Source organism: Xenopus tropicalis, chromosome 2 (assembly GCF_000004195.4).
Source record: "Xenopus tropicalis strain Nigerian chromosome 2, UCB_Xtro_10.0, whole genome shotgun sequence".
NCBI lineage: Eukaryota > Metazoa > Chordata > Amphibia > Anura > Pipidae > Xenopus > Xenopus tropicalis.
In genome coordinates, this window is record NC_030678.2 from 45,546,165 (window position 1) to 45,618,253 (window position 72,089).

At 39.3% G+C, this 72,089-nt stretch overlaps 2 protein-coding genes and 1 long non-coding RNA gene across 3 annotated transcripts; all 3 read right to left on the reverse strand.

Moving 5' to 3' along the window:
• Positions 1 to 7,986: 7,986 nt before the first annotated feature.
• LOC101734833 (protein kinase C delta type-like) lies at positions 7,987 to 30,096 on the reverse strand. The gene is made up of 10 exons (XM_031896757.1): positions 29,667 to 30,096; positions 28,457 to 28,563; positions 27,767 to 27,934; positions 26,777 to 26,868; positions 25,929 to 25,991; positions 25,578 to 25,716; positions 24,829 to 25,020; positions 24,344 to 24,472; positions 23,560 to 23,877; positions 7,987 to 8,249 (listed from the first exon to the last, which is right to left on the reverse strand). The coding sequence occupies exons 1-9, from the start codon at positions 29,986 to 29,988 to the stop codon at positions 23,764 to 23,766; spliced, it is 1,326 nt and encodes a 441-aa protein (XP_031752617.1). The 5' UTR covers positions 29,989 to 30,096; the 3' UTR covers positions 7,987 to 8,249; positions 23,560 to 23,763.
• LOC100497432 (protein kinase C delta type-like) lies at positions 9,209 to 15,561 on the reverse strand. Its single transcript, XM_031896202.1, has 9 exons — positions 15,084 to 15,561; positions 13,900 to 14,006; positions 13,210 to 13,377; positions 12,219 to 12,310; positions 11,373 to 11,435; positions 11,022 to 11,160; positions 10,274 to 10,465; positions 9,789 to 9,917; positions 9,209 to 9,322 (listed from the first exon to the last, which is right to left on the reverse strand). The coding sequence occupies exons 1-9, from the start codon at positions 15,403 to 15,405 to the stop codon at positions 9,209 to 9,211; spliced, it is 1,326 nt and encodes a 441-aa protein (XP_031752062.1). The 5' UTR covers positions 15,406 to 15,561.
• A 4,580-nt stretch (positions 30,097 to 34,676) lies between the features above and the next one.
• LOC116408805 lies at positions 34,677 to 51,008 on the reverse strand. Its single transcript, XR_004221266.1, has 4 exons — positions 50,923 to 51,008; positions 39,126 to 39,190; positions 38,094 to 38,181; positions 34,677 to 34,732 (listed from the first exon to the last, which is right to left on the reverse strand). It is a non-coding gene; the product is annotated as an uncharacterized LOC116408805 (long non-coding RNA).
• Between the last annotated feature and the right edge of the window lie 21,081 nt (positions 51,009 to 72,089).

Genomic DNA, 72,089 nt, shown 5'->3' on the forward strand with positions numbered 1-72,089 from the left:
CTGCTGTATAGTACTGGGGCTCAGTCAGGTGCCAGTGCAGGCTGCAGTATGCTTCTAAACTGATCACTACCCAGCCATGAAGCTGCTGTATAGTACTGGGGCTCAGTCAGGTGCCAGTGCAGGCTGCAGCATGCTTCTAAACTGATCACTACCCAGCCATGAAGCTGCTGTGTACTGGGGCTCAGTGACAAAGACTGTATGACCTAAGGGCCAGGGACTCCCTGGGTTGCTGCTTTTTCTCGAAAAAATACCAGGCTTTCTATATATATTCTAATAGCACTGGCATCACATATTTACCAGCCAAATGCCAACCTTACCCAAACTGCAATGAATGGTTAGTTTGCCTTTGCATCCTACAATTGTATCATTGATATTAAAGTGCAGCGAGAATTATATACAGGAATAATAACTTCAGAAATAATAACCCAGCCTGGAGCATTCAAATGCAAATTATAGCTTCAAACAAGCCTTTCCTCCCACCCATGTCACTATTCTAATAGGCTGTACGTACAGACAGAGCCCAGCTCGGAGCACTTTGCCTGAGAATGGTGCATGCTGAAATGGATTGTTTACATGCAGAGAGCACAGCCATCTTACCTGCTCAGAGAAGGGAATGCAGGTAGCGGGGCAGTGCAGATTCACCTCAGGAGAGGTGCAGGCAGGACGGCTGGCATATGGGCAGAGAGAGGCTGGATGGCGCAGCTATAGAGTTCCACTAGCACTTCCAGCCATGTCCCGGTCCTGCAGCAGAGTCCTACCCAGGGTCAACCTGCCCTCCTCCCGGGAACAAGGCATTAGGCTGAGGCGTAAATAGAGCAAGGTGAGAGGGGCTGCCGGGCTGCCAGTGGGGCTCCTCTCCTAGCAGCAAGTACCTAGAAAGGCAGGCGCTGCAGCTGGAGGGGGAGGGGAGCATGGCCTCATCAGCAATGATGAAATCATCATGGGTCCCTCCCCGGGGATTTGTTGGTGCACAGGATGCAAAGCCAGCAAACATTGCCCTGCCACTGGCGGAGATACACTGCCCTGCTGCATAGCATATGCATAGCATTCAATGGGAGCGCCTTTCAACAAATGCTTTTTTTTTGCATAATAAAAGAAAATGACACTACTTTCCAATATTTTTTCATTTATAAAAAAAAAGTAATGTTTCAAAAGTTCCAGCATTTACAATTACCTTGCATTATTGTTTACTGGTTCTGACTCTTGAAACGTAGTCAGTTCTCCAGGTCATAAGAAAAGTGCAGAAAATATAAACAGCTGGGCAGACACTGTAATGTTACAATTAAACAATAACTTTAAAACAAACCTACAGGAAGACTGATGATGCAGATTATTCCATTAGCAGTGCACACATAATACCCCTGCATAACAAAATCCTGCCAACAAAGCAAAAGGATGAAGGAAGTTGTGGTACTCTACCTATATCTACCTTGCAAGAACCAAACATGGAGTATGTTTTCTACGTCAAAACATTTTATTGAGTTTTAAGCCCCTTCCAATTACAGTATTCCTAAACTATAACTCTCACCACCCAACAACAGCTGAAAGGACTTGTGTGGTGCTGGGAGCTAAATGGTGACTATTCCTGATGGACGGTTGCAGGTTGGAGCATTCTCTGTAAAAGCCCTGAATTGCAAATGCTTCATGTTTTGTATTATATAAATAACAGACAGTCATAACACCTACTTCACATAAACTGCATCAGGGCCCATATTTAAGTTTCACCCCACCATTGGTTTTAACATGTACCTCCTTTTTATTTCACATAGTGAGGCACAGTGAGCTGGAAGAATGCAGCAGCCACCCTTATGTTACAGAAAGTGCAGCTGAAAGGTGAATTCTTTTCCTCGTTGCCCTGTAACCTGTGTTTCTGCCCTTGAAGGGGGCACTGGGCATTATGGAAGCAGCCCCCAATCACGCTTGGCAAAAGATGCAGAAAATGGTGGGGCAGTGTTTTGTAGTTCTGTTGCCCCTGCGACATTCATGAAAGCTTCTCAGCATCTTTGTTTATGAGGTGGAAAAAATACATAAACCAGGGCTGAGGCCCTCCAGCTGCTGAACTACAACTTTCAGAACAGAAAAGAACCATATAGCACTTTGCAGCATATCCCGTTTCTCATCTCCAGCTCCTGGGTGCTGTTTATCTAGTAGTGGACAGAGCATGTGTATGTTATGTTGTTAAGGGTGGGAGAGCTTGAACCGGGGGTTACTCAATGCCAGCTAGCAATTACACTAGATTTATGGGAAACATGTTGGGGAAAAATCATGCTAAGTTGTGCCTGAAATTGAACTTGTGCTTGTAAATTAACCCTATAACCTTACTCATTGACTCAGCAATGTATAAATGCTATACTGACTGCCGTATTCCTACCACTGTACTGACAAAAAAGGCTGAAGAAAATGCTTTAGCCTTACACATGCTCGTACACAACTGTTTAGTAACAGCTTTTTTTTAACTGAAATGTATTACAAGGAAATCACTTATGATCATTAGTTGCAGTCAATGTAACTAAAAAAACAAACAAAAAAAATTAAAAACGATAATAACAGCAATAGAGAAAAAGCAGACATTCGGCTTTAATGGCCCTATGTATACTGTTCCAACAAGATTTTGCTGTTACTCTCTGGGGGGATTATTAGGAGCAAATTTATCAAATGGTGAATTCGAACTTTCACCCATTGATAAATACAATTATAAAAATCCCATAGGAATGAATAGAACGTGTGTGAGTTTTTATGTTTTAAGCTCTAAACTCACATTTTGATAAATCTGCCCCTATAAGTAAATGTGACATGGATACGGGTCACACTAACTGCGCGCTGTCAAGCAATAAGCAGCAAATTTCTTACAGGCAGGCAGATGCAGGGAGTTCATAGATACATGATGGGTTTACTTTTTGGGTTTCTACACCAAGAAATAATCGAGATGGCAATAACAGATGGCCCATTCAATTTCAAAGTTCAATGCATTACACATTTTGGATCCTTATATATAATATTATGCCACAATTTTATTACCCAAATAGCAGCTATAACAGAGTCTCATTGGACAGGAACTGGTTCACACAATTTGTTCAGCTAATATTGCAAATCTAGATATTTCAACCAATATAATCGCCATCCTTGCTAATAATAACAAAATCAACATGTAAATACTTAAAGAAAATTAGAATGACAGATAGTTTGAATAGAGATAACTTATACAGGAATGGAACCCTTATCCGGAAAACCCATTATAACCAAATAATTCTAATTTTTGTAACTTAAATTTTATTTGGTTTTGACAGCATTATTTAACACTCAATGTACTTTTCTTCAAGATGTAATACTGTGATTATTATGGTCAATAAAGCATAATGTCAAATCAGATATTATATATGAGAATAAAATGACAGAGGAATTAACAAGCATAATAAAGTCAAAACAATATCAGTTCCCAGGAGAGTGAGTCAAAATCTGTTACTTCTATATTTGCTCTTAGGTTTGTGTGAATGGGGCGGTAGCCCTTATTGCATAGGTCTGTTCCTTTGGGGTATATAATTTTGGGAAATAAAACAATCCCATTTTGACCATATTTTATCATGTTGTGGGGTTGTTGCCCTGAGTCTAGCTGTCATTTCTTCAATAAAACAGTACTTTGTACTTGATCCCAACTAAGATATAATAAATTCTTATTGGAGGCAAAACAAGCCTATTGGGTTTTTTCAATATTTAAATTATTTTTAGCAGATTTAAGTTATGGAGTTCCAAATTACAGAAAGATCCCTTATCTAGAAACCCCAGATTCCGAGCATTCTGAATAACAGGTCCTATACCTGTAGTAGTATTGTTATAGAAATATACTCTTCATGCCATGTATTTCAGTCAGATTAAAGGGCTGTGGCTGCTTGGGCTGGTACAGAAGCACAAAACATAAATTACAGCATTTCTCGCCTACATCTTTAGTTAAGTTTTAGTTCTCCTTTAAAGAAAATTAGAATGACAGATAGTTTGAATAAAGATAAATTATAATAGGACTGCTATAGAAATATACTCAGCTCTTCATCCCTGATTTATCAGGGATTCCTGAGATTTTGCCAGCAGTTCCAGTTTCATAATATTTATAAACACTGTCCTGACTGTCAGGGAAGTGCCTTTTATTACATGTGGGTGATAGGAGTCGCTGCCTTGCAAGACAGAACGGAATTCTAACAGTTTACAAATTGATATAGTTGCCCAAAATTATTCATTACCCTAATACAGGTATGGCATACGTTATCCAGAAACCTGTTATCTAGAAAGTTTCAAATTACGGAAATGCTATCTCCGATAGATTCTATTAAGTGAAAAATGTAACTATTTCCCTTTTCTTTGTAATAATAAAACAATACCTTGTATTTGATCCCAGCTAAGATTAATGAATTCTAATTGGTAGCAAAACAATCTTACTGGGTTTATTTAATGTTTAAATAATTTTTCAGTAGACATAAGGTATGGAGATCCAAATAACAGAAAGATCCTTATCTGGAAAACCCCAGGTCCCAAGCATTCTGGATAACAGGTCCCATACCTGTATTAATAGAATTGTTAAAATGATATTTTGCGCCATTCCAGTTTCATAATGGTACAAGATAAGAATTGTTGCTGTATGACAAATCTGCCCCTAAATGATAGTAGATTATTTATATTCCCAAAAGTCATTTCCCACTTTGACAACATGTAATATATTATTAAAAGAATATCTTAATAAATTTCAAATCTTCCAAATAATATAATTGTAATGGCATTTTCTTATATAAATTGTAGTTATTAGACCATGTAGACAAGAGTTCATAATGATTACAAAGATAAAGATGCTACAATATAGAGAAAACCTAATGACTGCATTTATGTGAACAATTATTTAAAGTAGGTTCCAACTATGCCTGACCAGGTTACACAAGGGCGCATTTGCACAGATTTCTTAGCACTGGCGTAAATATAGAGCAAGCAGAGCCTGTCTAAATACTTTTTTGCAGAGGCTCCTGGCACCGCCAAGTTGCGCCACTGTTTTTCAGTTTTTCTATTGACATATAAGCGCAAGTATTCCTCTGGGGACATTAGCACAAAATCCCCAGCATTCCTGAAGGTAAACTGGCACATCATTTACTTTATATATGATGGCACACAATTGCAAATATTTCTGCAAAGGTACTAATGTGCTCATCGATTGTCCTGATTCTTGTCTTCCAAACTGCCATAATGATCTTTAAAAAAAAATGGTTCTGTAGCTGAATCCCAGGTAGAAGGTATCTCAGAGCATTTACAATTGCAAAGCCATCTTGGTTTGCACAGGCGTCATGTCATTTCTGCACATGCATCTTAATATTTTTGCCAACCTACATGTCACCCAGGGTTTCTGAGGGGAGAAAGGAAAGGAAGTGCATGGCGTATATTTTCGGCAAGCCGAAAATAACTTGCCAAAATAGCGGCTTTTTTTTCCTTGCTTGTAAAACATGCCTTCCAGTATTTGATTCACATTCATATCAGCAGATTATGTGAAAAGTTGAGGGCACTTCCAAAAAATCCATCTAGAAAGCTTGTACTGGTTACAATGCAATATGTGATACATACAATTAAAATAAATGCTTATTGCAGGGTTCACTGCCAAATTATTGGGTAGGAAACATTTAAAAATATTTTAAAGCACAGAATTATTACACGGCCCTGCTGTCACTAGCTGAGAGACTAAACTGGCTATTTATTTGAATACTGCAAATGAACTGCAATAAGTGACGCACTACAGTCCTGTCCTATTTTATAGGAAGGCCATGTTTGAGTTCTGTGCAACTGCAGCTGTACACAGCCCTCTAGTGTTAAGTAACACACCCTGCAACCTCCTCAGGCTGATCCAATTCACCTAGATATTACTAGAGAAGGTTCTTATGTTAGCACCAGATTTGTCTCTTCTCACCTGGAATTCTCAAGTTCATGCTTATAAAGAATTCCTTCTTCATTCTATTAACACATACTGTACGTACTACACTATTTAAGGACAGGAATATCTTTCTTCACCAGCCATCTGCAAGAGTTGGATTCAGCCTATTCTCTAAACCCTGTTAACATCCTGAAAGATTTAAGCCTGAAAAATTTCAGATTTTTAAAGGTTTTAAAGTTATTTGTAATTTTTTTTATCCCTTTCTGTTCACAATGTAAAAGCCTGTAATGTATCTTTCCATTCACTTCATATTCTTCATTACCCTACACCATGCTACCCTAATCCTTATCTGCTGCTCCTTATTTGGATGCAAACACCCCTTATAAATTATTGGGAGCCTGCAGTATCCTAACATTTACCAACCTTATTCTGCAGAACCAATGCCATTACTGTATATTTGAGCCATCTTTGTTTTTCAGTAATTCATCTCTAGTATCAAGCCTTATTTACCGCTATGGTGCCTCCTGGTTCTACATTTGCTCTATATTACATATACATCAGTTTAAAACTTTTGTCCAAGTTCATCCTGCTTAACTTATAGTTGATAAAGAGGAAGGTGACAAAACTCTTCTGAAACTTCTCCAGTTTGTCTTAGACATGGGAAATATTCCTTACTGTCTCCAAAGGTGTAACTGTCCCTGGATAAACATTGGGGCATAACACAGAGAACTCCTGCTTAGTTTATATTGTATTTACCATATGCTGTTTGGGTTTCAATGAATCATGCCTTAGACAAGTTACGTTTTGAAACAGAGTATTAACATTCTTTGAATAATAATATTTGTGTTACAATGTCTTGTTAAGTTTAAAAATAAAAACCATTTAAACTTTTTCATCCATTTTTATATGTATAATTAGTAATGATTCTCTTTGATGTACAATGTCCATGAGGGTTGCAATTACTATAAGTGGGCCAAACCTAGGTATTTATGATGTGCCCACCAAGATATTTCTATTACAGCTGCTACTGTAACAAGTCTCTGAGTTGGTTGAATTGGCACATGGTTACCCATGTGAGCAGTAACGCCACGTCAAGGCTTCAACCATTGTTACTGTCCATTCACACACCTATTGCAGCAAATGGCTCACCCTATCACTTGCTGCAATAGTTCCCTATCGGGCCAGGCACTGGCTGATATAAGCCGCCGGGGGGAGGTATAAGGAACAAAAGTTCCCCATTTGGGATATTTGCACTAATACACACACACACTTATTTAACATCCACATGCCACATTTACACGCTATTGTTTTTTTTCCCTTTTTCTAAGGAGCTAAGATAATATAAATGGGTTTGGTTCCTATCACTGGATTAAGGACACTGTTACATAGTTAATGAGGGTGAGCGTGCCCATTAGATTAAATTTACCTAATTTAATGCTGATCCAGAGGAAGGCAAAAACCCGATCTGTAGCCATGCCAATTTGCTTTAGATGGGGGAAAATTCCTTCCTGACTCCAAAATGGCAATCGGACAAGTCCCTGGATCAACATTGTACTAAGGTTATTCCAGTAGCCTTTTATTATCTAAAAGGCCTGGAGGAAAGATTATTATAGGCCTAATTTGTCTCTAAATATATGACTCAGGGTGGGGTGTGGAAGGAGGAGGTTGTGACTAGGCAGCATTTTGGGCCATACGGCTTTCCTAGTCTGGTAAGATTACTTTGCTCCTTAACCTTTAGCTTCCCTAAATCATTCACCAAACACTTTCACAGCACTATTTGGCTAATTTTGTAAAGAAGGGACTATATCTGCTGCATTACTTTCTATTGGGCATAACAAACAAAAAGGATACCAACCTCCTCATACGGGTCTTATACATTTTAAAAGAGACTTAAAATCAATTTGCAGCCAACTGAAAAGGTGAGCTGTGCTCATCTTCTAAATTGGTGCAGTGGGGACCCCTATTCACATTCTCACACCATTTCCATTCATACTTATTGCAGAATACAATACATTATACATATACAATACAATACATTAAGTAATACAACACAATACAATACATTAAGTAACAAACCATTTTTAACATAATTTATTCTATATATCCCCCCCATACTTATAAATTATTTATAAACTCTTATACGGCTCTATACATCATATTTTATATGATCTAATATTCTATATATTGATTTTTTTTTATTATTTTTTTTATCCTATATATCTTATAAAACTATAAAAATTAAGAAAAACTTAGTCGGTTTATACCAACCTTGCTCCCTTTAGGATGAAGATGAAATTCATCTCTGATGGTCAAGGAAGATGTAGGCCCTTACAGAGAAGGGGTACTTACCTGCCTAAACAATAAAAAATGAATAAAAGACAAAATGGTTACAGAGAAAAGTTGCTGTTATATGTATGCTAAATTAAGTTTCTCATTAAATCCTATAAGGTTTTCAATGAATGACATTCAATAGTAGCCTTAACATATGGTGCTCTAAGTTAAAGAAAGATCCCTTATCCAGGAACCCATGTTTCTAAGCATTAGAGATAATAGATCCCATACCTGTATATATTTGCTGCATTATATAATTAGTTTTTTCCTCACTCTCATTTTTATCTATATAGAATGTTGCCATGAGAACAATTGTGTACAAGCCTGTGCAGTACGATTATAAGAAAGATAGAGAACTGTATATTTTCATGTTATGTATTTTTTCCACCAATCATATCTCAAATGGGTTTATATATTTTATTAGTAGGAACTATTCAATCCCATAAAATGATTAGAGGGAAATACATAGCAGGTTTCAAGACTTTGACATGCCTTTTATATTCTACTATACTGTAAGTGCAATTTGGGTCAAACTTATTAATGAAAATAATATAATTCACTTATACCATTTCCCCTCACCCATGCAATGCCTTATATATATAGACCATCTGTCTTTTATCATTACATAGCCTAGCATCAGTTTTTAATCTTCTGTTTTATTCCTAAAAATAACCATTGTTTGACTTTATTGCTTCTTCTATATTTGATCCAATTCTCTATCTGATCCAATTTAAATTATTAAACCATAAGTTTTTGGCTTTTATTTACATTCACTCACCACTTTGACTCAAGTTGCCTCTTGTTGTTAGTAGAAGGATCCAATGGGTGCTTGACTAGGTGGTTGGACACTTGCTGTAGACAGTTGCAAATTTATAATGCAGGCAGACCTGATGTTAATAGATGCCACTGATGGTATGATGGCATGGTCACTGGCTATCCGGGCAGTAATGATGTTAGGCCACATGAGCACAGAAGAATGCCTTACTCCTGCCAATTCCAGGTGGAGGCCACATAGGAGAGTTCTTCTACCTTCTCTCTCTTAGAGCTATCAGCAGGAAATCCTGGTGAAATCGCTGGTAACTCACCTGCTGATGGCTAAGGAAAAAACACTTTGTTATATTATCATTTCTGTGAAGCATGAAGATAAGAAATTACCTAAATTATTGCTGATTCTAAAAGGGGTCCCATATAATCTCAGCCCTAATGTCACCTACATCCTGGCAGATGAGGATAAAAATAGAGTGATGGAGGCTTGAAACAGCCTTTAACTTCCATCTCTTTTAAGAGTTGGACAAGAAACACTAAACTAAACTAAAAAGAGCTAAAACATGAATACCAAATCTATCAAACCCCACATGAAATAGGTCACCAAGTAGGTTTTTGAAGTTATCAACTCACCCCTACTTCATTATAAGAGAAATTTCTGTTAAAGGGCACACCCTTTCCTTCCTATGTCTGCCCTCCCCTACTTTTATGTTGGATGATTAAATGAGGAGCAGCGATGAGACTGAAGTGTGAATGTGACAGAAGTATCCTATTGCCCTGCCAGCCATGTACTTACCTTTTTTGGCCGGAAAGGGGTCTTCACTCTTCTCTTTTCCATTCTTTTCCACTTGATTGTAGCATAGAATGGGTGCTCCCTGATGTTTCCTTTCACTCCTAAGCGCTTCTTTTGGTCTATCTCCAGAAGCTAATAAAAAAAAAACCACTTAATATCTGATATGTTATGTTAAGCACCTCCCACTGACAGAGGCATATCCAACTAAAGACCTGAATTTGTATGCAGCCCTCTAAGTAAATCTAATAGTTACCTGGGAAAGAGGCTGGTGACATTGTTCACAATATCTCAATATAAGACAAAATATTAATAATTGGTCTGTCAGGGATACTCCCAACTGATAACCAAACTCAACAGAGTGTAAGCAGATAAACATCCCCTATAAGTACAACAGGTACTGAAGATGTAAGTTTTGCAACATAACAAAAACTTTGTATTTATAAAAAATCTAGTATTCTGTTTCCCGTTGTTTAATTACTCTTACTTACTTTTGACAGGAGGTCCAGCATTTCCTGGCTCATGTGGCTTGGATAATCAGGTTTTGAGGACTTAATGGTGGAAACCTCCCTCAGAGCACTGACTGATGGGGCAAATGGTAGGTTGCCTGTGGCCATTTCGTACATGATCACGCCGAATGACCACCAGTCAGCCCCTGCATTATAGTCATTCATTATCAAAACCTTCAAGAAAAAAAAAAGAAATTGTTACATTTTTATTGCAGAAAAAACGCTATGTATATTCTCCCATAACATTTTAATGCCCCATTAATTACAAACACTTAAATTCTATATTCATCAGAAAACACATCTAAACAAATGTATAAAGAATAACAAATAAGCATTTTCCCCAAATGTCCACCAAAATAACCTCCAAGCTGTGCCTCCCCTACTACTCCTCCATTCCCCCTAGAGCTATATATGTACCTTACACCTTATGTAAAGCTTGCAAACCTTCATATTAATGCAAGTATTTTTCTTTAAATAGTTTTTTTAATGGAGGCAGTTATGCTTTGCACTGCATTGAGGTTATTCTTCATCACTATAGCACACAGAGTGTCTAAAAGTGTAATAGAAAGTTACCAAGTCTGGCTTTAGTTGTTACTACTTTACAGTTGTTCCATCTTGATTTTACATGTCTAGGTATTTACACATCCTGTTTGAGCAAAATCACTTTGCTAAACTTTATGCTATTGTATATAAATTGTGAATGCATGAAAAAGTTTTGGGTTTTTTTTACCTCTGGGGCCCGGTAGCCTGGGGTTCCTGACAATCTGCAGATCATCTTTTCGCCAAACAGTCCTTCAGCAGAGAGGCCAAAATCACAGATCTTAATGTGTCCGTCCATATCCACCAAGATGTTATCAGGCTTGAGATCACTGCAAGATATACAATAAGAAACAATTAATGTGGTATGCGATACCTGAAACGAAAAGAGTTCTGAGAAGGGCAGGGGTGCTTGAATAAGTAAAGCACATATTTTATTACTTCACCCGTCCTTTACACGTAGAACTTAACTGCTATCAGTGACTATAAATGTAAACTAGGCATAATACAATATTCTAGAGAAATGAACTTAGATTTTACAGACCAATGAACGATGCCATTCGAATGCAGAAACTGGAGTCCGATCACAATCTCTGCAGTGTAGAACCTTTAAAACAAAATAGTTATCTTTATTTCATACACACTTCATATGGTTTTGTAATTCTTTTTTAACATAATATTTGCTAAAGCTGACATTAAAGGGTAAGGAAAAATAGTCACTTGCAGTGTAACTTTAATCCCATACCTCATACCCAGGGCTGGTGCTCCACTACTTTATAAACTGCACCAGGCTGCAGTAGTTTATGGCAGGGTATTCAGCCACCATCTAACCATAATTCCTCTTATGGCAGGCAGCAAGTACATGGCTCTGCTATACCCTGTGTCTACCAGTGCTCTCTGATTTATGTGTCTGAATGATATGCAAGGTAGGGGCCAGGTAGGGTGACAGGAGGTAGATGCATTTGTGCCTCCCTCCTGCTTGACCCTCATGGGTAGAGCACTGCCAAATGCAGGCAGCACTGTATTCATGTAAAAGCGCAGGTACTTGCTCTGCATTATAGCTTGACAAAGGGTCAATGTAGACCTGAAACATTGTGATACTGGTCTGTGCCAATTATGTGAATAAAGGCAATTTTAAGAAGATTGGAATATGGAGTGCTGTTCAAACTTTATTGTGCAAGGACCTGTGTCCCAAGTGTAAAGTGTATGCAGGGTAGAAAAGTGAAAATCTGTTATTTTGTGCACTTTGTAAATGAGCCTGAATGTGTAACTAGAAGGAAAATTCATAGAGTTTGCAGCTTCAACCAAACGTAACTCTTATATTGTAGTTTGCATTATATACTTTCTCTATTAGCCTATAATGCTCTGACTTAAGGATATTAAGACTTACTTGACTCTCTCCATTGGTAGTTTTCCTTTCCTGGATATCATTTTGTATAATGATCCCCCGCTGGCATACTCAAGCACAAAGAAAGCTTGAATCTGGTTATAGTGACAAATAAAAGACTGGTAAGATATAGAAATACATGACACAGAACAGCAAAGCACAAAAGTATAAGAAGCAGAGACTGAGTGTTGCTGGGCTCTGCTCTTCATACCATTTCTTTTCTTAAGTCACTTAAGCTGCACCCCTTTATGGTTTAATAGGATTCACCATAAGCACATTGTATTTGTGTATTGCTGGTGCCAATCTGGGTGCAAATTGTCTCAGTTCAAAACGTCATGCCAAAAAACCATATTAGACTACTGTCATATGATGCATTTTTGCTGGTGGAGAATATGCAGATGTTGCCTCATGTGTGTAATAACAGGCATGAATGTAATCTATCTTTCACTATGCACATGGGATGCTCATGTATTTTCTTGCCAAAATCCACCCTGTGTGTGCAGTCACATTTAGATCTCATTCATCCCTGTTACCCCACACACAGAGTAGGTTCAAGAGATGCATTAATGTCAGAGCCCTTTGTATTCATGCACCCCCCATGCCTTATGTTTAATTTAACAAAGCTTGCAAATGTGCATTTTACTTCTAAGGCCTGCTATATAGCATCATGAACATACTCAAGTATTCTTCTCTAAATACTGTTTAAATGGAGGCAGTTATGCTTTTCACTGCATTTGGTTATTATGCATAACTACATCAAAATAGATACTCAGTTCAAATGAAAACAAATTGAATAAAGGCACAGGTAGGGTGCACTTGAGCAAAAACAATGTCGGTTTGCACCCTGTCCTGGACATTATTAATGATCAATTATATATCATAGGATATGTAAGAATTAGCTGAGCACAGGATGTGTTATGTTTATAAGGCTGACCAAAGGAAGAGAGAATTCTAATAAAACAGATTATGATGCAACACAAACTGTAGGCTTTACCTCTGATTGGAAGGCTGCGTATGAATGACACAAAAAGGGGCAACTGTTGGCCATCTTCAAGAGTCGAGCTTCTTTCTTGATGTTCTCGTAGTTGCTCTTGTTGGTTTTTTTGGAGATGATCTTGATTGCCACAAGTTGTTTCTTTGGGGCAAAGGTTGCCAACATCACCTAAGAATGGAGAGAAAAATATCACAAGGTTTCTTGAAAGCTGCAAATATGATAATTGGCTTAAAGACTAGTGCCCAGAAGGGCCATGTTTGTTGCATAAGGAAGGGCCAACTAGGGACACTATTGGTTATTTACTATTTCTATCACTTTCACATAAATATTTTTAGGATTGTTTTAACAGAGTATTTACACACATTGAGTATATTAATCAATAGTTGAAATAGATCACACAAGTCACCAGAGGAAAATTTTGCCACACCCTATTTGTATGGGATTTTAAAGTCATATTTAACAATGGCAGCAGTGAGAGTTCACCTTTTGATAAATGTAAATCTAAAAATCCCAACTAAGTAAAGACAGTTTGGAAGAATTTCCCTCTGTCGACCTGTGGTGAAATTCTATTCACCTTCTGACAAACATGGCCCTTTTATATACTAAATCTTTGATTCTCCCTTGCATTTTCTGATTTATTTTAATAGCACAATACAAATAGAAGTTTCCTGAATGGGAGGCCCCACTCACCCGGCCAAAGCTGCCTCTTCCGAGATCTTTATGGAATCTGTAGCTCTCTATATCCAGGGGGGCTGGTCTTTTGACATCCAGACAGGGTTTTTTATATCCGCTTCCACCTTTTGGGATGAAACAAATTCAATAGTTACAAAATATACTTTACAGAGCACACTTCCATAAATATATCTAGATATCTGCATAACCATGAATCTTAGCACAAAGTTATGGCATTCCTAAAAAGTCTTTTTTGTTACACATAAAAAAATCTCTCTTATGCAGGTTGCCTCTTTTAATTGGACTATTATCAGAAAGAAACCAGTTTTACTGTAGGATTTTTGCAGTGGGGTTACACTGTAGCATTAGGATTTTAGGCATATTTCTCAATGTCTGTCTAAAGAATTTCAATTAGTTTAAAGGGTTTCCTGCAGAATTTTATATGTTTAGGCAAAAGTGAATATTTTGTATTGTGACAAGATTGCTATTTCTCCCAATACTCTCTGAAAAATCCTAACAACTAATGGTAAGACCCTTCTGGAAACCTTTACCAAAAAAGTGATTTAGGATGTTTTGTCACCCACAGTAACAAACTACTTGGTGAAAATCCACGCCTCAGAAACAAAGTTTTGTATGAATAAAGCAGAGCATTATTTCCCAGGCATCATATCCATGTAATCATCCATCACAAAATTAAGGTAGTAGGTTAACAAAGCATGTCTAGAAACCATTCTGAAAATAGTAAAGAAGATACAAGCAGGTCCCATAATCTATAGATGAATTTAAAGAACATTGAAAGTGAAATTCACTGGTGAAATGTAGTAAATTGCACATTCTCTTGGCCTGAACCAGTGCATTGGATACATGGGAGCTTATTATAATATGCATGCCTGGCACAAGGGACCACTAGGAAAAGCACTCAAGACTGCTGTGTGGTGCTCAGAGGGAAAGTCCCCCTAGCCAGTACAGTTTTAACATAAACAAAACTCCGGCTTTGGGTAAAAAGTAAGCCACTGTATTCACTGCCTAATTAACTGCCACTCGCTAGTACATTTCTGGATTAACAGGGGTATCTCCTAACAAAAAAGACTATCAATGTAACTTGGGGGAATATATTAACTATGTTGACTATGTATATTAACAAATAAATAGTAGGCAAAAAATGAATACAAAAAATAATGTTTGCAGATTATCTCCCTTACCTTCTAACGGATCTTCTGGGCTCCTTGGTCTTTTAGTCTTCCTCTTCTTATCCTTCTGCTCCTCACGCAGTCCATGAACTCCTCCCTGAAGAATTTCTTTATCATCTAATTTGATCTTCTTGTTATTATCCAGGTTTTCTTCAGTATGCTTCCTTTTCTTCTTTTCTTCAACGCTGGTCTTCTCTTCTACATGGGTTTTGCTCCTTACAACCACCTCTTGACTCCCTTTCTTGATCTTATCCTCCTTCTCCTCTACACAGCTTACATATTGCTGAATTTCTTTCTCCTTTGGGGTCAAAATCCTTCTCTTGCTCTCCTCCATGTTGATCTTCCTTCCTTTATGAATTTTCTTCTAATTTTGCACCTTTTCTTTCTCAATTTGTCTCTTTTCTCAGCATCAGCTCTGTCACTGTCTCTCCTTCTCCCTTTCCAAAATGACAGTTGGGCTGAACCATTCGAGGGACAGTTATGGTAGCAAGAGACAATCAACAGTTTCCTAGGAGCAGCATGTGACCACCAGCAGTGAGACATTTGTAAGCTCAAATTGATGTTCATACATTGATGTGTTATATGTGTAATGTTCCTCTTGAATTTAAGACGAATACTAATCATTTCATACCACAATAATTTTAAGCAGGTTCCAAATATGCTTGACCAGGTTACACTTACATAAATTCTTCTGTATTTCTTTTGGCATATAAACCACTATTCCTGTAGGCACGTTGACGCATAGGGGCATATTTACTAAAGGGCAGAAGTTAAAATTTGGAGTATTATCACCAAAAAATAAAAATTCACCACAAGATCAGCAATTTACTGAAATAATTTTGGTGAAAATTCCAGTTTTCACCAGGTGACATTTCTTCAGTGAAACATTTACAAAGCATATCATGCATTTTATTAAAAAGTATACATTTTGTTGGGTGGTTTACACACCCAGAGATCCCCTATAAATTGTACTCACCATTAAACTGGATCTGATGAGATGCCAGACACAAAAAGGAAAACTTTTCCTATCATTGTGGACCTGTCCCTTTTGGATAATGATATTGGTTTATAATAGCAGAGATTACATTTTTAGCACAACTTTGTTCAGGTCAAATAAATTGGCAGTCTAAATGCCCCTATTTCCCCTTCAAACAAAATTACATATATGGGAACATCTTGCCAAGGCAGAAACAAATTGAGCGGTATTCAGCTTCCTGCTTTCTGTGTAGGGGTACCTGTAACTACCTCTTCTGATTTAGGCAGTGTGTTTCCCATGTACAGGTATGGGACCTATTATTCAGAATGCTTGGGACCTGGGGTTTTCTGGATAAGGGATCTTTCCATAATTTAGATCTCCATAACATAAGTCTTCTAAAAATCATTTAAATATTGAATAAACCCAATAGGATTTTGCCTTCAATAAGGATTAATTATATCTTAGTTGGGATCAAGTACAATGTACTGTATTCTGTATTAATGAATTATTATAGAATTATTTGCTTATAATGGAGTCTATGGGAGATGGCCTTTCCGTAATTTGGAACTTTCTGAATAACGGTTTTCTGGATAAGGGATCCCATGCCTGTATCTCTATGAAAAAGGGTGACAGGTAGAAAGCACCCTAGGAGGCACACCCAAGCCCTGTCTTTACTTCCCACCTACCTGCCTAAATCTCACCCGACCCTTTTGAATCTAGGGCAGCTAACACAGGCAGCAATAAATTAATTAACTAAAAAATTAGGCCACAGGTCTCTGCCCTCCCAAATACAGCTATTACAAAAATTGGATGATTATGTCCTTTTTTGTACTTTACACACTGCATGGGGCATTGTTAATGCAATCTCCTGATCCACTACGCTGCACTAACCTGTGTTGTAATATAAATTAAGAATTAAAAAAAAAACATGTCCCAAATAAATATAATTGTTTAGGGAATATACGCAAAGCCCTTTCACCAGAGAAACCAAGAAATGGTACACTGTGCCAAACACTTCTTGTAGTATGGTTGCCAAGTGAACTGTATAGTCCAGAAGAAGTCATGCTGCTGCACTTTAAATCAATGAAACGGCCTTCTTGTGGTGGATGCTATACCCCATGGTCTTTCTGTAAGAGAAAAGGTATTTTGTTTGTAATAAAGACTAGGCAACATTTCAGTCTTACTCCCAAGCCATTTCTTACACACTTGTGTAACACACTTCCTATTCAGGGGAGGGGTTAAGTAAGCTCCCAAGTGAAGTACAACACCCACATTTCTCAACTGAACAAAGATATTTCTGGCACATCAGTTGAATCCAAGGTAACTATATAATACAAATATATAAAGCATCATACATATCCATTATTTCTGAACTACCAAATCTCTAAAATACCCATTAAGCTTTTAAGCTTATGGTTAGATTACTTACTTATTGATAATATTTGCTCTTATCTTGGGCCTGAATCTCTATATGTGACAAGAGCAATCGTCCCAAGGAGCCGCCAAAAGAATTACGCTATTACTCAAGTAGTACAAACTGAGCAAAATGACTTATAATATGACTACATTAATAGTATTATACAGTAGTTATACAGTAATATATTCCCAGTTTAACCCACTGGGACTCAGCATACCAACAAAATTAATCCACTTCTAAAAGGGTATACCCAAGGTATGCCCAATCTCCCACTCACCTTAATGTTCAACATCATCAATTACGTGGTGTCTAAGCTAGCTAACTGCATGTTTTTGGTCAACAAAATGATGGAGTGGGTAAATGAATGTGCCCACAACAGATGTTTGATTTGTGTTCTGAATTATCTTTCATTTTCTGAGTTGCCTCACTCACACAGGCCAAACCAGAAGGGCACTTAATAAGATTGGCCACATAAGATGAACTGCAGGAAAAAAAAAAATTTAAAATGGTATCCTTCAGCAAGTATGTGGGCATGTAAAAAATGACCCTTGGTGATGTTATTGCTGTTAGCACAACATAAGCAGGGGAAAGTACCCATTTTGGGGTGGCTCAAGAATATTTGTCTTTTTCATTTTATAGGTCGAATATCAGCATTAATATGTGTATCTCTCAGATGTCTATTGCATTAATATACCCTCATGGGTATCACCTTAAAGGAGAAGGAAAGGCTAATAAAGAGTTAATCTCAAGCTGCAGTCATACCTTCAGTTGTCTTAATAGTGCCCTAAGTATTTCTCCTGTTCAGATGATCAGAAGCCAAACATGTGTTGCACAAGTTTTTAATACAAACCAATCTTTTAATAATTCTTCTGAGCCAATGGCAACTGTATATTTACTCATGAAAATTCATCTGCAATCTGCAAAATGATGCACATAGTAGTGATGTGAGGGCCGGCCCGATACCCACGGGACCCGTAGGTTTATCCACGGTCAGTCGGGTTCTGGCCGACCTCGGCACATCACTTGTGAGTCACGGGTGGGTTTGGGTTGAGCTCTTCCGCTCGCTCTCCCCACCTGCGACCTGATACTGCCCCTGCCTCTTCCGGCTTCTGAATTTATAGGTGTGTGCCCACTCCTATCGTGATGTCATTGTGAGGTGGGCACAGATCTATAAATAGAGGGGAAAAGCCAGTTCAGATAGTGTTCGTATTGGGAATGGGTGGGTTAGGGTTGGGTGCGGGACGAGTTTTTTTGACCCGCACATCACCATATAGGTATGGGACTTGCTATCCAGAATGCTCAGGACCTGGGTTTTCCAAATAATCTTTCCATAATTTGAAAAAATAATTTAAACATTACCCAAAAGGACTGTTTTGCAATTTTAATTATTTTGTTAAAGGAAAACTTAACCCTAACTAAAGAAGTAGCCTAGAAATGTTGTACGTTGTGCATTGGGCTTTTGTACCAGCCCACGGCAAGCAAAGCCTTTAAGCAGGGAAGACCCGTGCCTCCAAAAATGCCCCAGTAGCTCCCCATCTTCTTTTCTGCTGATTCACTGCACATGCTCTGTGCCGCTGTCAGTTACTGAGCTTAGGCACAATATACTGTGTATACAGAATATAAATATCCCATTACAAGGCTGATTTGTAATTAATACAGATAATTACTACATGGTAGCGCAGGGGCAAGTTGTGATCTTTCTAATTACCAGGTTGTGTCTAAAATTCAATAGTATTTTTGTTGATTATTTTGTTTCAGCTTATCTATATCACATTTTATCAGTGTGATGTAAGAGTCTACCACTACATAAATAGGGGCTGGCACAAAATTGCCCATCAAAATGTTTATTGTAAAATCTCAGTCTCATCACAGGTAGCATACATTTGTCCCTAAGCTGGAGACTGCAAAAGTTAAAACCCCAATCAATGTCTAATTGGAATGTATCACAGCAACTTGCGGGGCAAAAAAATACCTTTGTTTAGAAGAATCATCTCTCCACTGCTCATTTGAGTCAATTAGATGTTTATTACTAAAGTTTCTTGGAGCTTAGGACCCCCTGTTATGGTAACCTCTGGGACTCTTCTATATCTCCTATGGTGTCTTCCCCTCTCCATTTCTGGGAGTGTTTGCTTGAACCGACACACATAAAAGAAGAAGTGGACGATGTAGTGAGGAGTAATCTCTAATCCCATTGGCCATATTTCTGTGGGGTCTCAAATTCTATAGATTTTTGGTCACTCTGTCTCCTCATCTCATGTTTGTTGCATCTATGCGCCATCTGCAAGAGACAATGAACAACCTCAAAATATCCTTTTGAACAGTGTCCATGTATAGATATTTACAAGTATCTCTATCAGTGGAGAAGGATGGCTGGAAACATCCACAGACAGCCCACACTAATCTATAACGTGGCTTTTCAGTAACATGCTCCAGCGCACCAAATGTCTTTTCCTTAAACACAAACATTTTGCAGAAGCAAAGGCGCTACTGTCAGATCTCTGCAAGTTGCTATTTCTCATATTTCTCTGCACTTTTCTCATAATGTGGCAGCTTTGACTTAATTGGAGTTGACATGTGGCCTTCAAACATTTTCCACATTTGAGAGTAGTTTATGGCAAACAATGTGTGTTGTGACAAAGGTCTGGATTCAGTGGATTCCCAAAACATTTTGTGGGAGTTGGATTCAGCCTGAATGCTGTTCACCAAAACCTGGTTCAAATACTTAAAGGGGAACTCCGCCAGGAAAGTGTTTTTTTTGCATGATGAAAATAGTAAATTTCCAATACAGATCCATTACACATTGTTAAAGGAATTATTTGTTTATTGCTACTTATATTTGTATTTTTTTCATTATCCCTATCTGTTTTAACTTTCTGAGATTTTGAACACATTATAATCTCTGTGGGTCAGGGATCTCCTTTCTCTTTGACACTTAGCTCAACCCTTTATGTAACTGTACTTTGCATTTATTTGTATTGTAATGACTCCCGTTTGCTCTATTCATGTATTTTACTGCAGTCAATTTCTGAATACATAAGTAGTGCTACATAAATAAAAATGTACATAAATATAAACAATGTAGAAGTCTGTTATCCTCCAGCTCTGTTAATCGGTCAACTTTTACATTGTTTCAGGAGTCCTAACCAGGAGTGCAAAAAATATAAACAGCCAGATATATATGTTGTTTTACATAGCAATGACATTTACAAGCAATGTATCTTCCCATTAACATTACATTCTTCTTTACCCTATAATATCCTACACCAAACCCCATCGGTTGCACACACTCTAGCACGTTATTGGGATGCAAACACCCAGTACATATAATGGAAGCCAACATTATCTTAACATTTATCACTTAACCTTATTCAAAAGAACAATCACATTACTGTACATATGCACCTTATCTGTTTTTCAATCATTTACCTTCTTGCTGTAGGCTTCACGGCATCCACCTAGATGGGAATACAAAAAGACATATTACTTCCAATAACCAGCCTTATATGTAGCACTATGGTGCCTGGTACTGGTTCAATATATTTACCAAATTGCTAAACTTATGTGCTTAACTTCTAGTTGCTAGTAAAAGGTGACACAGCCCTTCTGAAGAAGTCCCCAGTTTGCCTTAGACAAGGGAAAGTTTTATCTGTCTCTAAAGGGGTAATTGTCTCTTGAACAACTTTGGGGAATAATACAGAGAACTCCTACTAAAATGATATTATATTTATCATATGCTGTTGGGGGTTTAGAGTGAAGAAAGCTTAAAAAGTGTTACTTTTTGAAACAGAGTATTGGTATTCATTTAATAATTTATGTTACAATGTCTTAATGAGTTTCAAAAGATAAACCAATAATTAACTTTAAACTTTGCAATCCATTGTTATGTGTATAATTACTAACGATTGCCTCTGATGTACAATGTCCATGAGGGTTGCAAAAGCTAGACCTAGATATTTATGGTCTGCCCACCTAGTTATTTATGGTCTGCCCACCAAGATATTTCTATTACAGCTGCTACTGTAACAAGTCTCTGAGTTGGTTGAATTGGCACATGGTTACCCATGTGAGCAGTAACGCCACGTCAAGGCTTCAACCATTGTTACTGTCCATTCACACACCTATTGCAGAAAATGGCTCACCCTATCACTTGCTGCAATAGTTCCCTATCGGGCCAGGCACTGGCTGATATAAGCCGCCGGGGGGGAGGTATAAGGAACAAAAGTTCCCCATTTGGGATATTTGCACTAATACACACACACACTTATTTAACATCCACATGCCACAGTTACACGCTATTTTTTTTTCCCCTTTTTCTAAGGAGCTAAGATGATATAAATGGGTTTGGTTCCTATCACTAGATTAAGGACACTGTTACATAGTTAATGAGGGTGAGCGTGCCCATTAGATTAAATTTACCTAATTTCATGCTGATCCAGAGGAAGGCAAAAACCCGATCTGTAGCCATGCCAATTTGCTTTAGATGGGGGAAAATTCCTTCCTGACTCCAAAATGGCAATCGGACAAGTCCCTGGATCAACATTGTACTAAGGTTATTCCAGTAGCCTTTTATTATCTAAAAGGCCTGGAGGAAAGATTATTATAGGCCTAATTTGTCTCTAAATATATGACTCAGGGTGGGGTGTGGAAGGAGGAGGTTGTGACTAGGCAGCATTTTGGGCCATACGGCTTTCCTAGTCTGGTAAGATTACTTTGCTCCTTAACCTTTAGCTTCCCTAAATCATTCACCAAACACTTTCACAGCACTATTTGGCTAATTTTGTAAAGAAGGGACTATATCTGCTGCATTACTTTCTATTGGGCATAACAAACAAAAAGGATACCAACCTCCTCATATGGGTCTTATACATTTTAAAAGAGACTTAAAATCAATTTGCAGCCAACTGAAAAGGTGAGCTGTGCTCATCTTCTAAATTGGTGCAGTGGGGACCCCTATTCACATTCTCACACCATTTCCATTCATACTTATTACAGAATACAATACATTATACATATACAATACAATACAATACATTAAGTAATACAACACAATACAATACATTAAGTAACCCACCATTTTTAACATAATTTATTCTATATATCCCCCCCATACTTATAAATTATTTATAAACTCTTATACGGCTCTATACATCATATTTTATATGATCTAATATTCTATATATTGATTTTTTTTTTATCCTATATATCTTATAAAACTATAAAAATTAAGAAAAACTTAGTCGGTTTATACCAACCTTGCTCCCTTTAGGATGAAGATGAAATTCATCTCTGATGGTCAAGGAAGATGTAGGCCCTTACAGAGAAGGGTTACTTACCTGCCTAAACAATAAAACATGAATAAAAGACAAAATGGTTACAGAGAAAAGTTGCTGTTATATGTATGCTAAATTAAGTTTCTCATTAAATCCTATAAGGTTTTCAATGTATGACATTCAATAGTAGCCTTAACATATGGTGCTCTAAGTTAAAGAAAGATCCCATATCCAGGAACCCATGTTTCTAAGCATTAGAGATAATAGATCCCATACCTGTATATATTTGCTGCATTATATAATTAGTTTTTTCCTCACTCTCATTTTTATCTATATAGAATGTTGCCATGAGAACAATTGTGTACAAGCCTGTGCAGTACGATTATAAGAAAGATGGAGAACTGTATATTTTCATGTTATGTATTTTTTACACCAATCATATCTCAAATGGGTTTGTATATTTTATTAGTAGGAACTATTCAATCCCATAAAATGATTAGAGGGAAATTCATAGCAGGTTTCAAGACTTTGACATGCCTTTTATATTCTACTATACTGTAAGTGCAATTTGGGTCAAACTTATTAATGAAAATAATGTAATTCACTTACACCATTTCCCCTCACCCATGCAATGCCTTATATATATATAGACAATCTGTCTTTTATCATTACATAGCCTAGCATCAGTTTTTAATCTTCTGTTTTATTCCTAAAAATAACCACTGTTTGACTTTATTGCTTCTTCTATATCTGATCCAATTCTCTATCTGATCCAATTTAAATTATTAAACCATAATTTTTTGGCTTTTATTTACATTCACTCACCACTTTGACTCAAGTTGCCTCTTGTTGTTTGCAGAAGGATCCAATGGGGTGCCTGACTAGGTGGTTGGACACTTGCTGTAGACAGTTGCAAATTTATAATGCAGGCAGACCTGATGTTAATAGATGCCACTGATGGTATGATGGCATGGTCACTGGCTATCCGGGCAGTAATGATGTTGGGCCACATGAGCACAGAAGAATGCCTTACTCCTGCCAATTCCAGGTGGAGGCCACATAGGAGAGTTCTTCTACCTTCTCTCTCTTGGAGCTATCAGCAGGAAATCCTGGTGAAATCGCTGGTAACTCACCTGCTGATGGCTAAGGAAAAAACACTTTGTTATATTATAATTTCTGTGAAGCATGAAGATAAAAAATTACCTAAATTATCGCTGATTCTAAAAGGGGTCCCATATAATCTCAGCCCTAATGTCACCTACATCCTGGCAGATGAGGATAAAAATAGAGTGATGGAGGCTTGAAACAGCCATTAACTTCCATCTCTTTTAAGAGTTGGACAAGAAACATTAAACTAAACTAAAAAGAGCTAAAACTTGAATACCAAATCTATCAAACCCCACATGAAATAGGTCACCAAGTAGGTTTTTGAAGTTATCAACTCACCCCTACTTCATTATAAGAGAAATTTCTGTTAAAGGGCACACCCTTTCCGTCCTATGTCTGCCCTCCCCTACTTTTATGCTGGGTGATTAAATGAGGAGCAGCGATGAGACTGAAGTGTGAATGTGACAGAAGTATCCTATTGCCCTGCCAGCCATGTACTTACCTTTTTTGGCCGGAAAGGGGTCTTCACTCTTCTCTTTTCCATTCTTTTCCACTTGATTGTAGCATAGAATGGGTGCTCCCTGATGTTTCCTTTCACTCCTAAGCGCTTCTTTTGGTCTATCTCCAGAAGCTAATAAAAAAAAAACCACTTAATATCTGATATGTTATGTTAAGCACCTCCCACTGACAGAGGCATATCCAACTAAAGACCTGAATTTGTATGCAGCCCTCTAAGTAAATCTAATAGTTACCTGGGAAAGAGGCTGGTGACATTGTTCACAATATCTCAATATAAGACAAAATATTAATAATTGGTCTGTCAGGGATACTCCCAACTGATAACCAAACTCAACAGAGTGTAAGCAGATAAACATCCCCTATAAGTACAACAGGTACTGAAGATGTAAGTTTTGCAACATAACAAAAACTTTGTATTTATAAAAAATCTAGTATTCTGTTTCCCGTTGTTTAATTACTCTTACTTACTTTTGACAGGAGGTCCAGCATTTCCTGGCTCATGTGGCTTGGATAATCAGGTTTTGAGGACTTAATGGTGGAAACCTCCCTCAGAGCACTGACTGATGGGGCAAATGGTAGGTTGCCTGTGGCCATTTCGTACATGATCACGCCGAATGACCACCAGTCAGCCCCTGCATTATAGTCATTCATTATCAAAACCTTCACGAAAAAAAAAAGAAATTGTTACATTTTTATTGCAGAAAAAACGCTATGTATATTCTCCCATAACATTTTAATGCCCCATTAATTACAAACACTTAAATTCTATATTCATCAGAAAACACATCTAAACAAATGTATAAAGAATAACAAATAAGCATTTTCCCCAAATGTCCACCAAAATAACCTCCAAGCTGTGCCTCCCCTACTACTCCTCCATTCCCCCTAGAGCTATATATGTACCTTACACCTTATGTTAAAGCTTGCAAACCTTCATATTAATGCAAGTATTTTTCTTTAAATAGTTTTTTTAATGGAGGCAGTTATGCTTTGCACTGCATTGAGGTTATTCTTCATCACTATAGCACACAGAGTGTCTAAAAGTGTAATAGAAAGTTACCAAGTCTGGCTTTAGTTGTTACTACTTTACAGTTGTTCCATCTTGATTTTACATGTCTAGGTATTTACACATCCTGTTTGAGCAAAATCACTTTGCTAAACTTTATGCTATTGTATATAAATTGTGAATGCATGAAAAAGTTTTGGGTTTTTTTTACCTCTGGGGCCCGGTAGCCTGGGGTTCCTGACAATCTGCAGATCATCTTTTCGCCAAACAGTCCTTCAGCAGAGAGGCCAAAATCACAGATCTTAATGTGTCCGTCCATATCCACCAAGATGTTATCAGGCTTGAGATCACTGCAAGATATACAATAAGAAACAATTAATGTGGTATGCGATACCTGAAACGAAAAGAGTTCTGAGAAGGGCAGGGGTGCTTGAATAAGTAAAGCACATATTTTATTACTTCACCCGTCCTTTACACGTAGAACTTAACTGCTATCAGTGACTATAAATGTAAACTAGGCATAATACAATATTCTAGAGAAATAAACTTAGATTTTACAGACCAATGAACGATGCCATTCGAATGCAGAAACTGGAGTCCAATCACAATCTCTGCAGTGTAGAACCTTTAAAACAAAATAGTTATCTTTATTTCATACACACTTCATATGGTTTTGTAATTCTTTTTTAACATAATATTTGCTAAAGCTGACATTAAAGGGTAAGGAAAAATAGTCACTTGCAGTGTAACTTTAATCCCATACCTCATACCCAGGTCTGGTGCTCCACTACTTTATAAACTGCACCAGGCTGCAGTAGTTTATGGCAGGGTATTCAGCCACCATCTAACCATAATTCCTCTTATGGCAGGCAGCAAGTACATGGCTCTGCTATACCCTGTGTCTACCAGTGCTCTCTGATTTATGTGTCTGAATGATATGCAAGGTAGGGGCCAGGTAGGGTGACAGGAGGTAGATGCATATGTGCCTCCCTCCTGCTTGACCCTCATGGGTAGAGCACTGCCAAATGCAGGCAGCACTGTATTCATGTAAAAGCACAGGTACTTGCTCTGCATTATAGCTTGACAAAGGGTCAATGTAGACCTGAAACATTGTGATACTAGTCTGTGCCAATTATGTGAATAAAGGCAATTTTAAGAAGATTGGAATATGGAGTGCTGTTCAAACTTTATTGTGCAAGGACCTGTGTCCCAAGTGTAAAGTGTATGCAGGGTAGAAAAGTGAAAATCTATGTTATTTTGTGCACTTTGTAAATGAGCCTGAATGTGTAACTAGAAGGAAAATTCATAGAGTTTGCAGCTTCAACCCAACTTAACTCTTATATTGTAGTTTGCATTATATACTTTCTCTATTAGCCTATAATGCTCTGACTTAAGGATATTAAGACTTACTTGACTCTCTCCATTGGTAGTTTTCCTTTCCTGGATATCATTTTGTATAATGATCCCCCGCTGGCATACTCAAGCACAAAGAAAGCTTGAATCTGGTTATAGTGACAAATAAAAGACTGGTAAGATATAGAAATACATGACACAGAACAGCAAAGCACAAAAGTATAAGAAGCAGAGACTGAGTGTTGCTGGGCTCTGCTCTTCATACCATTTCTTTTCTTAAGTCACTTAAGCTGCACCCCTTTATGGTTTAATAGGATTCACCATAAGCACATTGTATTTGTGTATTGCTGGTGCCAATCTGGGTGCAAATTGTCTCAGTTCAAAACGTCATGCCAAAAAACCATATTAGACTACTGTCATATGATGCATTTTTGCTGGTGGAGAATATGCAGATGTTGCCCCATGTGTGTAATAACAGGCATGAATGTAATCTATCTTTCACTATGCACATGGGATGCTCATGTATTTTCTTGCCAAAATCCACCCTGTGTGTGCAGTCACATTTAGATCTCATTCATCCCTGTTACCCCACACACAGAGTAGGTTCAAGAGATGCATTAATGTCAGAGCCCTTTGTATTCATGCACCCCCATGCCTTGTGCATAATGTAACAAAGCTTGCAAACGTGCATTTTACTTCTAAGGCCTGCTATATAGCATCATGAACATACACAAGTATTCTTCTCTAAATACTGTTTAAATGGAGGCAGTTATGCTTTTCACTGCATTTGGTTATTCTGCATAACTACATCAAAATAGATACTCAGTTCAAATGAAAGCAAATAGAATAAAGGCACAGGTAGGGTGCACTTGAGCAAAAACAATGTCAGTTTGCACCCTGTCCTGGACATTATTAATGATCCATTATATATCATAGGATATGTAAGAATTAGCTGAGCACAGGATGTGTTATGTGTATAAGGCTGACCAAAGGAAGAGAGAATTCTAATAAAACAGATTATGATGCAACACAAACTGTAGGCTTTACCTCTGATTGGAAGGCTGCGTACGAATGACACAAAAAGGGGCAACTGTTGGCCATCTTCAAGAGTCGAGCTTCTTTCTTGATGTTCTCGTAGTTGCTCTTGTTGGTTTTTTTAGAGATGATCTTGATTGCCACAAGTTGTTTCTTCGGGGCAAAGGTTGCCAACATCACCTAAGAATGGAGAGAAAAATATCACAAGGTTTCTTAAAAGCTGCAAATATGATTATTGGCTTAAAGACTAGTGTCCAGAAGGGCCATGTTTGTTGCATAAGGAAGGGCCAACTAGGGACACTATTGGTTATTTACTATTTCTATCACTTTCACATAAATATTGTTAGGATTGTTTTAACAGAGTATTTATACACATTGAGTATATTAATCAATAGTTGAAATAGATCACACAAGTCACAAGAGGAAAATTTTGCCACACCCTATTTATATGGGATTTTAAAGTCATATTTAACAATGGCAGCAGTGAGAGTTCACCTTTTGATAAATGTAAATCTAAAAATCCCAACCAAGTAAAGACAGTTTGGAAGAATTTTCCTCTGTCGACCTGTGGTGAAATTCTATTCACCTTCTGACAAACATGGCCCTGTTATATGCTAAATCTTTGATTCTCCCTTGCATTTTCTGATTTATTTTAATAGCACAATACAAATAGAAGTTTCCTGAATGGGAGGCCCCACTCACCCGGCCAAAGCTGCCTCTTCCGAGATCTTTATGGAATCTGTAGCTCTCTATATCCAGGGGGGCTGGTCTTTTGACATCCAGACAGGGTTTTTTATATCCGCTTCCACCTTTTGGGATGAAACAAATTCAATAGTTACAAAATATACTTTACAGAGCACACTTCCATGAATATATCTAGATATCTGCATAACCATGAATCTTAGCTATGCTTCCAGCACAAAGTTACGGCATTCCTAAAAAGTCTTTTTTGTTACACATAAAAAAATCTCTCTTATGCAGGTTGCCTCTTTTAATTGGACTATTGTCAGAAAGAAACCAGTTTTACTGTAGGATTTTTGCAGTGGGGTTACACTGTAGCATTAGGATTTTAGGCATATTTCTCAATGTCTGTCTGAAGAATTTCAATTAGTTTAAAGGGTTTCCTGCAGAATTTTATATGTTTAGGCAAAAGTGAATATTTTGTATTGTGACAAGATTCCTATTTCTCCCAATACTCTCTGAAAAATCCTAACAACTAATGGTAAGACCCTTCTGGAAACCCTTACCAAAAAAGTGATTTAGGATGTTTTGTCACCCACAGTAACAAACTACATGGTGAAAATCCACACCTCAGAAACAAAGTTTTGTATGAATAAAGCAGAGCATTATTTCCCAGGCATCATATCCATGTAATCATCCATCACAAAATTAAGGTAGTAGGTTAACAAAGCATGTCTAGAAACCATTCTGAAAATAGTAAAGAGGATACAAGCAGGTCCCATAATCTATAGATGAATTTAAAGAACATTGAAAGTGAAATTCACTGGTGATTTTTCACTGTGAAAATGTTGTAAATTGCATATTCTCTTGGCCTGAACCAGTGCATTGGATACATGGGAGCTTATTATAATATGCATGCCTGGCACAAGGGACCACTAGGAAAAGCACTCAAGACTGCTGTGTGGTGCTCAGAGGGAAAGTACCCCTAGCCAGTACAGTTTTAACATAAACAAAACACCGGCCTTGGGTAAAAAGTAAGCCACTGTATTCACTGCCTAATTAACTGCCACTCGCTAGTACATTTCTGGATTAACAGGGGTATCTCCTACCAAAAAAGTCTATCAATGTAACTTGGGGGAATATATTAACTATGTTGACTATGTATATTAGCAAATAAATAGTAGGCAAAAAATTTATACAAAATATAATGTTTGCAGATTATCTCCCTTACCTTCTAACGGATCTTCTGGGCTCCTTGGTCTTTTAGTCTTCCTCTTCTTATCCTTCTGCTCCTCACGCAGTCCATGAACTCCTCCCTGAAGAATTTCTTTATCATCTAATTTGATCTTCTTTTTATTATCAAGGTTTTCTTCAGTATGCTTCCTTTTCTTCTTTTCTTCAACACTGGTCTTCTCTTCTACATGGGTTTTGCTCCTTACAACCACCTCTTGACTCCCTTTCTTGATCTTATCCTCCTTCTCCTCTACACAGCTTACATATTGCTGAATTTCTTTCTCCTTTGGGGTCAAAATCCTTCTCTTGCTCTCCTCCATGTTGATCTTCCTTCCTTTATGAATTTTCTTCTAATTTTGCACCTTTTCTTTCTCAATTTGTCTCTTTTCTCAGCATCAGCTCTGTCACTGTCTCTCCTTCTCCCTTTCCAAAATGACAGTTGGGCTGAACCATTCGAGGGACAGTTAAGAGTAGCAAGAGACAATCAACAGTTTCTCTAAGAGCAGCATGTGACCACCAGCAGTGAGACATGTGGACATTAGAAAAAGCAGGGCATTGCCTGGGCTCCACAGCCCATCTTAACAGCTTTAAAGAAGAATTTTAACTCCATGTGAAGCAGTTTAACAGTAAAGAATTTGTCATGATGTAGGCTTTATTATTTTCATATTATTTTGATTCCAAAAATCAGATAGCATTCTAAATTCCAGGGAGGAGAGCATTGGAATGCAAATAATGCAAGTGAAATAACATGAAATAACTGACAGGTTGTTTACATTCTGGCCATCTTCAACATAAAGGGGAATGTGTCATTTAATGATGAGGAGAGAATTATAAGGCTTGTCCAATATGCAGATGAGGATGTTGTTATGTCTGAATTTAAACCCCATTGTTTTCAGGTAAATAGCCTGATCATCTTTGCTCAAGTACTTGTCAGGAACTCATTGCCTGAAACCATGGAACTCCATGCAATAGAAAGCAATGCGGGAATAGCCTTCTATGCTGCAAATGTAACAATGAAGCAACCCATTCCAGTAGTAACGTGTATGTATGCTATGTATTATAGATCAAACATTTACAGGTGTACGTATGTATATACAAAGTTAGTACTAAAGTAACTAAAGTAAGTTACTAAAGTAAGTTTAAATGACACTATTAGCACACACAGCCATACCCATTTGCCTGTTAAAATGACTGTTGTTCACACACAATGCGCTATTAAGCCTTTTAGTACTGTATCAGAGCAAACTACAACACTTAATTCTTGCAAGTGAATCAAAATTCTGCCCCCCACACAAGGAAAAAACACAGTATTAAAAAAAAATGAAAAGGAAATGATAATATATAATTCAGGTCTTTCTCTGTTACCACAATAACAACAAAAGCGGTGGTAGAGAGTAAAAGAACGCACACATTTTTTTTTTAACTTTGGCTTTATTTAAATGTTTGAACAACAGAGACAGCATAGAGATATAGTGACTTTCATATAAATGCACATGAATCAATAGTGAAAGCTTCTTCTAAACAGAAGCACAGGTATGGGCCCCTTATCCGGAAACCCATTATCCATAAAGTTCCGAATTACAGAAAGTCCGTCTCCCATAGACTCCATTTTAATAAAATAATTCACATTTTTAAAAATCCTATTGGGTTTAACTACTGTTTAAATAATTTTATTAGCAGATTTAAGGTAGGACATCCGAATTACGGAAAGACCCCTTATCCAGAAAACCCCAGGTTCCAAGCATTCTGGATAACGGGTCCCATACCTGTAGTACATTGCAGCAAACAGAATAAAGTTACACTTATCAATGTATTCACAATTTACAATGCAGCCAGCAATAGTACTACCTTATTAGCTCCATCCCCATCTATAAGGAAAGCAAGGGAACTCTTTGTTTAAGTAAAAAGTTCTGACTGTTTGCCCCAAATCTCTTTCTGTTTTGTGCTGGATCCATAATTTTAAATATCAAGCTTTCCAGTGCACACAGGTAGTTAACTTCAGAGAGCCATTAAGCATTAAACATTTGTTAACAAACAAGTGCTGGAATTTTGTAAGCAAGTCCTTACCCAATAGAGGATCGAGGTTCAAGGATCAGGTTCTAGGGATTTCCAACTCCAAGACCGAATCAAGTTTTTCTAGAATCTTAGTCCAGTATGTAATTAATGTTGTACAGTGCAATACCATGTGTAATAATATAGCCTGCTCAACACAACACCTGGGAAATTCTGAGGAATATCTGGTGCAGCCTAGCTGGGTTACAGTACACTCTGTGGCACACATGTAATTTAGTGGTAATCTAAAGTAGTGAGGTCCAAGAGGCAGCTTCTCTATGCTCACCAAATGCTAAAATACCCACCAGGAAGCCTTCATCTGTTACTAGCGTAGTTGTTAAGGAATGCATAGAAATACATATTAAGCTTAAGGGAGATACTGCATTGACAGGTTAGTTGAGTACCTTTCTCTTATTAACATATAACCAAACTGAAATATAACTGAGAAGGCAGGAAAGCTCTACATATAAGGCCAATGCAATTTTGTATGTTGTCCAATAATGATCTAAAAGGGGTGACAAAGGAAAACCTCACAAAGGCAAAAACATTTTTATATACAGGCAATGTTAAAGACAACACTTTAGCTTGACCACTGGGTGCCAAGCTATAGGGATTATGGCCCAAAGGGCTTTCTTATATTTTAGATGTGAAATCAACAGGCCACATGGGTGTGGGAAATCCTTTATCACTAGATATTGAACTTATTTGGAGGCCATTCATTTCATTTGTATTCTCAAATTGATGTTCATACATTGATGTGTAATATGTGTAATATTCCTATTGAATTACTAAGAATACTAAGAGGACAGAGAATTCACTGTTTTAAAACACTGTAAAGTAAACAGGGCAAAGGGAACATGTCAATGCATTTAGGACCTGGGGTATAAGCCTGATGTAGCAGACTAACATCAAAAATTTTCAGGCATATTATTGGTACTGTAGTATAGTGTGAATTGAGCCTAGTTGCCCCTGTACCCCCGAAGAGAGAATTACCCTCCCGAGGATAAGAATAGAATCAGAAGGAGGCCCCAGGACAGAAGATGGATGAACAAAATCTCAGCAGAAATTAGGATGAAGATAATGCTGCCAATATTGAGTAAGTAAAATTGAGTCAGAAGTCAGAACGTAGACAAGAGCTCATAATGGTTAAATTGATAAAGAAGAAACACTTTTGGATCACAGGCAGTGGCACGACATGGTGGACAGGCGCCCATACAGCCTCGCCTCCACCCCCTCCAGCGAGCAGGTGTGTGACATATGTGCATGCGGAGTGACAACCGTGGGGGCCAAGTGAGTGGGCCGTGGGGGCACACTTTCCAGATACATCTGGAGCTGAACTTAAGGGCACAGACTAGGGGTAGGCATAAAGAAGAGGTATATGCATAGCGCCCCTGAGCACTGCACTGTAGGCTTGTGCCTCTTCTGCCTGTATGTGCAAAGCTTTTAATATAATTTACTACCACAATAATCTTAAGCATGTTCCAACTATGCCTGGCCAGGTTACACTTGGGCATATTTGCATAAATCCCTCTGTATTTCTAAACTGCTATTCCTGTAGGCATATATTCCAAATATGGGAACAACTTGCCAGGCAGAAAAAAAATTAAGCGGTATTCAGCTTCCTGCTTCCTGTGTAGGGGTACATGTAACTACCTCTTCTGATTTAGGCAGCGTGTTTCCCATGTATCTCTATGAAAAGTGGTGACAGGTAGAATGCACCCTAGGAGGCACACCCAAGCTCTGTCCTTACTGCCTGCCTACCTGCCTAAACCTCACCCGACCCTTTTGAATCTAGGGCAGCTAACACAGGCAGCAATAAATTAATTAACTAAAAAATTAGTCCACAGGTCTCTGCCCTCCCAAATACAGCTATTACAAAAATTGGACGATTATGTCCTTTTTTGTACTTTACACACTGCATGGGACATTGTGAATGCAACCTCCTGTCTTTGATCTACTAAGATGCATGTACCTGTGTTGTAATCTAAATTAAAAATTCCAAAAACCCCACGTCGAAATAAATATCACTGTTTAGGGAATATACACAAAGCCCTTTCACCAGAGAAACCAAGAAATGGTACACTGTGCCAAACACTTCTTGTAGCATGGATGAAAGCTGACGTACCTTCTGCCAAGTGAACCGTATAGTTCAGAAGAAGTCATGCTGCCGCACTTTAAATCAATGAAACGGCCTTCTTGTGGTGGATGCTATACCCCATGGTCTTTGTGTCCCACAGACACCTGTAAGAGAAATGGTATTTTGTTTGTAATAAAGACTAGGCAATGTTTCAGTCTTACTCCCAAGACATTTCTCAAACCTAAACACTTGTGTAACACACTTCCTAAAATAGGTGTATTCAGGGGAGGGGTTAAGTAAGGTCCTCCTCCCACGTGAGTTACAACGCCCTGAATGTCTATATGTGACAAGATCAATCATCCCAAGGAGCCGCCATACGCTAAAAGAATTACGCTATTACTCAAGTAGTACAAACTGGACAAAATGACTTATAATATGACTACATTAATAGTATTATACAGTAGTTATACAGTAATATATTCCCAGTTTAACCCACTGGGACTCAGCATACCAAGAAAGTTAATCCACTTCTTCTCTAGCTTTATCTAAATTATACCCAATCTCCCACTCACCTTAAAGGTTAAACATCATCAATTACGTGGTGTCTAAGCTAGCTAACTGCATGTTTTTGGTCAACAAAATGATGGAGTGGGTAAATTAATGTGCCCACAACACGTTTGATTTGTGTTCTTTGAATTATCTTTCATTTTCTGAGTTGTCTCACTCACACAGGCCAAGCCAAAAGGGCACTTAATCAGATTGGTCACATAAGAGGAACTGCAGGTAAAAAAAAATTTAAATGGTATCCTTCAGCAAGTATGTGGACATGTAAAAAATGACCCTTTGTGATGTTATTGCTGTTAGCACAACATAAGCAGGGCCTCCTTTGTTTTCTGCCCCTTTCCTTTTCTGGGAGTGTTTGCTTGAACTCACACCTACAAAAGAAGAAGTGGAGGATGTGGTTTAAGTAATTTCTAATCCCATGTTACATTTCCCATGTTAATCACATGTTCCAGATTAGTGTGGATTGTCTGTGGATGTTTCCAGCCATCCTTCTCTTGTAACCCCTTCTCCACAGATATAGATACTTGTAAATATCTATACATGGACACTGTTTAAAAGGATATTTTGAGGTTGTTCATTGTGTTTTGCAGATGGCGCATAGATGAAACAAGCAAGAAATGAGGAGACAGAGTGACGACAAATCTATAGAATTAGAGACCCCACTTAGCTCAATCCTTTATGTAGCTGTACTTTGCATTTATTTTTATTTAATATCGTAATGACCCGTTTTTCTATTGTATTCCTATTCTATTGTTTTTCTTTTCGAATGTATTTTTCTGCAGTAAATTTCTGAATACAGTAGTATTGCTAAATAAATAAAAATATACATAAATACATACATACAATGTAGAAATCTGCTATCCTCCACCTTTTAATCAGCCAACGTTTACATTGTTTCAGGAATCATAACCAGGATTGCAAAAAATATAAACAGCCAGATATACTGTATATACAGTATTGTTTTACATAGCAATAACATTTACAAGCAATGTATCTTTCCATTAACATTACCTTCTTCTTTACCCTATAATATCCTACCCTAATCCTCATCGGTTACAACAGTTTTAATGATCATATACTAATAACCCCATATTTAGTCCTAAAAATTCCCTTATTTCAGTCTCCAATCCCATATCAATTCCAACCACATCCCTTCTGGCAGACTTTGAATAGCATTTCCCTTAGATTACTTTATCCATATCCCAGAATCTCTTTCTCATATGCCTTACCTTACATTACACCATTTTTTATATTAACATATGTAGGAACCCATAGGGTTAATCTGCCCCTATGGCTTTAAACTAGTTATGAGCGAATCTGTCCCATTTCGCTTCGCCATAAAATTCATGAAACGGCAAGAAAATTTGCAAAACAATGAAAAATTTGAAAAGCGCATTTGTTGCGCGATTCTTTTTGTTGCCTGCGCTCTTTTGACCCAACCGCACCTTTTTTTTTTTTTTTACCGCGGACACATCCAGTTTGATGTGTGAAAAAAAAAATTTAACAGAAATTTTGCAAAACAATTTGCCAATGGCGAAATGCGGAAATTCGCTGCGAATTTATGCCTGGCAAAGAAATTCGCTCATCATTCCTTAAACCCGACTACTTCCTCATTTTCACTGTTACTGGGCAAATACCCATGTATCTAGTTCACCCGTACCTTATTGGTTTATTTTGGTTGAGCACACCCCTTGCAAACTCATAGTGTTTAGTAAGGAGGTGTGGCTTCCTCTTTGCCTGCCTTCTGAATCACAAGGAACAGCTCCACTGAGCCTGGGATCAGAATAGGCCCCAGTAAAGCCTTACTGCCCTAGAGTACCCATCCTATACTCTAGAGAAGCCGGGGACAGGGACCCCGTGAACGAGGACCAGTTAGATAGTTACTCTTGTAAGAGCACTCTCTAGGAGAGTGAGATAGAGAGAGTGGGAAGCAAGAGCAGCTCAGCTCCACCAAGGAAATTAGGAAAGGAAGTTCCCTTGCATCCGGCAATGTTGCCTCAGCATAGGGCCACGGTTTAAGACGTAACAGGCAGTATCTCAAGCCTGTTCCACAGTCGGCTGTAGGACTCTCAAGCTAGGGGTTATCAACGTGAGGACTAGTATACATATGTTAATCTATATTTCATGCTACAATAGCAGTATGTCCCATCCCTTATTCTTATTCTTTATTCAATATTTCTTATCTATATCCCTTATCCCATATCATCATATCTCTAATGCTATATCCCCTATCCCTTAGCCCAGGGGTCCCCAACTGCCGGTCCACGGGCTGTGTTCTAGTGGGCCGCCTCTGTGAATATGAGGTGCGTGAAGCGCCACCCAAAGAAAGGCGCGTAGAAAAGCGCCACGTCTTTATAGGCGCAATGCTTTTATATGCGCCTTTCTTCAGGCGGCGCTTCGCGTACACAGCATATTCACCACAAATTAAATGAATGCCCCGGGGGAGAAAAGCGCAGCACGGATAAAAATGCAGCATAAGAACGCATCACGCATTTAAAGGTGCGAGTGAACCACCCCCTGGTCCGTGGAAAAATTTTCGTGCTTGACACCGGTCTATGCTGCAAGAAATGTTGGGGACCACTGCTTTAGCCCACACACCCTATATCGCTTATCATATATTCCTTACCCCACCATTATACCACCCATATCCCAAGCTTATGAATTATTTATAAACTCTCATACGGCTCTACATATCACTATATCATATATATTTTATGCTGTATAATCAAATATTCTATATATATTTTTTTCCAATTTTTTTATTCTATATAGCTTATACTATGAAAACTAGTTTATACAAATCTCACTCCCTATTGCCAGACAAATATGAAAAGGAAGGATGATAGATGAAGTTTATCTTAAAATGATGGTTGAAGAAGATGCAGACCTTTGCAGAGAAGGGATACTTACCTGCTTAAACAATAAAAATTTAACAAAGACAAAATGGTTACATAGGTTACAAATGGTTTATAGGTATCTGGACAAACAGGGCAATTGCTACTGTAAGTGGACTGCTGTTATTTCTTATAGTCAATTTTGAGGATTAGTTCAAAACTGCATGAAGAACTTCCAATATGAACTAGAAGCAACTATCATATAAATGAAGTTTTTCATGAAATCCTATGGGATATTTAATGATTGACATTCTATAGTAGCCTCAAGGCATTGTGTTCTTAATTAAAGATCCCTTATCCAGATATCCCCAGTTCCCAAACATTACAGATAATTGATCCCATACCTATATATATACACAGGTATAGGACCCATTACCCAGAATGATCGGGACCAAGGGTATTCCGGATAAGGGGTCTTTCCGTAATTTGGATCTTCATACCTTAAGTCTACTAAAAAATCAATTTAACATTAAATAAACCCAGTAGAATTGTTTTGCATCCAATAAGGATTATTTATATTTTAGTTGGGATCAATTACAAGGTTCTGTTTTATTACTACAGAGAAAAAGAAAATCAGTTTTAAAATTCTGAATTATTTGATTAAAATGGAGTCTGTGGGAGATGGCCTTTCTGTAATTCGGAGCTTTCTGGATAGGATGGGTTTCCGGATAAGGGATCCCATACCTGTATATATATATATATATGTTTAGAGGGAAATATATATCAGGTCCCTGAACTCTGACATGCCTTTATATTCTATTATCCTGTAAGTGCAATTTGTGTCATCCAATATAAAGAACATTTTACACGTTTTTTTGTTCATTTTCTTATTGTATACCATTTCTCTCCACAGGTTTCCCTTTCTTGGATATCATTTGGTAAAATGATCCCACGCTGGCATATTCAAGCACAAAGGAGGTGTGAATCTGGTGACAAATAAAAAAATTGGTAAGACATAGGTACACATGACACAGAACAGCATAAGAGGTATTTTAAGTATGAGAAGTAGAAACTTAACAACTTCTGAGTGTCCCTGCGCTCTGCTCTTCATACAGTGTATTTTCTCAAGTCATTTAAATTGAATTCCTTTATGGTTTAATAGGGTTCACCATAAGCACATTGCCTTTGTGTATTGCTGGTGTCAATCTGGGTGGAAATTGTCTCTCTTCACGAATGTGGTGCTCAGAAACAATATTAACATCACAGGATGCATACATTAAAAAAATGTGTGTAATATCAGGCATGAATGTAATCTACCTATAACTACGTACATGAGATGGATTTTGGCCATAAAATGCTCATGTATGTATTTTCTTATCAAAATCCACCAGTGTACAGTGATAGCCAGATCTCATTTTATGCCTGTTACTACACACACAGAGTAGAATCTGGTGAAATGGCTAAAGAGAGGCATTAATGTCAGAGCTCCATTGTATCTGTGCACCTCATGTAGCAAAGCTTGCAAACCTTTGTTTTAGTGCAATGTCCTATTATACAGCAGCATGTACACACATGCAAGTATTTTTTCAATGAAGGCATCTATTCTTTTCACTACATTTGGGTTATTCTGCGTAACTACAGTCCTTATGAATAGATACTACTAAGAGCTGTGGTATAGAAGTAACATCACAAAATGCCAGGCTTATCATTGGAGCTGTAATATAGTGTAAAGGTTTAGTATAGTCTTATCTTATTCTATATAAGACAGCTATTCCAATATACATTTTACTGCATATTGTTCATTCCCGCGGTCTAAATCTTTTTTTTTTTACATCTGAAATCCTATATCTTATCATAATATAATAAATACATCTAAATAATAACTGTTTGTTTTCAATGCAGTTCAGGGTCCAAAAAAACCTTATCTTACCTGTAAAATCTTTTCCTCTCTTGATCGATTCAGGGACCCAGGCACTGGAGGGTTAACATTACCTTCTGGGAGGATAGGACAAAGAATGAAAATGCGTTTACAGTCCTCCCAGGGGGCCAGCCTGATGACTCCCTGCAGCCTACATCCCCTTCTGGAGACTGTCGCCACCCAGAAAGTTAGCAAATAACTAACTAGAAACATGGCAAACTTGCCTAAACCAAACGTTGGGCTAAACAGAGCACTCATCCCTATTAGCGAGCGAATCGGCCCGTGTATGGGGACCTTTAGCCAGCACTGCAAGCTTGCCAAAATTGCACTTTGGCAGAAGATAAGAACAGAGCTGCATTACACACGTCTTGCACTGTGGCTTTCCCTTGCATAAAATTTTAATTTGGCATGAACGGCAGGGCACAGCAAGACCATTGACACAAGTGCTTAGTAAATGAGCATCTTTGGTAACATCAGACCTAGTGTGGATTGTTTCCCTTTGCCTACATTTTGCGGATAGGCGGAGAGAAAAGGATCAGCTCTCTTCTGCAGCTCTGTGTAGCTGCAGTGACACTCACGGCTTTGGCCTGAGTGCAGCTACATGGAGCAAGAGAAGATTTGCCCAAAAATGCCTGCTTTCTCATTTTTTTTTAGTCCAGTCTCTGCTCCATATAGCTGCATTTAGGCCAAAGTTTTGCTTGGCAGCACAGCTATAAGGAGCTGTGAAAGAGAGTGGCTCTGCTTCTTGCTGCCTGCATACAAAATGAAGACTAAAAGAATCAGATTGTACGACAGGTCTCACTTTGCCAATAGGGGTGCAATTTTGAGACTCTTAGTACTCTAGCTGTCCTTTATACGCAAATGAGTGTCATTGGTTATGTAGATTAGCCTAGTGCCCCAATCTGAGTCTGCCTTAAAATAAATTATCATTTTAAATCATCAGCCACAATTGATTTAGGCACATTGTCTCCTCACAACCGCAATTACCATTGAAACAAATGGAAAAATGCTGCATTGTGGGTTACAAACGTGGCAACTTGCGCTCAAAATTGCATTCTGCACTGTGTACTTGCAGTCATAAATGACCCTATTATAAAATAGTTGATAGCTACAAACACCAGAAGCAAATAGCATGTTACTTTATCTACCTGAACAACACACACACTGGCAAGTACAGATAAGTGTCTGGTGCAACTGGCAGGACAATTGATATAGCAGGAGATTAAGTCTTTGCAGTATATTCTGAATAATGAATGTTGGTACATGCATATGTGATAAAACAGGCTAGATTCTAACAATTCTGCCATCAGTATCTAGTAGAATTAAGTCTAAAAAGTGTTTCACCACTCATCCGAGTGGCTTCTTCAGTTCAAAAGACTGGTAGGGAATTCCCCGGCATTTAAACCCTTGAGGGCAGTACAGTCAGACACCAATCATAATGGTTCCATTGAAAACGGACACTGACAGGTGTAAGAAGGTATAATACAGTCAAAATTGTACCATGATTCTCATTGATGCCATTAGAATGTTACATTTTATCTTCTCTTGTTCATTTGTAACTGCCACAGTAATTTTTGAATAAAGCTTGATCCTACACAGGCTGTCGGTGGGGTATGTTAACATGTTATTACCTTAAATAGAGATCATAGAGCATAGGTCTCCAATTGTGATCATGCTCATTTTTTAATCCATAAACTACATTAAAATAGACATTGGGGTGCCGTACAAACGGAATATTCCTGGGATTTTTAAACAAAGGCTACAATTGGCTATTTGTTAGCCCCATGTGAAAGCATCTGCTTTGAAGCCACTGGAAGCAACATCAAAGAGGATGGCAAAATACATTATGCTCATAAGCCACAAGATGGGGCTTGTTAGATTGTAAGCTATACAGCCCACAATCAGACACTTTTAGAGAGAAACTCCAAACCCTTTTCAATTGCTGTAATCTAGCACATGATGTACCACCTTTGGGACCTGTTTTTTTTTGTTCTGCTGCCAACAAAGACCAAGTAAAATATAAAAATGTAAATTGCATCCTTTACATTACATTACTGCTAATTTATTCAAATTAAATATTCAAAATACAAATATGGTTCAATACAGAGAATATGAATACATACATGCCAATCTAATTACTAGGTACCATTCGAGGAGATTACACCATAACATAGATAAAACAGAAAATAATACCGAAAAAAATAGATCAAATGGATTCAGATACAACCTTTAGTAATTCAAAAAAATTCAAATGTGGATCTCAAATTCATTAATAAAGCCAATAAATTAGAATCAAATTGTCCCAGTTCATAGGTAACTTCATATGAATTTAAGTTACTGGCCATAAATTCCTGAAAATACTAAATGGGGGACAAAAATGCCAAGGGCAAAGCCCTATTCCTTCTTACTTTTTTAATTCGTTCATATATTGTACCACAGAATCCCCAGCACTTAGCTGTATAGTATCTTCTTGTTATAAATCCCTCCTTCAGACTAAACCACTCCTTCAATTTCACTTTCAATATGGCACCCTCTTCACAGTAGACATTCTGTAGGTCCTGAGGCATTTTTGAGACATCCCGTGATCAGAGGATGCCATTTGTTCATATTACATATACTAATGTCCTTTTGTATAAATACCTAGATTAGGATAATATGAAAAGAGACCCAGTGAATTTGTTATCCAGTCAACAAAATTTTAAAATTGATTGTAAAATCCAATTTACAATCATTACTTTTGAACGTAATATAACCTCTGGGATACTACAAATATAGCATAACAAATCACATATATTGATAAATGAATTAACAGATGTATGTAGCCCAAAATTCTTTTTAAATTAAACAATTTATGAGACTACTATCAAAAACCTAAATACAGTAAAAAGTTCCTCTCTCATATTCAGTTATTCTATCACATTGTATAGTAAATGATGTAACCCCCTACAGTAATTTATAAAGACATTAGTAAGTCATCAAGGAGTAAAATTACCACATAAAATAATGAGGCAGCAAAATACACAACTCTATGGGGCTGATTTACTAAGACACGATTTCGAATCCGAATTGGAAAAATTCCGATTGGAAACGAACATTTTGCGACTTTTTCGTATTTTTTGCGATTTTTTCGGCGTCTTTACGATTTTTGCGTAAAAACGCGAGTTTTTCGGCGTCTTTACAATTTTTTGCTTAAAAACGCGAGTTTTTCGGCGTCTTTACGAAAGTTGCGCAAAGTTGCGATTTTTTCGTAGCGTTAACACTTGCGCGCAAAGTCGCGCCTTTTTCGTAGCGTTAAAACGTAAAAGGCGCGACGTTTCGCGCAAGTTTTAACGCTACGAAAAAATCGCGACTTTGCGCAACTTTCGTAAAGACGCCGAAAAACTCGCGTTTTTACGCAAAAATCGTAAAGACGCCGAAAAACTCGCGTTTTTACACAAAAATCGTAAAGACGCCGAAAAAATCGCAAAATTACCGATCATTACGAAAAAAACGCAATCGGACGCATTCGGCCCCTTCGTGGGTTAGTAAATGTGCCCCTATATCTTTGTAGTACAAAGATACATTATTCATTATACTCTACAGATCTGGGTAGTCCAGTTCAAACCTGCAACCCAACTCTTACACAATTAATGACCTGTGAGGGGCATAGTTATTTCATTCCCTATTCTGCTTTGTTCACTGAAGGGAAGTGAAGCTGTGGGTGGCTTGGGGGTCCCACAGTGTGGGGGCATAGTTATGCTGCTCCACCACACTTTCCCTCCTGTCTTCATCCCCCCACATTCCTTACAGCTCTCTCTCCTCCCTCTCCCTGCTGCATCCTCCCGCTCCCTGCTGTCCTCCCTCCCCAGGGGTGAGGACGCAGTGGGGGGGGACTTTGCAAAGTTTTGTGACTGACAGCATTTTACACTTCACCATTGAAAGTAAATGTGATTGGCTGTCAGTGGCACCGCCCACTTTTTTATAACTTTGAATATTTAGTCAGCCAGTGACTGACTGTGCAAAGTTTGGGAACCCTGACATAAATAGTGTGAGAAACGCAGCAATTAAATTTAAATGAAAAAAAAATTTGGTTGGTGACTCCACCCACTTTTTAAAACCTAAAAATTCTAGTCATCTAGTAACCCTGGTGTTAATACTGTGAGAAACTGCAGTCCCCGAGTGACCAACTGTGAAAAATTTGGGGACCCTGGTGTTAATTCTGTGAGAATGGCAGCAGTAACCTGGTGCCTAACTCTGCAAAGTTTGGGGACCCCGGTGTTATTACTGTGAGAATGACAGCAGGTTGGATTTACACCAAGTCAATAGGTAAAATCTAATTAGCTGTTCACAGCTCCGCCCACTTTTGGGCATCCAACAATCATATTTTAATTCAGGCTGAGCCCATGACTATGTGATTCAAGTTTGGGGAGTGTAGCCTCAAAGCTGTAAGATTGGCAGCAGTTTGAAAATCTTCCCAGTCAAAGTCAATGGAAAAATTGGGGCCCCACAAAAAGACGGGGGCAGGATCGCTTAGAAAAGCACAAGCAACCTGCTCCACTATAGGGTGAAGAAATGTGGAGAGTTTGGGTGTTATACCCCTAAAACTGTAGGAGGAGTAGCATTTTGGAAATGGGGGGCGCTAAGTATAAAAAGAAGCGGAAGAAGAAGCCAAAGTCGAAGAACAGTATAATTATATCTACTGTATATAGTTGGTGTTTAGTGATAATTTTTGTCACAACTCACTTAAACTGGCGTGTTATTACAAATGTGTGCTCTGGTTAGCCTTTTACCTATTTTATGGTCATGGAACTGCTCGGTGACTTATATTATATATATATATATATAAACCTAGGAACATGGACCGCTTCACACAGGACTTATGCAAAAATAGAAAAGTTTATTGTAGCAACATAGCAAAGCCTGACGTTTCGGCTTTTGTTTGTTCCAACCGAGCACCCCTGTGCCTATGTATTTGTTCCAACCGAGCACCCCTGTGCCTATGTATTTGTTCCAACCGAGCACCCCTGTGCCTATGTATTTGTTCCAACCGAGCACCCCTGTGCCTATGTATTTGTTCCAACCGAGCACCCCTGTTCCTATGTATTTGTTCCAACCGAGCACCCCTGTGCCTATGTATTTGTTCCAACCGAGCACCCCTGTTCCTATGTATTTGTTCCAACCGAGCACCCCTGTGCCTATGTATTTGTTCCAACCGAGCACCCCTGTGCCTATGTAGTTGTTCCAACCCAGCACCTCTGTGCCTATGTATTTGTTCCAACCCAGCACCCCTGTGCCTATGTATTGGTTCCAACCCAGCACCCCTGTGCCTATGTATTTGTTCCAACCCAGCACCCCTGTGCCTATGTATTTGTTCCAACCCAGCACCCCTGTGCCTATGTATTTGTTCCAACCGAGCACCTCTGTGCCTATGTATTTGTTCCAACCAAGCACCTCTGTACATATGTATTTGTTCCAACCAAGCACCTCTGTACATATGTATTTGTTCCAACCGAGCACCCCTGTGCCTATGTATTTGTTCCAACCAAGCACCTCTGTACATATGTATTTGTTCCAACCGAGCACCCCTGTGCCTATGTATTTGTTCCAACCAAGCACTTCTGTACATACTGTATGTATCTGTTCCAACCAAGCAGCCCTGTACATATCACACTATGCTTCACTGTAGATACGACACTGAACACTTCCAATACCTTTCTAAAAATTATACAAATAATCAAGACTATGCTAGATTCTCTGTAAACCAATTCATGCACAATGAACTGGTTGCCATTTGGTCCTTAAAGGGGTGGTTCACCTTCAGGTTAACTTTCGGTATGTTATAGAATGGCCTATTCTTTTCAATTAGTCTTAATTTTTTTATAGTTTTTTAATTATTTGACTCTTTCCAGCTTTCAAATGGGGGTCACTGACCCCAGCAGTCAAAAAACTGTTGCTCTGTGAAGCTACAATTTTATTGTTATTACTTTTTATTACTTATCTTATATTTATGCCCTCCAGATAGCTGCTGAAATTCCAAATTGGAGAGTTGCTGAACAAAAAGCAAAATAATTCAAAAACTGCAAATAATAAAAAAAGAAGACCAATTACAAATTGCCTCAGAATCACACTCTCCACATCATACTAAAAGATAACTTAAAGGTGAACAACCACTTTAACCACACGGGATTTTCTATCACACTCGGTAAAACACCTGCACAGGCTAGGGCTAGTATTACAATTTTACCAGCAATATACCCTCTTGTTCTGCCTTTGGCCCACCCATGTAATCCCTGATTTGCCCCAATTCTTCCCCCCTTCTGCCTGATTGTTGACAACTTGCCAGTGACATGTACACTTGCATCATCACTCCTCTCACTTGCATCAATACTCCCCTTACTTGACCCTTAAAGGGGTTGTTGATCTTCAATGTCCATATCTTATTAAAGATCTTATTACCTCAGCAGCCTCAAAGACAGCACACTTTGCTCATCCCAGCAATACTTGCACATGTCACACTGTGTTCCTTCAGCACCCCTCTACATATTAAGTGAGCCTATACATATGACTGGCTGCTGTGATTCCCTAGTAACTGAAGTAGCGCAGAACTAATGATTTGCTCCCAGCAGTGTGCTTCCACTACAGCCCAAAGAGATCAAACTGAGCTCTCACTAACAGCCTGAAAGGGAACATTCTCTACACCCAGGAACTAGTGATGAGCGAATCTGTCGCATTTCGCTTCGCCATAAAATTCTTGAAACGGCAAAAAAATTTGCGAAACAGCGAAAAATTTACGAAACGCATTCGTTGAGCGTTTTTTTTGTCACCCACGTATTTTCTGACACAACCGTTTTTGGCATGACCGCAACAAATTTTTCCGCACAGAATTTTCATGGAAGTTTTGCTAAACAATTCGCCAATGGCGAAATGTGGAAATTCACTGCGAATCCATGCCTGCCGAAAAATTCGTTTATCACTACCACGAACCCCTGATTATGTCCCACTGCTCTTCCCTAGCACCGCTGTACATATCACATCGCACTTCTCTCCCCCAGTATCCCTGTATGTACTGAATCACACTGTGTCATCACTGAACACCTGGGGTACACTAATGCTTAATATAGGTTTACTTAAGTATGTAGGATCCCAAGATGAAGATACCCCATATGATCAATCATTTCTGTCATTTCAGCTATTGCAAAATCAACACATTTTATGTGGGGTAAAGCTATAAAAAAGAACATGCAGGGGGGCGCTAGCGCGCAGCTTCTAAGATGGCCACAATGGCATAGAGCTTCGCAGCTCACCGGCGCTATAAGGGGCAATATCCCTAAACACAGAGGCAGCAGGAGCCGGGAATAGTGGGAAAATAATAAGGAGCCCACCGTGCATTGTATCCGAGAGGTCCCAAACCGAAGCGCAAAGCAGGAAGTGAGTCGCTGCCGCCTCGGCCTGCTGCGCCGCACGGACGCGCTAATTGGACCCGGCAGATACAGACCTGGGGGACCCCGCAGGGAGAAAAGAGAAGACAGGAGGGGTCCTAACATGCAGAGAGTCGGAGGTACATAAACAGTCCTGAGGAGGCACGAACCGCTTCCCCTCTCTAAATACAATCCCACAATAAGCCCGGCACTGGCCTACCTCAAGTAGAAACCCAAAGCCCACAGAACATTAAGGAACACTACCCCTCTAAAAGTCTGAAATACAGATCAAGGGGAAGTTAATAAGAACAAAAATAAGGGGGAAAAAAAAAAAAGTATAGCCTGACAAAAAGCCAGATTAAGAGGCCTGGTACCCCAGAGCATACCTCCCAACATTTGAAAAATGAAAAGAGAGACAACAGATTTGGCGCGCGCAGTGCGGCAAAATGTTTGGCCACGCCCATTTTTGTGGTCACGCCCCAATTACCACACCCCATTTTAAAAAAAATACTCCTTTTATATAGATGAAATGGCGGGATCAGACAATGCAGGACATTCATGGAACTATCCGGGACAGCGGGATAAAAAGCGGGGCTGTCCGCGAAAAGCGGTAAATTAGCTTACCAAAAGTAAAAGCCTATATCAGGCCAGAAAAGAAACCCACAAGCCTCCAGATCAAACGAAGTTGCATACTGCAAATACAGAACGTTATATCCAGCACAAATCCATCTCCACAAACAATGGGGAAGTGGGGCAAAACACGGGGTCCACAGGCTCCTACACCCAGGCAAACAACTGCAGGCAAGCATATAGAGGAATATATGCAAAAATTGAGGGACACCACACCCCCGCAACAATCAGATTCCAACACTGACACCCCCCCCCACCAACAAGAATCGGAAATAATATCACAAATGGACTCCCAGCATTCTGCAAAAGAAACAGATCTGCTATTACGCTTTAAGCATATGTTACGTACCGAACTCGAGGCAACCTCTACAAAAATAACTAAAACACTGACCAAAGAAATAAGGGAACTGGGACAGCGCACAGACCTACTTGAACAAAAAATGGATGATGCAATTACAGTCCTGGATGGTCACGAACTGGACATAAATACTATGAAAAGACAAATAACAGACCTACAAGAAAAACTAGAGGACCAGGAAAACCGTTCAAGAAGGGAAAACATTCGCATTAGGGGGCTACCGGAGACATATAAAAATTTGGAAAAGGATGTTGGAACATTATTAACCATATTGGCCCCCATCTACCTCAGGCTAAATTGGAACTGGACAGAGTTCATAGATTTCTGGGTAAACCAGCGCAACCTAACCAACCATGAGACATTATTACAAAGTTTCACTACTCTCAAACAAAATAACTGATCATGAAGGCAGCCAGAGAAACGGTTCCTCTACAATATGAAGGCCTTCCTATCCAAATCTTCGCAGATTTAGCTCCACAAACCATCCAAAGTAGACGCACATTCAAACCAGCTCTCGCTACCCTCCAGGCCCATAATATAAAATTTCCATTACGCCTCAACTTTTCCTATAATGGCAAGCTTTATTCCCCATCCACGGTCGGCGATGCCATGGAAGTCCTACAACGTCTTCAACGTGTTCAACTGTACAAGTCATTGTATTTCTACCTGCACATTGTATGCTTCCTTGTTCTCATTATTTTGCCAACAAAGCCCAGTGGAAGATCATTCTCCAAAGGCCATGGTGCCAGTGAAATAAACCATTCAGAGGAGAAGCAATATTCAGCAAGGCATGAAAAGAATTGCATGAGCTGAATTAGTCCAAAGCTGGAAAGAAGACTGGCCAAATATATGTTGCTAACTGTTTGATATGGTTCCACTATCTCACAGGGACTCGTGAAGTTATGTGGATACTGAGTTTATATGTATGTATGTGTATATATACATATATATATATATATAAGGAAGGTGGTTACTCTTATTTCGTTGTTTATTATTAGCGGTATTTTATATGAATGAACATGCTACCAATCCTGTAGGGCAGGTCAAATGAAGGATTCTCAGGAAATACATTCCAAGGCCATGTAAAGGAGCCATTTGACGTGTGCATTTCATCCATACATGGACCTATTAGTTAAAGCACGCGCATTCCAATTGCCTCAAACAGCACAGTTTTTTCTCCTATTCATGAATATTATAATCAAAAGGGGTTCTTTAGCATTTTATAACTTTAAGATATAAATAGGGGTGTGCTGCTGAAATGTTTAATCTAAAATGAAAGTAAAGTCAGCAACGCATTTATTTGGAGCCTTAAATAGTATAAAGCGGCTGGGTCATTCTGCTTTACTGAGCTTTGAAGAGAGTGTGTATGGTTTGTATCCAAGAATGAAGAACAAGGTTTTGTGCCATCCAGTTGAATATAGCGCTGACTGCATTCGGAAGTTCTGTGTTCATCTTGTCTATAGGCACATAAGCAACCCCATCCTACCGTCTAACTGTCTTGTGCCTGCCAGAGCTGTGTTCTCCACTTTGTGCAGAATTTTGCTCTTGCACTTATGTTTGGGGAAATTAAATTAACCCTATTATCTTAAGAGAATTTTCTCGCTTAATAAACTGAGGCTTCCATTATGGCAGATCTCATTCATATGGTACTGCAGTTTTGCAAAAAGGAATGTTTGCACAGGGTTGAACTGGCCCACCGGGATAGTGTAAAAATTCCGGTGGGCCCTGCAAGCCAACGGCTCCCAGCAACTGCCGCCCCCCCTTTGCTGCCCTGTGTGGCATGGCCATTTTTAAACTGTAACCACTAGAGTAAGCAGCAGAGCGGGAGCGGTGGTAACTGGGGGCAGCGGAGGCTGGGTGGTGGCCTCAGTAGTGGGCCCTGGCTACCCCAGTCCGATTCTGTGTCTGTGTCTTTTGCACTTTGCACTTTTGCTCCTAAACAAACCTTGACAACAGTATGGTGAGCAACTACAGTGAATACTAATGCCTCAAGTTCAGCATCACTACCAGGCTGAGGGCAAGCAACTGTGTGTAGTGAAAAAGAAAGTATGACGTTTTGTCTGTTATACAGTATGTAATAAATTGATGAGTTTACAAATAAAAAAAAAGAAAAAAAAAAGTGCATGCATCAACCCCCGAATGATACAGCCACACTCTCTGCTAGCATCAAACCAAAAAGTATGTTGAGGTTAAGCACAAAAAAACCCGCAATAATGCTGCAAAAAGTGCTTTGTGATGAGGGGCACGAAAGGGTCCCGAAACATGTTGTGCATGGCATAGCAATAAAAGCACTTTTTGCTGCATTATTGCACTTTTTCTTGTGCTCCCCTCAACATACTTTTTGGTTTGATATTTTTGGAAAGTACACAGAGAATACAGAGAATAAGCACCCTTTGTACGTACGTACGTACGTACGTACGTACGTACAGTTCCATACTGTGACCCTTAATCTCCCCCCTACATATCACACTGTATTCTACCAGCAACCAAATATATATCACACAGGTCTACTTGTGTACCCTTTTATATTTTACTCTTTTTTCCTTCAGCAGCCCTGTACACACTGTAGCTCTGTATCACTCTGCAGTTTCCCAAACACCTCTGTACATAAGACACTGTCAAGGCTATGCTACTGTGCTCCTCCCACAACTCTTGTAAGCGGCAATCTTTAGCACCCATGTACATCACATTCCTTTTCCCCACCACCCCTGTACATGTCATACTGTGCTCCTCCCTTTATCTCAGCACCCAAACAGTGCTATACAAACCAGGCAACAATTAGCCCTGAACATATATCACACTCTTGCAACCCTAAAATAAAATCTGCTCCCAGCATTTCTGCACTCTGTATATTTTACCCAGTAGCCCTGTACAGACTACTCTGCGCACATCCAGAAACCACTGCTGAATTTCTGTTACTGTCTAGGCATGACTCCTTGTCCTACCTGATGTGCCAACCACCTGTGGGCATGCATTGATGGCATAGTAGAGGGTACCTCCTCAGCTCTTTTTCTGGATTTAGCCACAAGTGTCTGGTAAAAAAATTTTTAAATTGCATAATTTTTTTGCACATAGAAAATACACATCTTTGCATTTCAAATGATTCCTACTGCCCTCACACTATAGCAGTCCGGAACAAATCACACTGCACTGTGCTCTCATATCGTAATAGGGCTCCTCCACCACTCCAACACACTAATGACCCCAGAAGTCCTGTATATATCACAGTGTGCTTCTCCAGCTCTGTGCTTTAACCTTAAATAACAATTTCTCCGCATTTGGACAGGATCTTGTCCCAGATACGCATTTTATGTTGCCACCTTAGTCATTCTGCTTGGGCTTACCCTACAAGTACTAGGTACTGAATGGAGTAGGATAACCCTAGGCATAGCATAGTATACATTCCCCTCAGAGAAGCCCTCACATTTTTGAATCCAGGATCCAGGGTGCAGAAGCAACACACAGCAGCTTTGAGGAAATTGACACACCAGCACTAGGCCTTCCCCATCACAGGCTCCCTCCCACATCCTGGTCACATGACTGCAACATCACTCATTCTGCAATATCATTCTCTGAAGCTGCTTTGCTAAGGTTGCCACATGGATCGTACCCTATTGTGAATAGAGAAGAAATGTGGCTGTGATATGCAAGCCTATATATACTGTATATAGTGTTAATATATATATATTTTTTTTTTTTTTTTTTAATTATTAAATTATTAAATTGTTAGAAAAAGTGGCAGCCCTAATTTACACAGACAGGACCTCATTTAAATGCCAGACAATTTTTCCAAAATGTTTGCATTAAATGTGTGTAATTTAAATTCTGTAACAATGCTGTTTTACAACAACATTTTCAGTCAGATCTGTGAAACCTGGACTGATGCAGACCCGCTGGCCTATGTATTTACACCAACTTGCACCCAACCTGGCCTGCATTAGTTGGAAATCCTGTTTGACTCTTCCCCTTCACACATGCCAAGCTGAAGTAATGTCACCACACACAGAAAGCGGTATCATGCCAGCCACAGGTCAGTGCCATGATTCAGTGAAGTCATTTTTGGCCCCTGGAAGTAATGTCATTCCAAAGGCAGTAGGTAGTTTTTTTAGACAGCACAGGAATAAGAGACCTGCACTGTGCCCAAGTACCAGTAAAAGGTGCCCACAGACTTCTTGCAGATATCTGGAAATCAGATGTGTTTTGTGGGAATTCCATGGGTACCCAATCTCACGCAGTACTTTGTCTTCAGTCCAGACAAAGCTGTAAACTGATAAGATGATCACAAGAAATCGGAAGGTTTTAACTAGAAAAAAAGAGTTAAAGGGGTGTGACCCCTATTTGGCTGTAAAAACAGGCAACACCAGCTAGAATGGCTTCAGAGCTTGGGGTACATAGGACTCTACACATCGGATGGGATTTCGCGAAGTGGAAATATTCTTGTGGTGTAGTGAAACTACAACTCACTTTTGCTGTGTGCAAAGTAATTGGAAAGAATGGATGCCAGAAGGTTCTTTCTGATGAAACAAATGGTAACTGATTTATTGTCCCAGACAAATAGTGCACAGGGCTGAGGTATATAGCAGTTTGACAGCAAGAGAGGATGCCCACTGGTTTATCCCAACTCTAATGAGTCTGGGCAGGGTAAAGACATCTGCCAGCATGGCACCACTATGGAGGGTAGTCTGGAAAGGTACCTCAGGTCCTCAGGATGAATACCATAGCTGTATTAGGATCCCAACAGCCGACTATGGATCAGGGGTTTTCACTAGCCGGATTCCTATCCTAACCGTGGTCCTATACTAAGGCAACAATGCCTGTATGGAAGGGTACTTCCAGCTATCCTCCTGGTTGGAGCCAGAAACTGCTCTTACTACCTTATCCTACACTACCTCACTAGAAAGTACTCTATGGAGTTCTTCTATTTAGCTATTCCTCGTTCATGGGGTCCCTGTTCCCCTACTTCGCTAGAGTTTGGATGATGACTCTAGGGTAGCTTTGGCTTTACTGGGGCCCTGTTGATCCCAGGCTCAGTGGAACTTCTACTGAGACACCAGAGGCAGCCAAAGAGGAACCCCTTTGCTAAACACTATATTATAGTGCAAAGGGTGTGGTCAACCTAGGAACCAATAAGGCACATAATGCAAACGGTAAACTAGATACATGGGTATTTGCCCAGTAACAGCATAAAGAAAGAAATGGTAGGGTTCAAAGCCATAGGGGCATATTAACCCTATGGGTCCCTACAGGGACAAAGGAAAGTTACCAGTAAATACACATACATACTCTGGGGTGCAATCCTGCCCTGGCAACTCTCTATAATGGGGGTGTTCACTGCATGATCTTATAGCTCACTGGACAGAACATTTACAATGATATCTAGTGAGTAAAATCTGGCTAAAACAGTTGGTGAGACATATGTAAATTGTATATGGCTGTAAAAAATAAGATATAATCCTTTGTGATGCACTCCACATAGCTATTCCTGTCCTCCCCAAGGTGGGTAGGAGTGTGACCTATATGTGACTTGGAGCAGGTGAGGCACTAGGTGGCAGAGAAAAAGGAAATATGTTATTACTAGTGGGAGCCAGATGTTAGGTACCCCCCCTATGATTAAGTACCCTATTGGTACGAAACGCGTAAGGCTTTCTCTGTTCTTTTATATATGGATTAAATAAACTTTATACAATTTTTTACTTACAATACGGCTGCTTTTTGCTACATATTTTTGGGAATCCGGAGTGCCTGCCTATATTGTTCCTATATGTGATTTTCAAAAATGTGATACCTAACCAAGGGGCCCACCCCACACATAGAGTGTCTGACACAGTAGACACAAGGGCTTTACCCCGGGGTCTTTTTTCTATGACTCTACGAAGCGGGTGCAATGCTGACAACCAGAGCACCTGCTGAACCCAATCACCTAATTTCACTGCATGTATCAAGCAGCAGGCAGAGGGTATTACAAAAAAGTGGGGAAAATGTTTTCATATTTATATAGCCCCCAACAGTGATGCCTTCAAAGCTGCCACTCTATAAATCAGTCACCAGTAGAAAATACAAGCCCACCAATAGAAGTAATGCAAGTGTGACGCAAATGATGTTGGAAGCCTGCTCCAGCTGCATACCCTGCAGCATCCTGGGCATCTTGTTCCTACTGGGAACTGGTCATAAGGTAGGGGTACAGAACAGCTGTGAGCTACTAGCTTTAGGTCCTTCACACGGAAAAAGCTTACCATGTTGGACAGATGTCCGTGGGCCTAAATGCTTTTAGTTTTAGCTTAATAAAACAAAATTGATTTTAAAGGACATGTAAACCCCACACACAAAAATGTAATCAGTGAACAGCCTCTTTGAAATCTTTGAATACCTGCCACTCTGGTTGTGCAGAGGTTAATAGTAAGGCTGCATCATCCCCTTAATCACTTAGACTTCCATCTCCTCCTGTAACCCACTCAGCCCCCTCTATCAGGAATTTACTTCTGGCTTGTGGGCATGCTCAGTTGTTCTAAGCTCAGATTACTAAACACGCCCTTCAGTCTAGCAGCGAGTGAAGAGATGGCATTGCTGGTTCCCATAGAAACTCAGCTCTAGCTGGCTGCTTCAATTTTTTCTCCTTTACCTACAGTACTCAAACAAAGCAGAACTTTTATCAAAGACAGTTGTGCCTGTGTGAGCCTGTATTCTTGATGAAATGTATGCTGAATAAGGGTCTGTGTGTGTATGCTGCTTGCAGATTTAAATGTATCCAATTACATTATTAGAGGAAAAATGGCCACTAGGTGAAAGCTGCTACAGTAGAACCCTAAATTTAGGTCCCCTGATTTAACGTTTTCCCACCTTTTACACAATTTTGTTGTATGCATTCCTATGGGCTCTCTTCCCGGAATTTATGTTTGTACTTCCCGTATTTTACATTGTTTTTAACATGCCTCTCCCTAGCAAATTGCTTCATTTTAAGCTGAAAAGGGTGCTTACTTTAGGAAGTAAAGTTTCCCCATGTCTTGCGATCGCAGGCGCCATCTTGGGAAGGTCAGCGTCACCACTATCACCTCATAATACACACTGCGCATGCGCACCTATCCAGGAGCTTACAAAATATTGCGAGAGTTGCACAAGCATGGGGGAATTTGTGACTGAGCGACAGAAACCATTAAAGGTACAAGTTACAAGGTACAAGGTGCGGATTCTCTTTAAAATGGTACAGAGTTTTGGTTTAGGATTTATGGATGTACATTTTGAAGTCAATGTTATGGGGTGTCTCTGTGTAAGCGTCATGCAGGTTAAATAGCTTACATTTATGTGTCTTTAATACATTTCCCTGATTTTACATCTTTTTTCCATGGTCCCTTGAAAAACGTAAAATGGGGGTTCTACTGTATTTAGTTTAGGAAAATGTGATGGTGCTAGCAAGTGGAGGGGATATATGCAGTACAAATGATGCCATTTGGGTGTGGGGATGTGCCCAACTGATATACATTGTAGGCAAATGTAGGCTTTACATGTCCTTTAAGAACTGAAACCTTAGTATCCTGCTAAATCTATACCACATGCTAAGCAACACTCTTCAATAAATAATCTAGGTCACCTAAGGCATCTGCCTGAATTATTTTGTCCAAGAGATGATTTGTAGGAAATCTTTGGCAAAGTCTAGCAAGCAGCTACATGTAGCCATGCTCCCATTTACTGCACAATAATACACATAGGAAGCTAAGAACTGACTTAAATAATTACCTGCCTTCAAATACCTTTAATTATACTTTAGGGGGCCCATTTAGCAAAGTACAATCACTTCGGAACACAAAAAAATCTTTTTTTTTCTACTGTGCGTATTTTTTGCGAATTTTTCATTAATTTGCATGACTTTTTCATTAATTTGCATGACTTTTTCGTACTTTGCGACAAAAAGTGCAACAATTTGTGCGACAAAATCATATTTGTCATGCAGAGTAAGAAACTTTCGGATTCATTCAAGCTTTGTTATCGTGACTTTCCTTTGGCCATTGAGTTCTATGGGAGGCTCCCAAAATCATGCACAGAAGGAACACAGTCCAAAAGGTTTTCTCGCTGTTTACAATCATGCGGATACGAACATTTTGTGACTTTCGGATCGCCAATATGATATTATCATGACTATTACGATTTTTTTGTAAGCACTTTCGTGACATTTTCAATCATTAGAAATTATCGTATCTAATCCGAATTTTACCCATTTCGGGATTTGAACTCTTACTTTGATTAATCAGCCCCTAGGTATGTTATAAATGGAATAGGGATGAGCAAATCTGTCTGATTATGCTTTGCCAAAAAATTTGCAAAACTGCTGAAAACTTTTTGACACAAACACAATTTTTTTTACAAGACCGCAACTTTTTGACGCGACCGCGACTTATTCCTCTTCACTGATTTTTTTGTCTCTGCAAATTTTCCCAGCAGTTTTGCAAAAAAACTTGCCAATGTAGAAATGTGGAATGCTTGGTGAAAAAATTTGCCCATCACTAACATGGTCCTGTTTTAATAAAATCTACAATCTTCATTTTTTCAATGGTTTTCATTATTAGCCTTCCTATTCTGGTTCATTTTGGCCTATGACTGACCCCTGCAACAAAAAAACATAGATTCATTGTAAAGCTATAATTTTATCATTATTCCTAACTGGAAATAAACTATAAAGAAAATTATATATAACATAAAAAAATAATAATATAATGTTTATACCTGTGTATACTCAACATAAGCATTATAAAAAAAGGTTATTTTGAAAACATTTGTATCTTGCATTAATAAAAAATGGTTGTTTTTCCCCTTCATTTCTACTATAAATAAGTCACTCTGATTGATTAAATCAATAAAATTCTGTATGTTTATAATGTTTATCTTTCCTTTCAAATTTCTTATTTTTTCTTCAGGCAGATTTAAAGAATCTGTATCATTAAGATATATTTCCAAACCACATAGGGGCTGATTCACTAAAGGTCGTTAACGCTTATCGCATTGTTTTTTGTGTTAAAAAGTGTTTGAAAATTAAGTACCAATTTATAAAAGTCATTTTGCATGCGTTACTACTCATATCGCATGCGAAAAAAAACGCATTATCGCAAAGCATTATTTACATCGCATTGAGGCAATTATTGTACAGAAATAATACCAACGCATAATTCACAAACACATAAGAAGCATTAAAAGCATAAAATGTGGCGATAATTACTGTGAAACTTAACGCCTCCCAAGAGTAGGCGTCACTAAACAAAATTGCAGCTGGTGACAAGATGGAGTAATAATAATCTTATTATCTGTCTTGCAAGAACCAAACATGAAGTAGCTTCAATCCCACAGAGTAGCTTCAATGTGCTCTAATCCCAAATAGGTAAGTGTGGAGCGGGTTGGGGGGTGGCATCAGGGCTGTCGCCTCAGGGCTCTGGCATACTAATGACTAATTATTGGGCTCCACAGCAAGATCTTTGGGCCCCTAAAGTTATGCAGTTTATGTGGCTTATGCAAAAACTTACACAATTCCCATATCAAACAAGGACAATGCACAGCAGGGACAGGAAAAAGTGTAGGGTTTAAAGCTAGGGGAAACTCCACTGCCCCAATGATCTGACCGTTAATTAGTACATTAATCAGTGGAACTCTTTACATGAAGAGCTCATTATAGAACATTATCAGCTGGTTTTGTTGCACACACAAGGGGCAAGGTCAAATTTCTGGTACTGCACATTTGTGCTCATGGGGGGCCCAATATAAATAACGTGTATGGGGCCTCAAAGTTTCTGATGGCAGCCCTGCCTGTACCATTTATTAATCTTCAAAATTCTAAAGGCAGAATATATTTTGACTTTACTGAATGAGCCCAAACCTCACCCAGACATTTTAAATATGCCAAATGATGGCTTAAATAGATCTAACAGAACATCAATCCTGCAAAAAAAATCCCTCTCAGCCCAGAAAGGTGGCTTTACCCATGCATTATACTTAACAAGGTCATATTGGCTTTTCTGATACACAGCATATGTATTCCTTTTCAGACCTAATATTACTGATATAATGCTTTTCTGACAACAGAAAAAAATTAATGTGTAACAACTAGTTCTATGAATAAATCAAACAGCAGATGTCACTGTAAGAATACAAATCAACTCCTGTACCTCACAAACATGAATCTGCTTTACAAAGAAATGAAAACTGCACAAAGTAATAATAATTAATTTAACATGAAACAGGAGTTATCCATTTCAAATCTCTTTGGCAACAACTTTCATGACTTACATGACTTACATGGACCATCTGGAGTCCGTGGGTGCTAAGGTTTCGTTAATGACAAGAGAAGATGCTGCAGTCGTTGCAGCAGGTTTGTTTGTGTACAAAAATAAACTTTCATGCGAAAATTAAGAAAATGGAACAATTTTAAACTGTGTAATCAAAGACAAGGGAATAAAATATACAGGATAGATAGATTATGATGATAGATAGATAGATGAGCAACCACATCAATAGGTGATAAAGGTTTTTACTCCGTTCACAAAATCTTGCAGGCCAGATGCCCCTTTCTAGTGGTCTGCTCTACATACTGGAGCTCACTTTTGACAGTGAGGTTGTCTTGTGGGAAAGTATTTAATTGTGATTAGAATGTTAGGATGGTCTCCCTGAGCATGACATCCAGATAGCTAAGACAGCCAATGTAATTTTAACTACGTACAAGAATGTCTCGGCGAAAGATCACTGCACCCACAAACCCCTATCTTGGGAAACAGGACAAGCTTAGGTAAATAGGATGCAGGTAAATAGTATCCTTTCTGTTTGAACTAGGACTTACATGCATGAAAAAAGTTTGGATAGATATGGGTATGTTAAGCTTTGCTTAACTAAAATCTCCACAACACTAAATAGATCAGTGCCTATGGCAACAGAGAACCAGGAACCAACTTGGTGTAGCAATTTAAATTCCTCAAACTGACACTCAGTGTTAAAAGAATTTTTTTTTTCAAGGAGTACTTCCCCTTTAAATTCCAGGTAATCTATATGATCAAATGTTTTTAAACATACTGTGTAAAAGATAGCAGTGTCCACTTAAAAAACCTCCACAAATTGGCAAAAATGCCTACTTACAGATGCAATCGAAAATGTTGCATATAGTAACCAATCATTCCATCTCCCCTTCTGACTTATTGCTACTTCCAATCACGAGTTCGAATGCCGAATGGGAAAAATTAGGATTGGATACGATAATTTCTGAAGATCGCAAATATCACGAAAATGCCTACGAAAAAATCGTATTAGTCACGATAATATTGTATTGGCGATCCGAAATTTTCGTACCGAACGATTGTAAACAGCGGGAAAACTTTTCCAACTTTGATCCGTGATTTTGGAAGCCTCCCATGATTTTGGAAGCCTCCCATAAGAATCAATGGCACTCTGCAACTCCAACCTGGCCCAAGTAAAGTCACGATAACGAAGCTTGAATGAATCCGAAACTTTCATACTCGGCGACAATACCATGTTGTCTCAAAAATTTTGTTGCAAAGTACGAAAAAGTTGCGCAAGGTACTAAAAAGTCGCAGAAAATACGCTTGGAGCGTTTGTGCATTAATAAATGTCCCTCTAAGTGTTTGAATACTATATGCAACTGCCTTTGGCATTATACCCAGGCTACACAGGCACTCCCCCCAACCTTTCCTCACCGGGCCCCACCTGAATTTACAACACTAGTTTGGAGGAGTGCTGACTCCCTGTATTGACAAACGATATCAAACTGTATATAAAGGGAAACTAGATCTGCAGTACAGGAGTTAATCATTCCCCAGTGAGTCTGCTGAGTTGGGGGGTCTAGATTTTGGTGCTTTGACATGAGGACAGCCTGTAGGGATCAGCTGCCCTGGCCTACAGGGTCTTGGCCCAAAAAAAATTGTAAACCTCTAATTTGTCTGACTAAACATTCGATGATTAAATTATTTAGTTTATGGGCCAAGGTGCACAACATTGATAGTCCACCACTGAATCTACATCATGAGTTTTTGGGCCACTATCGAATTGTATTGTTCTGTGTTGACAACCAAAACATTTTGTTATCTGAACTGCTTTGGGTTTTGCTGAAAGATTTTGTGACTAATTTTTTTCCTAGATTTCAGCATTCTATAGGCAAGGGAAAGTCTGGATATAAGAAGAGTACCAATATGCTGTTTACTAAATCCTATTTATTCAGATTTTCACGGCAAAGCTTGGTAACCTTGTATTTTCTCACCTTAAATAGCCAGGTTGTTGGATATTTTAATCTAATTGTTGGTGGTCTGTCTAAAGGTAGCCACACAGTGCATGTTAAGATCCGCTCTTTTGGTGACGTCTTTTTGCTGGATCTGGATTTGGCAGAATTAGTGTAGTATTGTAATCAGTGGTGGTGACAGGTGTATGGTGTATGGGAGGTCATGAGGAATTAATATTGTGGGTCACCCACACCCATGTGTGCATCGCAGGTTACACATGCGTTCCCCGCAGTGGGACGAGTAGCAAAAAAAGGCCTGGGGCCATGTGGTCACATCCCTGAACAGAATTGTTGCGTTTAGCAGGACTGAATCAAAATACACAGAGTCATGTGATTTATCAGTTCTGGAAACTGAAAGCAACCTTTATTTGTTAACAGAGTACCAATTTTTTTTTTTTAATCAAATTTGAATATGTAAATTAGGGTTTAAATTAGGATTAGGTTAATTCTATTGTGGAAGATACGTATGGTATTTGGTAGAGAATATTTATTATGAACATTTTTGGCAAAAAGTAAATGTGCTTTGTCTTGCCTTGATCATTTCTCCAGTGTAATGGGATGCTTGGAACCAAAAGAAATATACATTAATATGAAAGGCAATAAATACAGCTTACAATTATATATTGTTGGCAATGTGTTTCAGCCTTGATGTATTTACAATGTGAAGGAAGCACTGCCACCAAAGACAAAATCCTACCGATCCTATTTCATCGGTGTCTCGTTTATATGCCAAGTATTTATTCTTTTCTAAATGGTTACAAAAAGATTTTTTTGACGTGTAAATTGCCACTGAACGTAGACCATACGCTTCCAAGAAGTTATAAAAATTCAGTTACAACTAAATTGTTGCTGAATTCATCAAAATAAAAAAAACTTTAAAACACTTCAATAAATAAAAAAAACTTTCAATTCACATTATTTCTAATATAAACTATTAGTCAGTACATGTTTCCTGATAATTTCTAACAAACAAGAGAGAGATCTAAAGGAGATTCAAGTGTATGTGAATCTGTTAACCTCAAAATCACCACAGGATCAAATCTACTGCTTAGTCAAAAATGATATTAGTGAGCCTTCCAAAGGAAAACTATACCCCCAGAATGAATACTTACACTCATATTTGTGTGTGTAGGGACCCATAGGGTTAAGCTCCCTATGGTGTTATCCCTTATCTTTATGTTATCTGTGTTGTAATAGGGCAGAGCCCTCTACACTCAGATTACTGTTATTAGGCTGCCCTCTATAGGTTTAGCCCAGGTTGACCACTCCCCTTGTGCAGACTATATAGTGTCTGGCACAAGGAAGTGCCTTCCTCTTTGGCTGCTGTTCTCTCAGGCTGCATGTCATCGGGCCTGAGACACACGGTCTCAGTAAAGAGAACTGCCAGTTTATAAGTCGGGGACAGGGCCCCGTGAATGAGAACTAGCCAGCACAGACAGTTTGTATTATAGCACCCTCTAGAAGTGGTGAGCATAGTTAGCTTATTTAGCAAGGGCAGTTTAATAGCCCCAACCAGGAGTTGTAAAAGGGTTTAGTCCACCCCGGCTCTGTAGTCGTTCTTTAGGGACCGGTTTTATTAGACGCCAGGTACCAGTGTTAGGAGCTCTCCCCTGGACCACAGTCGGCCGGAACACTCCCTTCTGAAAGGTCTATATCTCAGGTGTCAACTAATCCTCTGTGCATCCTCCAAGTGGGGTATTCTGTGCCTAAAGTGTTACATCTGCTGTACTCCATTGACCAATTCTTATACTGCTGTGTCTGTGAGTATACCCTGCTGCACTATAACGTTGTGCCTTTGTCCAATAAATTGTACCATAGTTATTAAGCAAGAATCCTCTGGCGTCCATTATTCTCTATTTGCACTACACATCTCAGCTAGTTGTAGTTCAACTACACCCTCAGCTCCATCTAATTCTCCCATATAGCGGAGGCTCACCCCTTTGTATTAAGTGTCGCAATGTAACCCATGCTCACATTATCACTACTAGCCTGGGTTTGATAAATTGGGTCAGAAAAGCGTTACATTTATGGCGCCCAACGTGGGGCCCGAAGGGTTAAATTCATTTTGAAATTTTCGGAGCCATTACCTGAGGGGCTGAGTAAAAGTGTGTGTGTTGCTTTAAAATTTGCTGACAGGCACTGCCGGACGCGTTAGGTAAAAGGCGCCTGCAGTCCTGCTCGTAAAAGCACAGTACTAATTGGCCGTGGGTTCGGGCTTGAGGATTCCCCCCGTAAAATCCTATTGGTCGGCGGAGTTGTCAATCACCGCCCCTAAATTTTGGCGCTCTTTCCTACGAAATCCCGCGAGAGGCGGGTTGTTTGTGAGACTTTGGCGGCCATTTCACGAGATCGTGACGTCACGGGGGCCATCTTGTGACTCTCACTTGAATCGGAAAGACGCATGGTACAAGAGCTCCAGCCTGATAGAGTGTACAGCGGCTGCGTACGCTTAACAGCTGGTATCGCTACCTCATCTCGGTTGCCCTGCTTATCTCTGCGGCTGCAGAGAGTACAACACGGGACCGAGGCTTTATACCTTCCGGAACCAGGAACCGCGGCTGCGACCTGGGGCCCCGAGAAGGACTTAGGATTTGTGAGTACCCCACGGCTGTGGGACCACTACCTTTAACCGGATAACCCGGCAGTTACCATAGTTCCCCCGGGTGTAACCCAGCATACGCGGCTGCGTTCTGGGCCGGATACATATTGGGAAACGCTACTCCTATACTGCGGCTGCAGATAGAGTATATTGCAGAGCATACCCGCTAGTACTCCGGACATTGATCCTAGGGGCCGGTTGAGAGCCGCCATAGCGGTTTGGGAACAATTACAGAAGGGATCCGATTGTCACTGCTGCGGCTGCGGGGTGATTTATTTTATGGAAAATCCCTCTCATAACCTTAAGATGGCTGGCGTTACTGATATCACTGAATCAGTGAAAATAAAACAGGAAGCCACAGACAGCGCCATCTCTACGCAATGTCCTAATCCCCAGCATAGGTATGTGTGGCTGGGCACTTTTGGCCAAAAGAGTGGGGAAGAAGGGGAGACCTGGTTAGTACCATACAGTGGCTGCTGTAATGAGGAATTCGAGCAGGCCCTGGGAGATGTGCAAGCTAGATGCCCTGGCTGCAATAACACTTGCTGGGTTGGGCCTACAGTGAGGATAGAGTCCCCATCACCATGTAAGGAGGGCGCCTCACCAGTTGAAAGCCTGCCACCTCCACCTACTACACCAACCCCCAGTGCAGGCCCGGTTAGACCTGCCACCCCACCAATAGCGGAATCTTCCGGGGATGCCCTGTTGTCACCTACCAGCAGTGACGATGAGCAAGGAGCACCCCCTTCAGTGGCCAAATCAGAAGCCATTTGGCCTTACAACAGAGCCAAAAAGGACACTGAGCTATCCCAGAAAATGGAACGGTTAAGTTTTTGCACCGGCAGAGGGAGGGCACGATCTTTAACCCCAGAGAGGGATAGTGCTGCTTCATCCTCAGGGTCTAGGATACCAGCTGAATACCCTGGACATCGCCGCCGTGCTAAGCCAGATTGGCCTAATATGGTATTTGGGGCACTGCTGAGACTGTCCCCCAGAGAGAAGAGAGACCTGCACCTCTAAGGCCACCTCAGAGTAGGCCAGAAGGTGCCATTGTTTTGCCAAATACTCCACCACCTCACTACACCTTCAGCAAAGAAGAAACATGCTGGGTGGCTCCAGGCCGTGCAGACCCTGAAAAGTATAGGGCTGTGTCACGGGTCCAGAGACTGATCAATAATAAAGTGTATGAACTTTGGCAGTTCTACATGCCTTACGCCCCAGAGTGGGTTTATGATGAGGTGGAGAAGCACTTAGATGAGTGGCTGTATGGTGAGATCTCCAGACGTGAGAAGATTGGATTTGGGGGACTGCTTGCCAAGACCCCAGAGAAACGACATCAGGATGTTGACTATCTGGCTAACATTGCCCGGGAGTGGTGGTTTGGTCGCACAATACTGAAACACAGAGTGAGATCCTGTGGAAAGTATGAAAAGGATAAGAACTTTGCATTGCTCTCGACCTCCCCAGTGGAGGCAAGATAGATAAGCCCCATCCTGCATATTATGTCTCCTACGAGGTGACAAAGGCAAAGTTCGACAGGAACATGCATTGAAAACCCCATGCCGGCTTGGATACCCTTCACCAGATGGGATTTTCCCCCGGGTGGGAGGTGGGTAGCGTTCCCTAGCTGTTAAAGGGCTTACCCACCATATTTGGGCACTTCTAAAGAGACTGCCAGTTATGCCGCCATAGAGGTGACCCTTCATCTTCTCTAGTTATCCACAGTGGTGGATTTATGTTCTTTAAAGTTTGGGACTCTCCAAATTCCTCAGGAGAGACTGTAAAGTTTTGTTTAAGTTGGGTGATCAAGAAAAGACTGCTGCGCCCCATCCCACTACAACTTCTATGTTCATCTACCTCACCGAGAGTAGGACCCCTTGCCTGATCCACACCACGAAGTGCATGTCGAGACATCCATGAACACTGGGTTTGGGTGGAAGGCCTGGACTTAATAAAGTTGATGGGTGGGAGTGTGCAACAGTTTAAATTGTGCCTAATAACAAATTCTTTACAGCCAAGCATGTGCCTGGGGACCCCTGAGTGAAGGCAGGATCGTCCTCATGTGTAAGTGTATCTGTTATATCCCTGTTGCAGGTTACAGGTGGTATATCAAGGATACTTAAGTGTGTACCTGAGCACCACTGTTTAGGGGCAGGAAGGTGACTCAAGATTTCTAAGTATTTTGCCTGTTTTACCTCTGTTGCAGAGCCAGAAGGTATCTCAAGGATCTATATAAGTAAGTGCCTGAGTGATCCATAGTGACACTCATGTATTGTAAATGGTTTACAGAAACGTAACTAGTAACGAAACAGTTAAAATTTTCTGTGCCTTAAAATTTTCATTTACAGCTATCCAGTGTACCGGATACTCCTCAGGAGAGGGTATCAGAAACGGATGTAAGGATACTGTATTTTTGCACTAAATCAATGCACTACTGTTATTGCTTGAAATGTGTACTTAATATTATTTGCCATTGCCGGGTCGGAATGGATTTTTCCCCCGGGTGAATGTAGGGACCCATAGGGTTAAGCTCCCTATGGTGTTATCCCTTATCTTTATGTTATCTGTGTTGTAATAGGGCAGAGCCCTCTACACTCAGATTACTGTTATTAGGCTGCCCTCTATAGGTTTAGCCCAGGTTGACCACTCCCCTTGTGCAGACTATATAGTGTCTGGCACAAGGAAGTGCCTTCCTCTTTGGCTGCTGTTCTCTCAGGCTGCATGTCATCGGGCCTGAGACACACGGTCTCAGTAAAGAGAACTGCCAGTTTATAAGTCGGGGACAGGGCCCCGTGAATGAGAACTAGCCAGCACAGACAGTTTGTATTATAGCACCCTCTAGAAGTGGTGAGCATAGTTAGCTTATTTAGCAAGGGCAGTTTAATAGCCCCAACCAGGAGTTGTAAAAGGGTTTAGTCCACCCCGGCTCTGTAGTCGTTCTTTAGGGACCGGTTTTATTAGACGCCAGGTACCAGTGTTAGGAGCTCTCCCCTGGACCACAGTCGGCCGGAACACTCCCTTCTGAAAGGTCTATATCTCAGGTGTCAACTAATCCTCTGTGCATCCTCCAAGTGGGGTATTCTGTGCCTAAAGTGTTACATCTGCTGTACTCCATTGACCAATTCTTATACTGCTGTGTCTGTGAGTATACCCTGCTGCACTATAACGTTGTGCCTTTGTCCAATAAATTGTACCATAGTTATTAAGCAAGAATCCTCTGGCGTCCATTATTCTCTATTTGCACTACACATCTCAGCTAGTTGTAGTTCAACTACACCCTCAGCTCCATCTAATTCTCCCATATAGCGGAGGCTCACCCCTTTGTATTAAGTGTCGCAATGTAACCCATGCTCACATTATCACTACTAGCCTGGGTTTGATAAATTGGGTCAGAAAAGCGTTACATGTGCAATGTGAATCCTATGATCAGTATGGATCTCACTGCAACACAACCTCAGTGAACACTATAACTGCTGGGGATGAGCAAGTATTTGTTATAATTTTTGGCTGAGAGAAAAGGAGAGGTTGATGAGCACAAGGACAGTGCAGGATGACTGTGACATAGTAAGTGAGACGGTAGGAAATATAACAAAATCAGCTTGCCCATGCAGAAAAAAAGATGAGCATTATCAATGCATAAGCACAAGAAAAGAAAAACAAAAAAAATAGGCCCTATGTTACAAAGTATAAGGGTTTAAGTTACATGCTGTATTTGTACATATATATATATATACATACACGCATATGAACAAATATCTGTATTGATGACCATTATGATACTCTGTGCCATAATTAAAGCAAACTACAATGTACTACAGTTCCCATAGTAACTATAAAATTAAGGCTACATCCTCAGTGCTTTATCAAGTGATACCTATTAAGCCACAGCAACTAAAGTACTACCTGTGGTCTGTAGCGCACCCGTAGGTATAGCTGTGTTATATGGGTCCTGCTCTCGACACCCACAACCCCCAGTGATACATATAAACCAGCAGTATAATGCTAAGCACTTTTATTGGATCCGGAGACCCATTAATAAAGATAAACTGAATAATCTCTCTTCCAGCAATATGTTTCAACAAATAGGTTATAGCATCTGAACACAAAGTTACATCAACAATGCAATATCAAACATTGGTCGCAAAGGAATACAATAGAAAATGACAATAAATTGTTGAATGCACTTTAAAAAACAGACCTATATAAACTGATATAATCATATAATGTTTAAGTCAAGTTCCCTGAATACTGGCCAGTGTTAGTATAAGCAGCAAGGCCGGCAGTTGGAGCTCATATATATCAGTATTTGTAATCTACAAGGCACATAAAACAGTATTGGTAATCCACAGGAATCACTCACTGAAAACTGGACCTGTGAGTGTGCAGGGGCTGCAATATAGGCAGATGATAAAGCATACCAATAGACTGGATCCACTATCAGCCGATCACTGCTGCTTCAGCTTGCTTCACACTGTAGTAGTAAAGTGGTTTGCTTACAGTTTCTCCAGGTATTGGGCCGAAGAGGCAGTCACCATGTGGAGCGGTCTGTAAAACACCTCTTCAGATAGCAGACAGTCACTGATCACTCTGGAGAAAAGGGATTCCACCTCACATACAGCCCAGCTCTGTGCATGGCTCTCTCTTGGATACACCCCTGCGTATCTCTCCTTTCAGCCCTCCCCCTCACAGCTCCAGAAAGTTCTCCTCTTTTCCTCCCCTCTCTGAAGTAAAGGTGGAAACCTCGTTTCGTACGATATTCGGTGCGTGTATGGTATGTCGGCGAGTTGACCGATATCGCAGAAAGCTGCTGATATCGGCCGACTCGCCGATCGGACCAGTTTGAAAATTTTGATCGGGCGCCATAGAAGGCGCCTGACCAAAATCTCCCTTCAGCGCTGAATCGGCAGAAGGCGGTAGAAATCCTATTGTTTCTACCTCCTTACCTGCCGATTCAGCCCTGAATGGTGCGTGGCGGATCTGACGATGTTTCGTGCGACATCGTCAGATCGCCACGTGTATGGCCAGCTTAAGTCTTTCTCTCACTGGCTACAAACTCCTCAGTCTGAAAGCTGCTCTCCTATTGGTGGCAAGAATCTTCCTTCTTCCTGTGGTAGGGAAACTGCAAGCCCAGCAAAGTCTTCAGCAATTAACTGTTTCTGTGCTGAAGATTAATAGAATTACAAGTCCCAGCAATATGATTATACACAGAATATACTTTGTACAGTTATTTAATAGCCATTTTATCAGAATGGCTACATGTAGAATTATTGGGACTAGGGATAATCAATAAAAAATGAAATCTATGGGGCCGATTCACTAAAGGCCGAAAAAACAAGTGATATTTATAGCATGCGTTAAAAATATTATCCCTTCTTACATTTTGAGAATTAACAATCGATTCACTAAAAGAACACTTGTCTGAATTAAGCGATGCTATTGTCCTTATTTATCTGGAGATTAAATTTTTAAGCGATATTTTAAAGCATGCAATATATTTATGCGTTATTTCGTAGCATGCGATATTAGCGCACGCTATTACACACGTACCCGCTACTTTCTGAAAACTACTGTCCTGAAAATCACCATTTCCCTGAAAACTGGAGGATGCATCACTCTAGGACAATCACATACTTGAAAAAATCTGACTACAAACTCCATCTTGTCACCACAGACAATCACCAGCTGCAATTTTGTTTAGTAACGCCTACTCCTGGGAGGCGTTAAGTTTTACAGTAATTATCGCCACATTTTATGCTTTTAATGCTTCAAATATGTCTGTGAATTATGCATTTGTATTATTTCTATTTGATAATTACCTCAATGTGATGGAAATAACTGATAATCAGGATTTTTGCTCATGCGATATGAGTAGTAACGCATGTAAAATTACTTTGATGAATCGGTACTTAATTATCGAACACTTTTTAATGCATAATACTATGGGGCACATTTACTAATCCACGAATCCGAATCACGAATGGGAAAAAATCGTATTGGAAATGAAAATTTCGGAAGATCGCAAATATCACGAAAATGCTTACAAAAAAATCGTATTAGTCACGATAATATCATATGTGTTTTGGTGGAGGTCCTATGAATCACACACATTAGTCATAAATAATTTCATCCCCCTCACCTTAAGTACTCATGTAAAAGCTGTTATGTATTTTCAGTAGATATATCAAAGTTGTTGGGGGAACAGTAGTAGTTACATGTTGGACATATCTTATTTAAATAGTTTACTGTATCTACCCTTAGTTTAGTACCTAAGCCATCCTGCATTAAGTGGAGAGCTGGAATAGCATTAAACTCTCTAAATCTGTGGATGTGAAGACAAGAATCTAGTTTTTAATTCAACTGCCATCTCATAAAAGGGTCGATGAAGCTACAGTACAGGTATAGGACCTGTTATCCAGAATGCTCAGAACATGGAGTTTTCCGGAAATGGGATCTTTTCACAATCTGGATCCCCATATATTAAGTCTGCTAAAAATAATTTAAATATTAAATAATTCCAAAGGGCCTCCAGTAAGAATTAATTATATCCTAGTTAGGATCCAGTACAAAGTATTGTTTTATTATTACAAAGAAAAGGGAATACTTTTTAAAAATCTAAATTATTAGCTTACAATGGAGTCTATGGGAGATGGCTGTTTCGGAATTCGGAACTTTCTCTATAGTGGGTTTCTGGATAATGAATCCCATATCTGTAAACTGACTCATACTCAGTACAGTATTACAGTATTAATACAGTATTAATACCAAAGTGTGACAAGTAGTTTCTTTATCATTCTTTAAGGGTCATTTATGGCTGCATGTGCAGAGTGCTTATGCAATACTTTACTTTATTTGCTTTAGTAGCCACTGACGGACACTGCCTAAAGTTATACAGTTTGTTTTCAACAAAAATCCCGAAATAACCTTGCATTTATCAATGTGCTTTTCAGCCTAAAACATTTCTTGTGAATGCTTTTTGAAAGATTGTACAGCGCTGCGTACCCTTGTGGCGCTTTATAAATAAAGTTATACATACATACATACATACAAGAGTAAGTAAGTCCATTACAACCTAGTTTTTGAAATGTATTCTTAAATTGGGAATAGCATGTCTGCATCTCTGTCTGGCTTTCCATTTGGTACTCCATTTTCCTTCTACACTGTATGAACATTCACGCATATCTGTGACCAGTGTGAGTAATAAGGACCTTAGACTGTATGCTCCACTGGGGCAGGGACTCATGTAAATAATATATAATCCCTGTAAAGCGCTGCAAAATACAGAGGCAATATATAAATGATAACATAATAGTGCTGTATTCAGCACACAAAATATGTATCAGTATGACTGAGTTGGACTTCTGACCCACCCTTGCCCCTCCACCTAAAAAAAGCCTGCTTGTTCCAACCGAGATCTAGATTAGTTCTCCATCTCAACAATTTCTCCTTATTTTGCCCTTCATCAAGGCTTAAAGCCACACAGGGCTGATTCTTGGCCTGCAGACAAACATAGGCCAACAGCCCTATGCTCAAATCAGCTTTAGGATAGGCCTGCACACAGAGCAACTGTGTCAGCCCAGCTGCAGGCACACAGAGCAGATTTTGGTGCATGGAAGTATGCATCTCAGTCCTAAAGTCTGCTCTGTGTGCCTGGTCCTGGGCCGATACAATGGATACAGATACAGGAAACTGGAAAGGCTGCTCGGAATGTAGGGACTGATTCTCAGCCCTGTGTGGCTGTAGCTTAATCCATTCACATTATAAATCACAAAGGATTTTGATTATTCACAGAATTTGTTATGGGTTCTGTACATATGGCCAAAGGTTCAAGTGAATTATGGTTGTCTTATGATAATGTAACATTAGGTATAAATGAAGTCTGCTGCCCCAGGAGCTGCTATGTAAGTGCAATGAGATCCAATCACAAATCACAACAGATTGTGCTTAGCTATGCCAACAAAATCAAAGATTATGAACTATGGTAGAAACAACATAAATGCAAGTTATACACTAAATGACAGAGTGTTGGGGTATCCCTAATTGAGAAGGATTTGGGATTTTTGTGGATAACAAGCTGTATACCTCTAGGCAGTGTCAATCAATAGCGGCTAAAGCAAATATAGTACTGTCATATAAAAAAGGGTATTAAACTTGAGGGATGAAAATATATTTCTTTCTTTTTATAAGTCTCTGGTAAGGTCTTACCTTGATTATGCAATGTTGTTTTGAGATCCATTCCTTAAGAAGGTTAAGAAGGATATAAATGAGTTGGAGAGTGTGCAGAAACGTGCAACTAAACTGGTAAAAAGTTAGGAGTTGTTTTCTCTGCTAAGGGACATGATACAATACAATACTGCATTAAAATATACAGCATCGTTTGTACATCATCATGAACACCCTGACAACGTCTAAGGCATATTTAGAATCTTCCTAAGATATTGGCTTTCATGTTTTATTTTGCTAATAATTCAGTCCCTGTAGACCCATTACTACACCGATCTAACAGATACAATTAGATTTTGAAGACATTAAAATTGGTAGAAGGTTGCCCACTTTCCTGCCTCCCATATAAATATACACCCATCTTCTAAATAATTACTCAATAGTTTCTACTGCACAATTTAAACAAAAAATAGTCAGCATTTTTAATGTGGTGGTCAGTGTCCAATATGACTGTATTTGTATTTACTTTTTGTGGTGTTTTGGCCTGGTTTACTGGTTGGACAAACCCATACAGCAACATATAGAAATATAGGAAAATTTGTCTCCCTAAAACGCTGAATTCACATTGAAGTCAATGTTGCCTATATAATTGTACATTCTCAGTTACCCTGTGTGACCTGGGCATCTAAACCCAAACAATGAATTGATATAAATGTAATCATTGTGCATCTCTAAATAGTTTTGCAATTTTTTATCTTTAATGTTTTCTTAGCTATTACAATTTTTAGACTGCTAATACCAGCTTTTATCACAACTGGGAGTCAGCAACCCTAGAGTTAACTGAATCCTGGAAAACAGTACATAGATGGAGAGGAGCCGATTTCTTAGAGTAACTTCCGCCAGAACAAGGTCTGAAGCGGTATAAAATGTAAAATCTAGCATTCAGATGGCATAAAATAAAACACACCTTCATAAATTCATCTATTTTAGACAGCTTTTTACACAGTTTTTTCACCAAATTTTGTTTTACACGGCATAATAAATGGGCCCGTTAAGAGTCGTTTATAATTTGGGCCTTCTAGCAGTATCAAACTGCCTAAAACTGTGAATACCTTAAAAACAACTTAAAAATAATAAAATCATTAAGCAATGTTTAGTTTGTTTACCTTTTAGTAAACTGAATTAAATATAAGATCAAACAGGAGAAACCTTTGAGTACTGGTTTAATCTTTACTTGTTTTGGGGGCAATATACAGTGTCAGATTGGGAGTCCAAGGGCCCACCAGGGAACCTAATATCAAGAGACAGCAGAGAACTTAATATCAAGGGCCCAACAGCCGGAGCCCTAAAAACCCTGGTAACCGCAAGAGGTTCATTGCTTAAATGTAACTGATTAATATAGCTTAGCAGGCAGAGTTTTTTTCTCACTAGATGCCAGTTCACTGAAGTCTAAGGTAAACATTTTATACATAGAGCTATCACAGCATCCAGAGTGGATGCTTTTAAAATATCACATTCAGGGCTACCGTATATACTCGACTATCAGCCGATCCCAATATAAGCCGAGGTACCT

Bases quoted from the DNA above. Each gene is read 5' to 3' on its own strand.
- LOC100497432 (XM_031896202.1), bottom strand. From the start codon at position 15,405: ATGGAGGAGAGCAAGAGAAGGATTTTGACCCCAAAGGAGAAAGAAATT. The intron at 11,161-11,372 runs GTCTGTAAAATC...TATATCTTGCAG, and splicing joins TCGAATGGCATCGTTCATTG to TGATCTCAAGCCTGATAACA. The intron at 9,323-9,788 runs GTAAGTACATGG...TTTTTTCCTTAG, and splicing joins CCCCTTTCCGGCCAAAAAAG to CCATCAGCAGGTGAGTTACC.
- LOC101734833 (XM_031896757.1), bottom strand. From the start codon at position 29,988: ATGGAGGAGAGCAAGAGAAGGATTTTGACCCCAAAGGAGAAAGAAATT. The intron at 28,564-29,666 runs GTAAGGGAGATA...TCATCCCAAAAG, and splicing joins CCCAGAAGATCCGTTAGAAG to GTGGAAGCGGATATAAAAAA. The intron at 26,869-27,766 runs GTAAAGCCTACA...CACTATAACCAG, and splicing joins ACGCAGCCTTCCAATCAGAG to ATTCAAGCTTTCTTTGTGCT.